This window comes from Phoenix dactylifera, chromosome 6, assembly GCF_009389715.1.
Source record: "Phoenix dactylifera cultivar Barhee BC4 chromosome 6, palm_55x_up_171113_PBpolish2nd_filt_p, whole genome shotgun sequence".
In the NCBI taxonomy this organism is placed as follows: Eukaryota; Viridiplantae; Streptophyta; class Magnoliopsida; order Arecales; family Arecaceae; genus Phoenix; species Phoenix dactylifera.
Window position 1 is genome coordinate 9,987,124 of NC_052397.1, and position 64,871 is coordinate 10,051,994.

The 64,871-nt window shown below is 39.4% G+C and overlaps 2 protein-coding genes across 4 annotated transcripts; both read right to left on the reverse strand.

Annotated features, from left to right (window-relative positions):
• Positions 1-6,817: 6,817 nt before the first annotated feature.
• Positions 6,818-15,725, reverse strand: LOC103715737 (protein OBERON 4-like). Of its 3 annotated transcripts, none has more exons than XM_026807951.2 (3): positions 14,696-15,725; positions 12,308-14,659; positions 6,818-7,695 (listed from the first exon to the last, which is right to left on the reverse strand). In XM_026807951.2, exons 1-3 carry the CDS (start codon positions 15,426-15,428, stop codon positions 7,127-7,129), a joined length of 3,654 nt encoding a protein of 1,217 aa, XP_026663752.2. In that variant the 5' UTR covers positions 15,429-15,725; the 3' UTR covers positions 6,818-7,126. The 3 variants fall into 3 exon arrangements, with proteins under 3 accessions (XP_026663752.2, XP_038983302.1, XP_008801696.2); XM_039127374.1 differs by having other exon boundaries at positions 12,308-13,436; positions 13,467-15,724; XM_008803474.4 differs by having other exon boundaries at positions 12,308-15,725.
• Positions 15,726-41,144: 25,419 nt separating this feature from the next.
• Positions 41,145-53,210, reverse strand: LOC103715736 (myosin heavy chain, embryonic smooth muscle isoform-like). Its single transcript, XM_008803473.4, has 5 exons — positions 52,672-53,210; positions 52,274-52,582; positions 51,961-52,179; positions 42,250-42,474; positions 41,145-42,048 (listed from the first exon to the last, which is right to left on the reverse strand). Exons 1-5 carry the CDS (start codon positions 53,077-53,079, stop codon positions 41,731-41,733), a joined length of 1,479 nt encoding a protein of 492 aa, XP_008801695.2. The 5' UTR covers positions 53,080-53,210; the 3' UTR covers positions 41,145-41,730.
• Positions 53,211-64,871: the final 11,661 nt, after the last annotated feature.

Here is a 64,871-nt window from a genome sequence, read left to right on the forward strand (position 1 = left end):
CCAGAGGAACGCCAACATCCAGCGCCGACCCTCAGCCCCTTTGACCTCAATCAGTTCCCCCTGGCCATTCGCTCAATGGGGAATTGATATCCTGGGACCGTTCCCCTTAGCGACTGGACAGAGGAAATGTCTGATCGTCTCCATCGATTACTTCACAAAGTGGGTCGAGGCTGAGCCAGTGGCCCGGATCACCGAGCAGAAGATGCGGGACTTCGTTTGGAAGTTCATAATCTGTAGATTCGGGCTCCCCCACATCCTTATATCAGATAACGGCTGCCAGTTCGACAATGCTCGTTTCAGAGAGTTCTGCTCGGAGCTCGGCATCGACCACCGTTTCACCTCGGTCGCACATCCTCAGGCAAACGAAAAAACCGAGGTAACAAATCGTACTATTTTGCAGGGACTCAAAACCAGGATCGACCAGTCCAGAGGGCAGTGGGTCGAAGACCTATACAACGTCCTGTGGGCCTATCGGACCACGTTCCGCGTACCCACCGGCGAGACTCCCTTCAACTTGACATACGGAACGGAGGCCGTCATCCCGTTGGAAATCGGACTCCCTTCTCCGAGAGTAGAATATCATGATGCCGACTCCAGTGCTACGCAGCTCAAGAACAACCTGGACCTCATCGAGGAGACGAAGGAAGCCGCCCGGGTCCGCATGGCGAGATACCAGCAAAAGGCGGTGCAATACAGGGTCAAACTCAAATCCTTCAAAGTGGGAGACCTCATCCTCAGAAGAGCTGAAGCCTCCCAGCCGACCGAGCAAGGAAAGTTGGCCCCGAATTGGGAAGGACCCTGTCGGGTCGCGCGCGTCCAACGACCCGAAGCGTACAAGCTGGAATCCCTCGAAGGGACCCCTATTCCACGAAGTTGGAACTCCGAAAACCTCCGGGTGTATCATCAGTAGAACCCCAAGGGGTTCCCTGTTCCGAGCATGAATTTTATCTTCTTCATAGTGATTTTTGTTGTTCTTCATCCATGATCGTGCTTCTCCTATTAAGAAGTTTCGTGATTCTTAGGCAATCCATTCGATCCTGCTAGGATGCTATAATTAACGTCGGGCAACGCCGGGCGCCTCGGCCAAAAGTCCGAGATCCAGTTATCGAGCTCGGCTCGATCTCCATCAGTTATCGAGCTCGGCTCGATCTCCCTCAGGTATCGAGCTCGGCTCGATCTCCATCAGCTATCGAGCTCGGCTCGATCTCCATTAAATACCTAGACTGAGGTCAAGATGCCCCGAGTGTCGACAGTGCGTGCCCAGACCTCTCGACACTTCGGAAAGACGGGGATAGTACCTTCACGTCCCCCTGTATGCGCCTCCTCGACCAAGGTCGGAATGCCCCGAGTGTCGACAGTGCGTACCCAGACCCTTCGACCTCGGAATGATGGGATAGTACCTTCGCGGTCCCCCTGGAAATAAATGTTCGTGATCATCCAAAAGTTCGAGATGCAGCCATCGATCTCCATCATCGATCGAGCTCGGCTCGATCTCCATCGATCGAGCTCGGCTCGATCTCCATCCATCGAGCTCGGCTCGATCTCCATCATCCATCGAGCTCGGCTCGATCTCCATCTATCGAACTCAGCTCGGTCTCCATCATCCACCGAGCTCGCCTCGATCTCCATCAACTACCGAAACTCTTCCCGATACCAGATATCTCGATCGAGATCTGGGCGCCTTGAGACCTGCGACAGCATGCATGAGCTCAAAGGGTTACGACCCCATGCTTCGGATTAAGCTTGAGGTCGTCTTCTACGACAAACTATGGTACCCCTAAGAACAATTCGCGGCGCGGGGCATACAGCCCCGAGAAGGTACATTCTGATCAGCGCCTGTCTTATTCGATACACATTCCATTCATTCTTATATCGGATATGTAAATGAGAATCCCGGCCAATATCGGGATCTTCCGCCGAGCCAATTACGAGCTAAAATCTCACTGAACCCGCCCACACGAACCCTAGTTCGGTTTTCTTGCAGCTCGGCGAAATTCAATCCCGAGCTCGGGGGGTTCAATGATTCGAACCGGAAGCTAGTTGCCTAATAAGGTGATTAGAGCACGAAGCCCCGCAACTGGGGCCCCGAGTTTCATGACCACGAATCTGCGGTTCAAGCTTAGGAGCTTGGCAAACTCGGGCATTTTCTCGATCCAAAGTGCCCTAGCAGCTCGGGAACCCGAGCAGCAAAGCCTTGGAGAAAAATGAACCATAGAACTGAAAGAACGAAGTCGAAAAAGAATACTTCCATTCAAAAGCCCGGAGGCTAACTACAAAGTCGAGGTTCGGGCGTGCAATGGACAAGAGCCGACCTCTCGTTACAAAAAAGGAAAGAGTACGAAAAGCCTTAAGAGGCGGGAGCCGTAGCATCTTCAGCAGAGATCTCTCCGGGCTCGACTTCGATGACCTCGATGGCCTCAGCCACCGGACCTCCTTCGGCAGTGGCCCCGACCTCGCCACCTTCAGTGCCCTCGGGCGCGACCTCGGGAGTGGTTCCCCGAGCAGCTTCTTCCGCGGAAGCCTCCGGAGCTGCCTCTCCGGTCGTCTCGTCCGACTTCGCCCCGAGGCCCTCGACTCCAGCTCCGGGCTGAAGTAGATTGAGATCAAAATCGGGGCAGAGCTGGCGCAGTTGGTTGCGGAAGTCGTTGAACCCTTGGATAAGGCCGTTCACGGCTTCCTCCTCGAGCAACTCTTGAAACTCTTCCGATTCTCGGAAGAGCCGAACGGCATTTTGAGCCCGTTCTTGGGCCTCTTTTTCCCGAGCTTCGAGCTGCTCGGCCTTCCTCTCCGCTTCCTTTACTCTCTGGTCGCGAATGGCGAGCAGAGATTGCGCCTCAGCCTGGCGAGCAGAGGCGGCCCGCAACTCTGACCTAGTCAGAGTATGAGCGGCCTTCTCCTCCTCGAGCACCATGGATAGGAGCTTGACCTCGTCCTCGGTGGCGCCTACTCTAAGCAAGAGCTCCTTGTGGAGCTCGAGCTCTGCCAGCTTTCTCTCGGCCTCTTCTAATGCCCGTGAACTCCGACGGGCTCGCTCCTTGTAATCCGCCCCGAGCGAGATCAGTGTCTCGATCTCGTGAAGGTGCTGCAACCAAGATAGAAATTAGGCCGAGGATAAAATTACGGTATAAAACCTAAAAGCATAAGGAGTAAATAACAGCAAATAACGAAGACCTACCCGAATAGCAAAGAGGCAGGTCGACTCTAGGTAGCTATTCAGGCTCATGGCCTGAATCTTCGCCCTGTCGGCGGGAAGAAGCGCGACGCGGAAAATCTGCCGCGCCGTCTCTACGTTTTCAAGGGCCGAGTCGCCCTGGAACACGGCCCATTCCGGAGCGTAGGGCCGCCTCTCCTGTTGGCCCTCGTTCTCTGGTGGGTCGGAGGTGCTGGGCCTTATCGCCTTCAGCGAGGGCGGCCTCACAGCCCCTCGGCTGCTGCCCGGCTCGGATGCCGGGCACTCGGGTCGGACCGGCGGCCGAGGGACCTGCGAAATTGGCGTCGGGCATGCAAGCGCCATAGTGGTTCCTGCCGAGCTCGCGGGCTCGGAGCTCGAGCCTTCCCACCGAGCAGCTCCAGAGGGCACTCTTCTCGACGGCCCCGTCAGCCGAAACCTTTGCCTTCTTAGGCTCGAGCGGTTCTCTTCCGAGCTCGGCAGCTCTCTTCCGGAACCGAGCGTACAGAGCTTCGCTCTTGGTCACCATCTTCGCAATATCTGCAAGGACGAGCAAGATGAGTTCGCAAAATATTGCGGAAAAAGAAAAAAAAGAGAAAGGAAACCTTACTATTACCGCCCTTACCCTGAGGACGCGCCGAGCCCAGACCGACATTGACTAGAGCGTCCTCACTCACATGGCCGCTCAGAAGAATGCCATCCCGGAGGACCGCGAACGGCGCCAAGGATCCTCTGCTCGCGCGAGGAAAGCCTGGGAAGCTTGTTGGCAGTTCTGAGCCGGCTCTGCCTCCACCTAGGGTCGAACCCCCACGTCCGCTTGAAACCCAAAAAGAAGAACTTTTTCTTCCAATCATGAATGGACGATGGAGCGCCCTGAAAGAGTGACCGACCCGCCCGAAGGGCGATGTAGAGCCACTCCCCGTCTCCCGGATTGGACTTCAACATGAAGAGCCGCCGGAAGACGTTCACGGAAGTCAGGATCCCGTATGCCATGCACAGGGACAAGAACCCGATAATTGTCCTCCATGCGTTCGGAGCGAGTTGCGCCGGGACGAGTTGGTACTCTCCGAGCAACTCGTTCACAAACCCATGGAGGGGAAACCGTAGGCCGGCCCAGAGTGCCTCCAAGTACACTCCGATCCGACCTACCGGGAGATTCGCTATCCGATCCCCCAACCCGGGGGGTTCCAAACGGAACCCTCGCCGAGGAAAAAACCACTCCTCGGCCATCTCAACCTCTAGCTCACTCATCGTGGACCCGACTTCATTCGGACCGAGACCCATTAGGAAAAAGGAGGAAGAAGGAAGAAAAAGAGGTTCCGAGCAAATGAAAAGGGGGACACTTGTGGGAGCTCGCTGGAGGTAATGGAAGATCGGCCGTGTCGGACTGGGAAGGAGAAGGGAAGACAATGGGAGAGAAATCCCAGACAACCGAGGGGTTTATATATAGACCCCTCCAATGACTCAGATCCGCTCGGCAGAACGCTCCTCCCTGTCCAAATCACGACACGTGTCAGCCCAATGAATTAAGGCGCTGCATTCAATTCGGACCGACGCTTCGAAAAAGAGGACGCCTCGTCGGATCGTGCAGCCCCATCATGAGCTCACGACGCAAGAACGCTTGGAAAAATGGAAGTTATTAATGATGGGACGCTTCGGAAAAGATGGGACGCCACCCACCTACTCCCATTAAAGTGTCTTGAAGCGCGCGATAATTCAAAATTCCCCCCTAATCCACTTTAACTACTTCCCGCGCTCGAGCCTGCGAGCAGCTCGAGCTCGGAAGTCGGGGGGTAGTGTTGGGGGAAAAAAATTGTGCCCGAGCAGGAGGCAACCAAGCATCCCTCCGAGCAGGAGGCGACCGAGCACCCCCTCCGAGCAGGAGGCGACCGAGCGCCCCCTCCGAGCAAGAGGCGGCCGAATGGGTCCCAATTCAAGGGTTTGAAAGTGCCCAAGCGGCTCCTCCGACTAAAAAGCATCCGAGCGGTAGACCGCCATTATCGTGTTCTCCCACGAAGCGTGCCCTGTCCTTGCCAACAATCGATACGTACGGCCTCCCCAGACATTCAGCTTACGCAACAATTAAAGCGTATAGCTTCTCCGAACGCCTAGTTCACTCAATCAATGCATGTGACCTCTGCAGGCATGTGGCTCATGTGGCTCACTCAACCATTAAGGCGCATGGCCCCAGTTGACTACAAATGTTTAGCTCCATACGGCAAACCTGTTTGGCCATAAACGATAGCATGGTTCAGCAATAATTCAAAGACTTCGGCCTGATCTCCCACGAGGACAGCGTTAATCTACACGATTGAGCATTAACTTCCACTGTACGGCAGTGTCTTCGCTCTGTCTCATCACAGGTAAACCCGTTCCTCCTATAAATAGGAAACTCCTGAGGGGGGAGCGAGAGGATTTTCTTCCAGACTCCCTGACTCGAGCTCCTCTCTTGCAAATCTTTAGCCCATCTCTCTAACTTAAGCATCGGAGGGCCGGCGCCGGAAAAACCCGGCCACCGGCTTCTTGCACGTCTCCCGGAGGACGCCGTACATCGCTGGATCGCCGCCGTTCGCCAAGCCCTCCTGGAGCTCCTCCTCCTCAGCCGACGGCCGCCCCCGGGTCCAATTTCCAGCAACACCTTACTTCCATAATTGGTTCTTAGATCAGTAAGCAGTGACAGGTCTTGGAGCTTTGCCATAGGTACAGAAAAAAGGTATCCTGAAACCCAGAAGTCAGACCAGTAACCCATTACCATGCAGGAAATTCAGCAAAGGAGCACCTACATAGTACTTAATGAATCTTGCATTGAAAGATCATCTTTTAGTAATAGCCATATTTTTATCCATGCTTGTGACGGAAATGCTGGACAATGATATCACTTAAAAGAGACATATTTCTGCTTATCTTTTATCTAATTTTTATTTTATAACAACTAAAACCACAAAGTGCAATCTGTATCACATTTTGGAGGAACATAACTGGTTCAGTATATTGCTACCTAGACAAAAGTAGAGCCTACTAAGTCTGCAATAGTCAAGACTTCAAATAACAAGAGCAAAAGTTTAATCAAAAAGAAGAGATAGAAGAGAGAGAAAGTTAAATGACGAATGCCAACTCATAAATGAATAAAACTGTCAACTACCGAATTCCTACCAACATGATGTTACAGGAGGTTATGACTTATCCTCCCATCTCACACCAACATTTTTATCAGCACTCTACAAGGAGGAGGAAATTTTCTTGACAAGGTTGGAAATAAATAATTGCCCATGAAAAACCTACCATAATCCTTGATAAAATTCAAATTTCAGGCATGAAAATATAAATACACAGTAGAAGGAAAACCAGGGACAAAGGTGTATAGCAGTCATAAAACTTCATTGAACTTGAATAAAGGATAAAGATTATAATTAAATCAAAACATGTAACAGTGGTTGCGATAGAAGTAACAAAGTAGTTTTAACATGTTGATGACGATCCGTATTAGTAAACGAAGAGCAACAGTCAGCAACACAGACAAATCAAACTTTTAAGCAAAATGGGAAACTCTTGAAAAATCAATCTGACTAAAAGAGGTGCAACCATATTTATAAGCCTGGTTGGCTGGTCATCTGGGTAAAAAAAAAAAAAAGGAAAACACATGATTGATAAATTATAAGATAAATGAGAACCTATTTCCTTTTGTCATAAAGGAAACCAATGATCACACGCAGAGGTCGAGCATGTCACTGTACAGAATCCAGTTAGCTAGACAAAAGATGAAATAGGAAAAATTGTACACTAAGAAGCTAATTTTACACCATACAAATTTAACAACATGAAGAGGGTGATACATGCAGGGCAGAAAAACCTAAAACTTACAACTTTCATATGAAATGTCTATTTATGTGGCTGTCCTACAAACGCAGGAATGTGATATGGATGCCCAGCATTGAGAACTCTTGTTTTAAGACCCCCTCATGCATTGAAGTTACGCTTTGCAGCTTCCATTTTCAACAATAGATCCTTTATATCAGCTTCCATCCTCATTTTCATATTGAAGTACTCAAGGTGTGCCCTTTCAATAACTTGTAATTCTTTAAGCTTTTGTCTACGCCTTTCCTCCGCCTCAACCAATCGCAATTTTGCAATTCGACTAGCATAATCTTCCTCAATCTTAACATTCTTCGCTATTGCTATGCGTTTTAGGTTCTCAGCTTCTCTTCTTGCATCATCAGCACGTTCTTGGTACATCTTTGCCTCTGCCTGTTTGAACTTTACAACACTCTCCAATTCATCAGTAACTGGCTTCTTCTCATGATTTTTTTGTAACTCTGCATCCCTAGTCTGCTGACCAACTCGTTCATGATCTACAACAGAAAGAAGACCTGCAGTTTCCAGATGGGGGATTTTCTCTGAGGGAACAGATGGCAACCTTGTTTTTTCTTTGCTTGAACCAGCTATTCCATTGCTTCCTTCAGCATCATTTCTAGATGACCCCTTTGGTGGAAATATGGAAGGACTACTGCTGCCGTTGGATTCACTATCTGAAATATAAAAATAACAATTCAGAATGGTTATGTTTTCTCTTCACAAAAACATTAGTTCAAAAATACACCATTATAATACAGTCATGATGGATTTGTAAACATACTATAGATTTCATAGCGGTCAATTTATGTTCACAGTAAATTCTCATGATTGGATGATGAGGTCTCCATTGTTCAATAAAAGGGTGCCACTTTAGAGCAAAGTGCAAAACTGATCAAGTATAGCTGCTGTAGAGGAACATGATCATACTTAATCGACATTGAACCAAGTAGGTGAAAATGAAACTAAAATCCAACAAGTGAAAAGAAGCAAGACCCACCATTCATATTTCTTATCAAAATTGACACTCAGACATGGCACTATTTGACATTTAAAATTATTAAACCTTGATGGCACCGCCAATTTCTACCAGTCATTTGCACTTATTACTACATAAAAAGGGTCAACTCTAAGAGTATACCAACATATCGTGGGTGATCCATCCAATCATGCGCACACAAGCATGCAATGCATGCATGCATAAATAAGCATACTTATCCATCATGCAAACACAAACACATGTCCCTACCTACTTGTTCCTGCGTTCACACCCATCTATACAGACAATGTGAAATAACAGCGCCTGTTCAAATAAATCATTTCATGTGGATCATATTCTCACATAAAGACACTGCCAAACTATCCCAACTGAGTGATTACATCCTCAAGTTTCTGCTCAATTGATCAATATTAACAACTATAAAGAATGCTCAACGAAACGTGAATATCAACAGGTAAACAACTTTCTTCAATGACAGGGTGCGGTAACTAGCTACAATTAGCAACATCAATCTTTCCAACAAAAACTTGTTTTCATGTTGGAAAGCAAAAACATGCCATGTTTGGCAATCCTATTTTTCACCTGTTGATTAAGATGTTTGGAAGGAAAAGGCTTTAGCTATTTGAGAAAGGAGAGGCTGCAGGAGCTGATTAAGATAAGGGCCTGAAAAAGTAGCTTTACAAAAAAACTTGAGGAAGAACCGAGGAAGCTCTGCAAAAGCAGTACACCAAGAAAATTTGGGTTGAGCACACTGGATAAAAGATTCTGAATACTAAGAAATAAAGAATCCTCAAAGAAAAAGAAATTGCTTGAACATGAAGTGCACTTTGTGGATGTGGCAGTCGCACAAAAGGTGGATCATTTTTTTGTGTAGCAACCAAGACTTATCCCTCGATGATTTTGAACCTAGCCAAGATCCTCATGTTGGATATTATAATACAGTACTTAATCGGAGATCAGAGATTTGCTTACACATAACTAAATCTTCCAGTGATATCTAGTCATCCTATTGTCTACAATAACCATATCGTTCAATCAAACACAAGGTACTTGCAGTCAGCACTTGATCATAAGTATGGTTTGACCAGAGTTTGAAGTTCAAATGAAACCAATCTAGTTGGACTGATAAGCAGAAGTTTCTACTGAAATTGAGACCAGAATATTGGAAATTCAGTTTCAATAGGTTTTGGAGGTTTTGGTCGGTACCAATAATTTTGGTGGTTTTGACCTATTTTGGCCAAATCTGACTTAAACTGATTACATATGCTTTGGTCATCAGTACATTTCTTTGAACATAATAGTTAGTTAAAGTGTCAAAATTTTGGATCATTTTTCGTTTATGTTTGAGTTTAAAGAGGATACACTTACTCATGGATTGTAAATATGGTCTTTGAGAAGTATAAGCCAATGATGGATGGTATTTTTACAAGATATTATTCACCGGTACATTTCTCCTTTTTCTTGTTTGGATTTTTTTTTTTTTTTTTTTTTTTTGGGGGGGGGGGAGACTAGGATATTTCTTTCACTACATTTCACTTTTTTTGGGGGGGAGGAGGATAAAGGCTAGTTCATTTCTTTAAATACACTTACTTAAATAGTTACGCTTTTGGATCATTATCCATTTATTTTTGTGTTTAAAGAGGGAATACTTGCTCATGGATGGTAAAGCAAGCCCTTGAGGAGTGTTATCCATTTATTTTTGTGTTTAAAGAGGGAATACTTGCTCATGGATGGTAAAGCAAGCCCTTGAGGAGTGTTTTCTCAAGATTAAACATGGTTCCTTATGTATCTTTTAAAGAGTTGAAAGTATTTGAGAGATTAGACGATTTTTTGAAAGAGTTAGTTTAAACAGCTCAATTGAAGGTTAGTTTTTCTTAATGGAAGAGACATTTTGGATCATTAAAAGCTTCTAGGATAAAAAGGAGAAATGAGGTGAATGTAGTACACAGATCTCCTTGAGCAGTAGACTTGTTAGATTTAAGGTTCGATTTTCATGGCATAAATATTATAACTTATAAGCTTTAGATGATATATTTGATCTCCATACTTTGCAGGTCATCAGGTATATGCTGGTATTCGGTACTTGATATGATGATAACAAATTCATACTAATTTATTGTTTTATGTTATTGTATTTAATTATATAGATACTCATATTATTAGGTGTTTGATAATTATCTTATAACCAAAGAATTGGCATGTATTATAATTCTTTAACACTTTCATCGCTTTCTAAAATATTGCAATAATTTAATAATCTTAGGATTTTAGCCTCAAAAGGTGGAGCTAGCACCAAAGATAAATTGAGAGGATGACTAAGATGGTTTGAATGTATATGTATGTATGTGTGTGTATGTGTGTGTGTGTGTGATGTATGTGTATGTGTCTGAGTGTGATGTAGGTGTATGTGTGTGTGTATATAAGGAAAAGAAGGTATAGATAAACCAAAAATCACAAAGGATAAAGTAGTAAGGATGATATCTCAATGGTTCTAAATCAAGCGGCGTGAAGGAAAAGAATTCATGTAGCCAACCCCAACTAGTTTGGGATTAAGGCTTAGTTGAGTTAAGTTGGACCTATAACACCAAAACTATAAATAACTGTACCTATGTTTTTGTACATAGCTGGCCCCATGCCCAGATAAAGGAGGAAGGTTGTGGTAGGTTGACGGTCAACATAAAATTATAGTCACATCATATAAACAGAATCATAAACAGAATCCTAAGAAATCTGTTACTGCATTCCACCTTGAATTGTAGTGAAAAATGGGCAATGGTTAACTAGGGTGTTCTGCAGCAGCGATACACCACATTGCTGCCCAGGTATATTCAGAAGTAGGCAAGAGTTCTCATACTTTTATGCAACGGTGTGGACAAAGAAGTTAGTCCAGGAAAGTCGGATACATTTAGCAACTTAGAATACAAGGTCGTTGATAGGATAGTTGATAAAGCTAGTAAATACAATGACTAGGAGGAGAGTTAACATAGCTTACTGCAAAAGACAGAAGATATAAGGAAAAACAAAAACAAGTTGGTAAGATGGGTGATAAACTTTGACATACAGAGAAAGATAGGAATAAAAATAGAAAAGAATTTATTATAGATTATAGTTAAAAGATAAGGTTATAGACATTAAGATAGTAGGAGACAAAATAGTCTTAATAAAATTAGTGTTAGAAGAGGAATCTATTAATAATTAGTGCTTACGCTCCTCAAGTAGCACTTTTGGGAGAACATGGATAACAAATTCAAATGATTTCTAGTGGAGAAAACATACTTAATGGAAGAGATTTGAATGGGCATGTAGGAAAATATGGTATAAGTTTTGAAAGGGCACATGGAGGTTACAATTTTAGAGATACAAACAATAGAGGAGATACTATTTTGGAGTTGGCCAACATGACTATTTAGACAAGAAAGGAGATTTCCATGAAACTTAAAAGGCCAATTAACAAGTATAAGACCTAACTATCTGGTTATACACCTCAATCTTTGTAACTAAGAAGAAAGCCTCCAAAATTCCTAAGATTTAGAAAGAACAAAAGATACTAACATGAATGAGTTTTGAAGCATACCACAAGTATGGCTGTCCTCAGTTACAACTCTATCGACATGAATAACTAAGGAGCTGCAATACTTCAAACATTATCTTAAAACTTGAACTTCGAGGCCTTACCCAAGACAGCTTTGATTATCAGAGTAAGATCCATAGAAGTGATACTTTGAACTTGACGAATACTACTGATTTATGACCTAGATATCTTTGGCAAGAGAGGATCTTGTCATTAAAACCTGACATTGGTGGACAAGCAATGAAAACTACCAACAAGACGAGTTTCACCAGTGCTAACAACCAGAATATTGACCTAGTGGGAACTTCCAGATTGTCATGCTGTTTAACAACTACAATACATGCAGAAGTACCGCACAAGAAGGCCAGAAACCAGACAACAGTAGAGATGAATGAACATATATAAAAGACACGAAGCACATAAAAAAAAGAAAAGAAAAGAAAAGAAAAAAGAGGGTGTTCAAAAATGCACAAGCTCCAACCACTACAAGCTCTGGAGAGAGACAAATATACGCAGCCTTACCCTCGCATATGGAGAGGTCATTTTTATGTTAGAACCCGTGAACCCATATCACAATGGAGCAACCTTACCATTGCACCAAGACCTACCCCCATACAAGATACCAAGCAAATACACATTATATATGCCTGGGCATTAGTGGAATATGGTAAATTGCAATAAGCCCAAGATTTTATGTTGCAGATAGTCAATAGCTTACCAGAAAGAAATGACATTACATAATTGATAACTTTGGAATGATTGGCTTTATCTTCTAGTCTCATCAGCATCTGCTCAGCTACATCATGCAATTTTTTACCCCTCACATCATTGCTCGTAGTAAAGATCCTCTTCACATACTGAAGTTCCTTAGCAAGAGTTTCTACTTTCCAGTCCTTGGCACAGGTTTTAAAAACTTCCTTCACAAATCCAAACATCTCAGAACGATGACCACAAGCAAGACAGTGAAACTGCATCTCAGTCATCTCTTGTGCTCCTGTAGAACTTCGCCCATTCCTAATATGAGAATCACGCAACCCACATTCTGTGTGGCACCAGTGGAGGCAGATATCACAGCCCACCCAGCTACAAGTATTAGCTGCATTGTCAAACTTGGAGCACACAAGACACATGCATGCGCTGCAGAAACCATTCTTCTGTAAACAAACTTTGCAGTCACAATCATCAACAGGCAAAATACTCTGGCAAGCAAGATTGCAGCACTTCATATTTAAAAATATCTCAACAAAATCAGATGATGAGATGTTATTTGCCCTCTGAATGAAATCTGGAAGACCTGTTTTTATAGCTACCAAGATCTCCAGAAGAACACGAGGGCATTTGGACAGTGTTTCCATAGTCATGTCAGACCTCCTCTTAAGTGCCTCCTGAAATGCATGTATTTGCCCACTTTTATCTGCACTAGCAATCATCTCACAAATGGTTTCCTTCAGGTATGCTATGGAGTGCACCGTCATTCCTTGAAGCATCCTGCCCATTAGATGTAAAGGTTCTGCCACAATTTTGGAGACAATGCTCTCAATGACACCAGAACCATTAAGGGCAAGCAGTTCACCATCCTGTTGCTCACTCTTAAAAAGGCTACTGCTGCTTCTCTCTCTTGTGAGCACCCTCTTGTCCTTACTGTGTTCTGACCTAGTATCGTGAGAGCCGTGACTCTGTGTAGGGGACAACTGTCTTGGAAGACTTGGCTGCCTTGAGAGGCCATCGGACTTCAACTGATGTTGCCTGTTCAAAGAATTAAGTGAATTCTGCGAAGCATGACCATTCAGCAGTATTCTCTGGAAGAGTGGCGCAGCTCCTCCCTTCTGTTTAGTCTCATTTGAAACCTGAGCATGCCATGTGGTACCATTAGAAACCTGAGCATGCCATGTGGTACCATTGCAAACCTGATCCACTCCTTGAAAAATAGGATGGCTACCAACCGACTGTTCATAATTATCCATTGAATTCTGCGTGAGGGAACAACTAGGATTGTGAACAAATGGCTGAGAACTTGTGACTGAAATCGAAGTTGTGAACCCATCTGAGTTTGCCCAGAAAGAGGATGGCAAAGACTGGATGCTTTTTCCGTGGCTAGGAGAATCAGGTTTTGGCTTTGGCTGTTTCATTGTATGATCTGACAAGACACCTGGCAAACTAAGAGAGAGATCAAGTGGCTCCATTTTGAGTTTCTCATCTTTATGCTTGCCAATAACAACCCCGCCACTGTGTGCTTTCTCACGTTGACTAACATCAGAGTGGAAGACAAGCTCAAAGCCTCTTCCACTGGGGCCCTCCATGGCATCATCAATGTTGATTGAATTTGCTTGGCTGGAGACAGAAATTGCTAGGCTCTTGCCCTTGTCCTTGTAATCCTCCTTCACCTTGTCTGACATCAGCTCCAGAGTCACTTCCTCCTGATTACTCTCCCCAACAAATTCCTTACTCGAATCAAACAGACCAACAGCACGTTCTGGTTCGGCCTCAAGATCGATATCTCTTCCTTCTTTCTGCACAACCTCAAGGTTTATAGTTGTCTCTTTTTTCTTTCTTCCCTCAGTTTCAGCTTCCACGGCCTGGTTTTCTCCTCTATCCTCCTCTGTTTTGTTTTCTGGATGAGGGCAAACAGAAGACACTGTTCCTTTCCCTTCCGCTTCACCTACCTGCTCTTCATCACAGCCTTTCATTTCCAGGCCTTGGGAAGGTAAAGAAATGCTCTCTTCCTGAGGGACTCCCTGTTCCTCCCCACATGATTTACCTTCTACTTTATGACCATCAACATTGTCATCTTTTCCTTCTCCTTCTCCTTCCTCTCTTTTCTTCTCTTCAAATTCCTCAACCGAGTCATGATGGTGATCTACAGCCTGCTCAGCTGCATTTACTTCATCCATTGCTTCACCTACATTTACTTCATCCATTGCCACATCTGTTGCCTTCCTTTCTTCCTTCCCACCACTATCACTCGCACCATCAGACTCTAACTTACTTTCACTAGCTATCATTTCTTTCTTCTCGGAACTTATTTCTGGTATACCAGTGCATTCAGCTTCTCTATCCTTACAATTTTCTGATTCAGTTCGCTCTGGCATCTTGGTATGATGCGAAGGTTCAGCTACAGGATCAGTTTCTGGATCTGGATCTGGTTCGAGCTCTCCTTCTTCCATCTCACTACTGCTACAGCTATCTCTGCACGGCTTCTCTGCCTTCGTTATCTCATTTTTCCTGGACTGCTCAGAACTCGAGGTTTCCCTGGACCTCGTCTTCCCTCTACGATCCTCGGAGGAAGTGGCATGGCTTCCTCCTTTCCCCACAGAATCCGAATCCATAGCTGGCGATCTCCTCTCCTCATGAGCAGCCGCCTCGTTCTCCCTCTCCTTCCCACTGATTGTTCTCCGCCACGACGAACCGCTGCTCCCCTCCCGCCTTGACCGGTCCCTCTCCGACCTGAATCCCTTGGGAAATTCCCTCCTCAGCCCTGAGAAGCTCTCCGACCGGTACAGACGGTCACTAGCCCCATACAGCCCACGCGGAGAGGACGACACCTGCATCGGCCGGTCGCAGGCATCCCGGTACCGATCAAACCCCTTCCGCCGCTCAAATCCGTCCCCTTCATGATCGAGCCTCTTCCGAAGAGATCTGGAAGACTCCCGGTCATCATCAAGAGACCGATCATACATCGATGACGACGAGCCTCTCCGCAAGCTGTCAGTCTTGTAGTAGAACCGACGATGCGAGGACAATCGCTCCGCATCTTGATCCCGTCTTGGCCAGTCCTTAAAAACCCCCTTCTCGCCCACGTCCTCGTCGGCGTCTTCTCCGTACGATCTCAGCCTCTTCATTTAGATAACAAACAGCTGATCAAAATGGACGAAGAAACACTACCTTTCAAGATCCAACCGGGGTTTGCTCGCCAGAATCCTAAGCTTCCCAAAACCCTAAATTTCCTCAGAAACAACCGAACGAGGGAGGAACTCAAGACCCTAGCAAGCGAGCCAGCCGGCGACGAGCGGATCGGGGGGTGGGGGGCGGCGGATAGGGGAGGTGGGGGGCGAAAAAGGGAGGGAATTTCTGGCGGCGGAGGCGGGGGAGGGGCCGGAAACTCCCATTGAAGGCGAGAGGCGGGTGCTTGTTGGGGGATGAATAGAAAGAGAGAGCGTATAAGAATAAAAGGCGTGTCTAAGGAGGGCTTCTTTTCTCTCTCCTCATCTCACCCTCAGTCAACGTAGTCATTAATTGTGAGAGGGTAGTTCTCGTAACTCACCGCCCAAGGAGTCCTCTATCCTAATCTCAACCGTCCGACTCTCCGGACGTGGACCTAACGATCCAGATGACCCTCGTTTCCCCTTGCACTTGGGGTTCGTACGATGGCGCCCGTGGGAGAGGCGGTGGGGGGGCGGTTTGTCGCGCCTGCAGCTTTGACGCGACGAAATGGTAATTGGCTAATTATATGGACTCCTGAACACAAAATAGCTAGGATATCAAATAGCTGCTCGCCACGTGCATGTTTGAACCCGGAATCCAGTTGGTGCACGAAATGCTCCGTGAAAGGAGGGAAGACAGCCGCTGGGTTTTCCTGCAACTTTCCCCTTTGACGGGCTGTTCTTTTTGACTAGGCTGACAGCTTTTGCTTGACGCATTGAGACTATCGAAATGACTTTTTTGACTCGCCAGCGCCTTCCATCACTGTCCTTTTTTGAAAATTTTTTCACTAACTGACTCAATTGATGATTATAAAAGAGTGACCCAATTTTTTAGCAAAAAAAGAGTGACCCAATTACTTGGTTCAGAGAGCCGACGGCGGCTTCCAGCTCCATGACCCGTGTTTCGCTCCTTTGAAATGTGGACATTAGCGGTAGGCCGGGTTGGGTGGTCCGTCAGTTGTCAAGCGATGGCATCTTGGGCTGGACCACAAGGCCGCGCCATGCTAAAATCTAGAGGCAAGTACAACTACAAGTTGAACACCTCCGCTTTCATTCGGTGAAGCGACAAACGGCCCTCCCTATCAGGCGATCACCAGGATAAATTTTTATGTATGCATGTATATCCTGTAGATATTTGAAGAATAATTTATAACTATATACACATAAATAGTAAATTTATGAAGATATATATATATATATATATATATATATACTATTTTAAATATTTATAAAGGTATACACATACCAAATTTGGGGTAGAGGTAGTTATCCTTGATAATTTGGTCAAAGCATGAAAGTATACACCAAATTAACAAATGATTGCCTAGCCATGCTTTTTATAGGCTATAAAAATAGACGATTTAAAGCAACATTAAAAAGCAACCAAGATGTAAATCATTGAGGCTAAAACTCTGAATATACATGTAGTAACTTATTCCAACAATAAGAAAATTAATTTTTTTTTCTTTGTAGCTTTAACTTTAGCTCTTAATTCCATTATATTCTACTTTCAAAGAAAGCAAAACATTTTAGCATATAGGTTGACAAAGCTCTTAACTCCAATACTAAAGCTTTAACTCAAATAATTTGTGAGCAGCTCATATTTTGTTTGAATTCGGGTTGAGTTTGGCTAGTTTGATTAATATATGACCTAAGTTGTAGAGAGAGGCTTGGCTTGCTCTACGTTAGCTCACTTAAGTTCAAAATAAGAATGAATAACTAATTGAGATATATAATAATAATATAGCTTATATGTAAAAGGATATTTTGTAATCATAATAATGATAATGTGATTATATAATGGTTAAAACTAGATTAGATTGTACATATGAAAGCCTTATGGAGTAGGGTTTCATGCTTGCATTAAATTTCTTAAAAGTAGGTGTTTATGAACAGTTGAAGTTCAACTCAAAGTTAGCTAACTTGGTTTGAGCATGGATCTATTACAAAATGAGTTGTTATTGAGCTAGGCTGTTAAACCAAAAAGTTTGATTTTGATGATACAAAATATTTGAGTAAAAAAGTTCACAAATCATATATTTGGAGTATACAAGAATGTTTATAAGAAAAACCAAGATAATATCAACCTAAAACACTAAAGTGGAAAGAACATAACTCAAATTTATGAAGCTTAACATAAAAGGAGTCGACCCTAAAAACACTATGAGGCGACCTTTGAACGTCCACAGGTTTAAATAGAAGAACTCAGTTTTAGACGGTTTCTAAAGTTGACCCTAAGAGAACGCAAGTCGACCTCGACACAACAAACAAAGAATGACACATCTTCACAAATCGACCCCTAGATAATCCAAGATGACCCAAGAACAGACTCACGTGAAAAACAGAAGGGGGCAAAAAAATGTACATTTATGAGTCGACCCTGAAGTATCACAAGTCGACTCCTGCAGAACAAGAGTCGACCCTAGCACATGTTAAGTCGACCTCAGAATAGTCATTGACAAAAGATAGAGCACAACAAAAATGAGCACTTTATCAAGTTGACTCCTAAAGAAAAAAAGTTAATCTTCGAAGATCACAAGCCGACTTCTAAAGTAATCGAGTCGACCCGTCTGCACCTGACAATAGTAATGGCTAGTTTTCTACAAAATCAAAATGCCTATTTTTACTCCCAACGGCTATTTCGGCCTCTCTAATGGCTAGAAATAGTCTTCAAACTATTTTTTAAGATATAAATGTATGGAAACACTCAAGAAAGATAATAGATAGTGAAAATAAAAAGTGAAACAAAAAGAAAAGAGAGCCTTAAATGTGAACTTTCAAAATCATATCTAAAGCATTAAGTGAGAGCTTTCAAGTCTCGTTCAAGGCTAACCACTGCTTCCATTAGAGCTCAACTAAGCCTCAATCAGCTCATTAAGGGGCTTTAGTTATTTTCATTAAAAAATCTTATTCTCTATTGTAACAAGTTTTAAGGATTAAAACATAGGAAAAGATCTATCCAAATTTTGAATTAGATTGTATGTTCTATCAAGCCTATGAAAGGCTTTAATAAGGGGTCATTTTGGTTGATTACCTGAAAAAATCAATTGGATTGCTTGTGAGCCTGTTTAAAATAATCTTGTTGTAATCTTGAAAAGATTATAGTAGAATTCTTAAGAAGGGTTTCTTAGAAAATGGACGTAGGTGCTGAGTTTGACACCGAACTATTATAAATTTGTGTGTTTGCTTGTTGTGAATGTCTTCTTTTTTTTTTTCATATCTGCATACTCACTTTGACACTCACTTCACTTTGAAAATTAATTTTTAATTGCACATACTAGTTATTTTCTTTTAAAAATCCAATTCATCCCACTCCCTCTTGGGTTGTGTATCTGGGCAACATAAGCTTGGCTTAAATATGTTCAGACCTCTAGTTGGAAGGAAACCCCTATCTCATTATATTTAGAAAAATATTGTTTCATCCTCTTATGCACAAGCTTACATAGTCCAAATTAAACTTGAGCTAATATGGGAATATCTGCATTTAGCATATAAGTTTGTTGGTTGGTTCAAGTTGTATCAACGCATGGATACGTTGCTGATCTTTGCAAGTAACAAGTAAAAACATACATCTTTATAACAAGGGTTAGGCTCTCCTCCATGACATGAAAGAGTAAAACCATAATGAGTAGTCCTTGCTTGTAAGTGTTCAGTTCTGACTTAAGGATGGAGCTAAGGAGAACTAATTGGCTTGATGTTCATATTTTTGGTCCTACTTTCTACAAGTAACTTCCTTTTTTACTTTACTGCTCTTCCATTCTAATGAGAAAGACTTTATCCTTGCATGCCTTTTTTATATGCTTGCCCACAAATCCTATTTTGATTATGTGCTTAAGTGGTTTCACTTGTTGGAAATTTTAATTTCCTTTCAAAAAAGGTTAAAATTTTAAATAGAAATTTCATTATTTCCCTTTTTGAAAAGGATCAAAGTTTTAAAATCTCATTCTTAATAGTCCCGCATTGGATACTTAAATGCAGATACTTTTGCATTATGATGTCCAGTAATTCCAAGCCTTCTTAGGCTTTAGGGATGGTGGGTTGGTGACCACATACACATGCACTTGGATGTCTTAGCTGGCTAGCCATGCACATGCATATGCATTTGCGCTTGCGCATGGCATGTGCATATATGCACGTGGTTAGCATATTTTGCCACATGCTCTGCCCAACTTAAATTTGATTTTAAAATTTAAAATTTGATTTTAATTATAACATAAGTATTATAGAGGAAGTTTAAATGTGTATTTGACTTTAAAATCGTATGTAGATTATAAAGCATATGCACTGTCAGGCCATCATGAGTTGCTAGCACTAATAGGCTATTAAGGTCTTTATTGATAGAGTCATTGAGGCCTTTATGTATCTCTTTGATGGTTATTTGGACCGAGCCATAAAAAGGCTCTAGGTTGTGAGTCTCAAGTACAACATAATAGACCTAATAGGTCTTGTCTGATAGAGGACCATCGATTAATAAAAAAATTACGTACACTTCTATTAAGCATAAATAACTAAAAAAAATTATTTTTATATGGACTCTAGTACTATGAAAATTTTGTGGACTATAGTATTAGAATTTTATGTAAATTTTAGTATTTTATTTTTATAAGGATTCTTATTAGGTTTCTGGGTTGTCTCTATAACCCATTGCTATATCAACTAAAAATATTGCTTGAATTATTGAGATTACAAAATATTGAAAATCCATCCTCTCTTTTCCTCTGCCTTCTTCTCCTTCTTCTTCTCCTCGCTCCCCTCTTCTTTTTTTTCTACCTCTATCTTGCGTCAGTTGTTATCAAAACAAATCTTGATCCACCTCCACTACCATGGCATCTCTGCACCCCTAGCAACCCAACGCCGCCACCACCCTACCGCACCAACACCAAAAATGAAGAAGAAAAAAAAGAAAACAAAATAAAACAAAATGGTCCGTCGTTTTTCCTGTCATGACCATCTCCATCCAACCCACCAGTGGCCCACTACCCCTTTGTTAGAGTCCTCTCTCTCCTAGCACCTTTTCTCCATCTTCTCATCGAACTTCACCCCTCTATTGCTTGACTGGATGCCTGAACCCACCTTCCTACCTCATTGCTGCTCGACTACTTTTGTCTCTCCCTAATTTCGTCGGCCTACTAACTACTATATCGACGCCAAGGCAGCCATTAGTCTCCTCTATTTCCACCCCATTTTTCTCTCCTAATCTCTCATCCCCGAACCCAATCCAATCCTCTCCACCAATCGGCCTCTCTTCATTGTAATCCACAACCAGAGTTTTACCCTTTTTTCATGATCCATACTCACCTACTCATCGCCTCCACAGAGACATCATTGGCCTTTGCACTGGACCCATCCTCCAGGAGCCACTAAGAGGTCTTGCCCTCTCCACATGTTGTCTTCATCGCTCACCTCCTTGTCATTATCAATGCCTTCTACATAGTCGTCGTCCTTTCCATCAACCTCGACCTCCCTCGTCAGTTGCCACCAAGAGGTCCTGCATCACCACCATCTTCTAGAGCTTTGGAACCAAAGCCTCACAATGAAGGATGGCCCCAACCGAATCCAGTTTTAATCCCAATCCAACACGGACTCAAATTCGATTAATAGATCTAGTCTAGTCAGCGCCTCACCAATAGCTGACTCATTGCCACATCATCACCACATCAATATCCAATCAATGGTGCCAGTCAGTATCTATCCAGCAACATATCATCATCACTGCCATGTCATCAACGTGTCCACGGCTAGTTAGCAGCGAAATGTTAGCATCCAATTAGCATATCTTGCCAGATCAACGGTGCCACGTCACTTGTTGACACCAACTTCCACGTCTGCATCATGTCAGTATTGTGCGCCATATCAGTGCCATGTTAGCATCAAAAATCTATCCCTAGCTAATTTCGATACACTGATTCCATTTTTTGGTATCTATTTCACCTTTATAGTGAGTTTTTCTTTGCTAGAAGGTGCAGTAATGGTTTAAAGTATTCTGTGTGAGGTAAGATTTTCTTTCTGAAAGTTTGATAAATATTTATTTGCTTAGGTGGTTAGTAAGTTGCTTTAGTTCCAAGTTTCGTCTTATTCCTCTTTTCCCACAAGAAAAAGAAAACCTATATTCTTGTTTGTTGTAGCTAACCCTTATCTAGCCTTCTTATTTATTTCATTTAGCTTGGTTTGTTGCCATAGTAGACTTTGGCATATTATCTGCCTTAAATATACTAGTCTTATGTGTGTGCATCATAGTAGTTTAGGATTCATAATTACTTATTATAATTTTAAGTCATCTCTACATACTTTCATAGTTCTATACTTGAGTGTATCACACCATGATTAAGAACAAATAGAATGACCACCCCCTCCATTATTGATCACATTACCCCATATGTTGTTCCCTCTACTTTTACACCACCATTTGATTCTAAAACCCTCATGAACTCTGTAGATCAAAAATTTTAGTAAATGAATGAGCAATTTAGATAATTGAATCAGCAGGTAGCTCAAGCCCTAAGAGTTTAGGGGTGAATAAGTCTATTACGCAACCACTTGGGTCACCTTATTTAGTTGGGTCAGCTCAATGTATCCTCTCCACTTCTTAGTCAAGAGCAACTGTTAATAAGATGAGCCATGCCCCTAGAGTTGTTGTTCGAGCCTTACCTAAATATCCTCCTTATAATATGGAGTCTATATTTGATGAGGATGTAATTGAGGAGGATGAGTTTATAAGAAATAGTAGACACCTTGGCAAGGCCCTTTGCTTGACTTAGGCTCAAAAGAGGTGGGCAGCCAGCAGCATGAATCACTCATTTTGGGTTAATCCCTTGGTCGAGGGCTTTGTTATCGAAAAGGTAGTGGTAATAGGTTCCATGCAATTTGAGGATATGACGGTATTGGCTATTTTTGACACTTCAATCGCCATTTCGACACCATTTGTGGGTATTTTTTTTATGTTGATCCCAGTTGTTCAATCATTTGATAACCACTGTCAGCCAACTCCATATATGTAATGTAATGTATTTTCTACGTACGAATGAAAGTGAGATAGAGGAATGAAGAGCATTTTCAATGCAAGTTCGAATTTGCATAGACAAGACCATAGGCAGCCAGTCTATGACTGTCTAGGATGAGTCCATCATAGACTAGTTGATGAACATGCTAGATATCCTAATAAGGTCAATAGGTATTCCCCTCCACCCTATATATATGACTAGGAGAATAGTATAAGTATTATTAGGTTGGTTAAGGTTGAAGTGTCTCTTATGATCGTAATTAAATTAGACCTTGATACCCTTCGAGATTAGTTGGAAGAGGTTGAAAATTACTTTGATTGGTATGATATGACTGATGGAGAGGGAGTTCACTTTGCTAAGATAGATTTGGTAGGATCTCCTAAGAAATATTGGCAAAGGGTCCAACAAAATCTTTAGCATTTAGATGAGCCACTTATCATCTCGTGGGTAGTTATGAAGCAGATGTTAATGGAGGAATACCTATCTTCTTACTATAGAAATCAGTTGTTCAATCAACTTCTAAACATTAGGTAAGCCTCAACTATGTCCAAGTACATGAAAAGATTGATGAGATTATGTTTAGGACTAGGATAAAGGAAGATCTATTCCACACAATTAGGAGATTTATCAATAGGTTTACGGAAGACATAAAGAGGGAGGTAGAGTTATGCTCCTAATTCTTCGGAGGAGGCCTATCCAAAAGCTATCAATATAGAGAGGTATCTTAAGACTCTTTCTTGACATAAGTCCGCTTAGGTGAGAGTATCTCGTTAGTCTAGAACCATCTTTCGGTTGACATCTGCTACCTAGTCTTAGATTATTTTCTAATCAACTTTTAGGGATATCACTGCTTGGAATAGGAAACCTTCATTTATTATCCATCCTAGTGGTTATGTAAGTGATGTTCACTCTAGTAGTTCTTTAATGCAGTGTCATCACTATCATAATAGAGGCCATATAGCTGCACGTTTTCCTCAACGAGCTTTAGTTGTTTAGAACAAGAGTCAATAATCCAAAAGAGGTTGAGGACCATGTAGTAGATCTTATATAATATGTTGGAGATGAGGAAGAGTCTGAGGATAATTTAAAGATAGATGATCATCATTATAATATAGTAAGAAGTATTTTGATCACTATTGTGGATAATAATAAGTGGAAGCGTACTAGTATTTTTCACACCTTTATTAGATACAATGAGAGAACTGCTAAGTAGGTTATAGATAGGGATAATACCAATAATGTGATCTCTAAGGTTTCTATAGCTAGATTGAACCTTAAGGTATAGCCACACTGCAAACTTTGTATGATAGCTCGAGTTATTAAGACAACTTTGCTTGTAATTGAGAGATATTTAGTGCCTATCAAAATAAGAGATTATGAGGATGAGGTGTACTATGATGTATTTTACCTATGGATGTGGCACATATTTTGTTAGAGCGTCCATGGCTTTATGACATAGATGTGACTAAATATGATAGCTAGGGAGAACACCTATGTATTTAAGTATAAGGATAAGAACATCATTATGACCTTTGTCATATCTTCACATAAGGAATCTATATCTAAGAATAAACCATCTCTCAAGTTTTTGTTAGAAAAGGTATCTATATCTTGAACCATAAATTTTGGTGTAAAATTGCAATGAGTAATGTGGATTACAAACTTGTTGCTAATGTGTATCATAAGGTTAAAGAGTTTAATGTAGGAGATAATGTCATGACTTGTATTTGTCTAGAACATTTTTTTAAAAAATTCTTCAAGGAATTGCATGCCTGAGCCATTAGACCATTCTTCATCATTAGAAAACTTTGACCTAATGCATGTTTTCTTGATTTACTTGGGAATATATATATTAGTTAGGTCTTCAATGTAGATGATGTATTACCTTACTGAGGCACCCTTAAGCCTCCTACTTTATCCTCTAATGTTTCCATAGGTAATTTAAATTCTAAATTCCATAGAGATGAGATTAAAACAATTTTAGAAGATGATGTTATTACTTCTTATCATGATAGTTTCTATAGTTATTTGGTCTAGTGGAAAGGCTATCTTTCATCTAATATTTCTTGCTACAAAGGATGAGTTTTATGCCTTGGATTCTAAGCTTCTCAAGTTGTTCTTATAGTCAAGCTCTTTAGAGTTGAGTTCTTTCCAATTGAGGGAGTATGATGGAGGACCATCCCTTGATAAGAAATTTAGTGTAATAACCCCGAAATTTTTTTTTATATAAAAAAAAAGAAGAATAGAATAATCCTTAAGTTAATAGGAGGGGTAGTATTCAAAGGAATCAAAAGTTAATGGCATAATTAAAAATGCATTGAAGTGGCAGGGGCAAAATGGAGATTTTTGTGCTTGATGTGATGGAATTAGGGGTTTTGAGGGTGTGCTGTGGCTTTTGGGATTTAAACCGGGAGAGAGTCAGTGAGAGAAGGGAAGGGAATTGGCTTTAGGCAATGAAGAAAGAAAAGAAGAAGAAGAAGAAGAAGAAGAAGAAGAAGAAGAAGAAAAGAGAGAGAGGAAAGAAATTTGAGGTAGAAGGAAGCCCCGGTTGCGTTGCCAGCTGAAGAAAAAAGCGTAGGTCTCCTTCTCCTCTATGTAAAGACCCCAGTTTTCAGAGAAAAAAAAGGTAAATACCCCATTCCTACCTAGTATTCTAGAGAATTTAGGCTATAGAAAGGGTAGATGAAAGTTTTAGAGGAGGTTAAAAGAGAAGAGTCGGATTTCGACAAGGTTTTTTCGAGACTGGAGAAAACCTGTGTCGATGTTCTGACTTCAGTGACATGTTTCGGAGGTCAATCGGCCTCCGATGGTGATGCATGTTACCTCTCTGGAAATCTCTATAAGTGTAGAATATTAAGTATAAATTTCATAGAATTTAGAGTTTGAAAAATAGATCAAACTCGAGATAAAGTAACCGGCTGTTGGTCCAGATTACTGTTCATCCGGATGAGAAAGGTAAAAGATTTAGGAAAGGGGGAGTGGAGTCAATTAAAGTTTTCTATGTTTGTGATTGATACATAGATAATGGGTCTTGATACAAGACTAAGTGTATGATTAATATATGTTTCAATTAGGCAAAAAGTTAGGGAACAAGAAAAAAAGTCCCCTACTGCCTACTGTAGAGTTTTGGAGGCGTATCGGGACCGTGCCGGATTAACAAGTGAGTGGGAGTTATGTACTTTGCATCATGAGCATTTCTTAGTTCATTTTCATGAATGGTTGCCAAGTGTGGATTGATCCCACTTGAGCACGTTGATTGATATTTGTAGTAGATTTCTCTATATTCTTGTTTCTCCATGCTTGACTATCTTGTACAGGCATTTGGAGGAGATTGAGAGAAATTACAAAGGAGAAAAGAGAGGTTAAGTTGGTTCCAAGTTGTGAAATGATTTTTTTTATTCATAGATTTCATTTCCTCTATTTTAAATACTTGTAGGGCCTTCTCATTCCAACGATTCTTGATTTTATCACTTAGTATCATGTGAGATAGAGAGAAAGGAGAGAGTGCCCTTTGTGTGGCGCCACTCAGGGAGTGTACGGTGCCACTCAGAGATGATCATAGTATATTGAGTTATATTCGCATTTCCTCGACTCCTCACTCCCAACCCTGATGTCCAGCTTATGATTGGGTTGTGGTTGAGTGAGTGGTAGTCTTGATTGATACTCTTTTATAGTAAAGTATAGGGAGTGTGCATCATGTCATTTATGCATGGCTTGGTAGTATCTATAGGACACCTATAGTCGATGGGGTTAGATATCGGCCTATGTGCACATAGTTGTCCCCTGGGTGGACGCAGCCCAATCCCTTTCTAGGAGAAAATACGTCCTAAGTGTAGGATCGACCGGTCCTATGACATGCATTTGCTTTCTGCCGGGCATACTAAGTCCCCGCAAAGTGCAATAGGCTTTTCGCGGTGGTTGTATTTCCGCGAAGTGCCATTCAGTATTTAGATGTGAGATGAGTCTCACGGTTTTCTATGGATTTCTGTTCTGGATACTGGCCAGCATTTGTATTATTACTATGATGTCATATTCTGCATATACATGTGACAGTAGGAAGTTAGTGTGGTTCGCCTGGGGTGTAAGACCCACCTTCCGATAGCTGTCTTGTTGATGATTCAGCATATTGACACCCCGATTTGTATATTTCAGCATTATGACCTGTTGAGCATATTCATGAGTATCATACATGTTTATTTGATTATTCTATATATGCTCCAGATGAGTTGACTATGATTATGGTGATATTGTGATGACTTACTCCATATTCTATATATTAAGTTCATATATATCTTGTTATTGATCACTATTCATATGCTTTTGAGATTTCACCTCGAGCTATGATTTATGTTTGCCTCATGTGCATAGTAATCTCTACTCCACTCACTGAGTATTATATACTCACTTCCCAGTTTGATGTTTTTGTTGCAGACCAGGTGATGTATAGAGAAGAACAGGATTAGAGGTTGACTGTTAGCTGTGTTGCTCCATAGCATAGTGTAGAATAGATGTTTATATTTTGGTGTATTATAAACCCTCAGTTGTATATAGTATGCAGTTATAGACAGAGATCTTATTGTGGATATGGGTTTGACTATGAATAAAATGGGAACCAGATTTTTTTATATACAGATGAGTTATATGCCTATGATGATGTATTGATATATATTGTCCAGGTTCATTATGTGATAGGTTATGATTATAGTCGATATCCTGTTAAGGTTGTTATGTGATTACTACTCTGACAAGTAGAGTTGTTGTATGTTTTGATATATCCTAACAGGTAAATATAGAAAAAAGGTGATCATTTTGTACATATATCATGCCAAAATTTTCTGGGATTTATTGATGATTATGATAAGTAGAGTTTTACGTGGTGGCTGGTGGCCTTATGCCTACCCGCACCCTAGGACTGTCGCGGTTGCCCGCGGAATGGGGGTCGTGACAAAGCTTGGTATCAGAGCAATTACAATTTAGTAAAACTTTTTATGACTCAGTGTGTAGTGACCACCCTCTCTCTTTGTTTCTTTTTAGAAATATATAAAGGATGCCTCTAAGGGAAGGACCCGCTCGTCCTGGAAAGAGGACGGAGCCAGATATAGAGTTTGATGCGGGTTCCGCACACGTTGAGCCCCAGAGAGAAAAATCTTCTCCTGCTGACAGATGGAGGGTTGATGATCAAGGAGAAGTAGAAAGTAGAGATGCACTGGTGGAACAGTTGCTGGTAGAGAATCAAGCTCTGAGGGAGCAAATTACTCGGGGGAAGCCTCCTGCCCTGTCAATAGCATCCATCCCACCTCTTGTACTTGTGCCGAGGAGTTTGACCAGCGGGCTCTGAATGATGAGGAGATCACTGTACATAATTTTCTAAGGCTCAGAACCTCAGAATTTAAGGGGGAAGAAGGTGAAGATCCTCAGAGATTCCTGTAAGAGACTGAAAAGATGATCCGGAGACTGCCCTATTCTGCTTGCCTGGGATTGGTACCAGAGATAGATGGAGGACAGATTGTACAGTAGGAATCCACCAACCTGAAAAGAGTTGAGGCAAGCAGTAATGGATGAGTTCTTATCTCCGGCAAAGAGGCAGAATCGGGCTCTTCAGTTTGAGAGGCTGAAGCAGATGCCCGGAATGAGCGTAGCTGAGTACGCTCGTGAGTTTACAAGATAAGGGAGGTATGCTTCTTACATCATCCCCACTGAAGCTGCCAGGATAGAAAGGTTCGGACGAGGTCTGATTTCCCCACTTTATAATGCAGTGTTGGCAGTGGAGGTCTCCACTTTGTCCAAGCTTATAGATAAAGTAAATTAGTGGGAGACTAGAAACAAAAAAGAAAGAGCTGAAAGAGAACAGAGGAAAATGAATGTGGGGAAAGGACAAAGCAGCAGAGGTAGATCGGAGGGAGCAGGTCTCTCAGAGGGCCCGACAGAGCAGTCTGTACGCTCTGCTCCACCAACCCCACGTAAGAGGAAGTGGAGGAGAAGAGGTCAATCACAAGATGCTTTTCTATCATCAGCACCTCGTCCTCCAGTCGCCATGGCCAAAACTGAACCAAGGTTTCAGTCATGGCCAGTGTGTGACACATGTGGAAAGAAGCACCCTGGCAGATACAGAAAGGGTCAGGGAGTGTGCTACAGGTGTGGGCAGCTGGGTCATTTTGTCAGAGAATGCCCTCAAAGTGCCACCCAGCAGTTTGTACCTTCGACATCCTACCCTTCTATGCAGATGGACAGACCCAGCAGCAGAGGGCCTGTAGGCAGAGGCAGAGGTCAGGCACAAACAACGTAGCAGAGCACTGGACCATCACAGCCGTCAGCTCCAGTAGGCAGAGGGCAAGGAAGAGTGTTCACAGTAAATCCACAGGAGGTACAGGCATCGAATACAGTTGTGACAGGTATGCTTGTCATTGATAAGATTAAAACTAGAGTACTGTTTGATTCTGGAGCTACTCATTCCTTTGTATCCCCTTATTATGTTAAGAAGTTGCCTAAAGATAAGATATTGATGCATATTCCCTTAGTTAATAGTACACCTATAGGAGACAATATAGAAGTGAAATATGTGTATCCTACCTGTGTGGTAGAGATAGAAGGTAGAACACTCCCAGTTGATTTGATTGAGTTGGCAGTATTAGACTTTGATGTCATATTGGGCATGGATTGGTTATCAGACAATTGTGCCACCATTAACTACCAAGAAAAGAATATTATCTTTAGACCTTTAGATGGAGGTGAATTTGCTTATCAAGGGGATAGGAGTGAGGTCCCTAGTGAATTTGGTGTCTGCAATGAAAGCAAAGAGACTGCTGGAAAAGGGGTGTCAAGGTTATCTAGATTATGTGATGGACACCCAAGTGGAGTCTGTTGATCTGCAACAGATTCCAGTTGCTAGGGAATATCCAGATATATTTCCAAGGAAATTATCAAGATTGCCATTCGATAGAGACATTAAGTTCAGTATTAAACTTTGTCACGCCCCCGCCTCTGCGAGGCACGTGAGGCACCTAGTGCCCACGTGGGGGCCACATGAGGGGGGAACACGGGGCTCCCCTGCCAGATATTGTCCGGTTCTGGGGCTTCACACAAGCGTCCTTCACCCCTCCCCGATTTTGTTTTCCACCCAAAACGCGTCTGCAGGATTTGGAGACACCCGCCTCATATGCCCAGGCTTTGGAACGAGTCTTTCCGATGTGGGACTATTGGGCCTCACAAACTTCTTCCTGGTACAAACCCTATTTCGATTGCTCCCTATCGTATGACACTCACAAAGCTGAGAGAGCTGAAGGTGTAGTTGCAGAATTTGCTAGACAAGGGATTTGTTAGGCCCAGTACATCACGTGGGGTGCCTCGATTTTGTTTGTGAAGAAGAAGGATGGGTCACTGAGATTGTGTATAGATTATAGACAGCTGAATAAAGTGACCATCAAAAACAGATACCCACTTCCCATGATAGATGACATGTTTGATCAATTGCAGGAGGCTGAGTATTTCTCGAAGATTGATCTACAGTCTAGGTATCATCAGATGAGGATCAGGAAGGAAGATATATTGAAGACTGCATTCAGAACGAGATATGTGCACTATGAGTTTTTAGTGCTTCCATTTGGGCTGACAAATGCCCCAGCAGCATTCATGGATTTGATGAATCGAGTTTTCAAACCCTATCTTGACAGGTTTGTGTTAGTCTTTATAGATGACATCCTCATATACTCTAAGAGTCAGGCTAATCCTGAAGAGCATTTGAGGATAATACTGCAAACCTTAAGAGAACATGAAGTGTATGCCAAACTTACCAAATGTGAGTTCTGGCAACAGAAAGTTGGATTCTTGGGACACATAATATGCAAAGAGGGTATCAGGGTGGATCTAGAGAAGATTGAGGCTGTTATGGATTGGCCGAGACCAACAAATGTAACAGAAATCAGAAGTTTTCCGGATCTGGCTGGGTACTATAGAAAATTTGTAAAGGATTTTTCAAAAATAGCTGCCCCATTAACAAAGCTAACTTGGAAGCAGATTAGGTTCACTTGGGCAGATTCTTATGAACAGAGCTTCCAGAAGCTGAAAGATTGCCTCACATCAGCTCCAGTTTTGACTCTACCCATAGATACAGGTGGGTTTGTAGTCTACTGTGATGCTTCTGGAGTAGGATTGGGATGTGTGTTAATGCAGAATGACAAGGTGATCGCATATGCATCCAGACAACTGAGCAAGTATGAAGTAAACTATCTCACTCATGACTTAGAGATGGATGCTGCCATATTTGCATTCAAGATATGGAGACATTACTTATATGGTGAGAAGTGTGAAATATATACTGATCACAAAAATCTCTAATACATTCAGCAGCAAAGAGATTTGAATCTCAGACAGAGGAGATGGATCGAGCTGTTGAAGGATTATGACTGCCAAATTCTATATCACCCAGGCAAGGCTAATGTTGTAGCAGATGCATTAAGCCAGAAGTCAATGGGTAGCTTATCTCACATGTCCGTTCAGAGGAGAGAGAGATAGTCAGAGATCTGACAGATTTACTTGGTCAGGAGTTATCTTTTGAGGTATCAGAGGTTCGTCCTTTGATTGCACAGTTTCAGGTGAAACCGAGATTAATAGATAAAATCAAGATTTCACAAGATCTAGATCCAGTCCTTATGAAACTGAAAGAAGAAGTGCAATCAGGACAGACAGAAAAGTTTCAGATTGTAGGTGGAATGTTGAGGTGTGGCAGTAGGCTATGTGTGCCGAATGTGGGAGATCTGAGGCAGAAGGTTATGCATGAAGCACACAACACTCCCTATAGTATTCATCCTGGTTCCACCAAGATGTATCATGATATCAAAAGCATATATTGGTTGAACGGATTAAAAAGGAATGTGGCCAAATATGTGGCTTCTTGTTTGACTTGTCAACAAGTGAAATTTGAACATCAGAAGCCAACAGGGCTATTGCAAGAGTTACCTTTGCCCGAGTGGAAATGGGAAAGGATAACTATGGATTTTGTGGTCGGGCTGCACAGAACACAAAAAGGATATGATTCCATCTGGGTGATTGTGGATAGATTGACAAAATCAGCCCACTTCCTACCAGTAAAAACCGCATATTCAGTAGCTCAGTATGCCGAGATGTATGTGGATAGGATAGTGTCCTTGCATGGAGTGCCAGTTTCTATTATATCAGATAGAAGTTCACAGTTCACCTCTAGATTTTGGCAGAAACTCCAAGAGGCATTAGGAACTCAGCTTGATTTTAATACAGCATTTCACCCTCAAACAGATGGGCAATCAGAAAGGACCCTTCAGACCCTTGAGGACATGCTCAGAATGTGTGTAATGGATTTCAGAGGTAGCTGGGATAGGTACTTACCTTTAGTTGAGTTTGCATATATTAATAGGTATCACTCAACTATTGGTATAGCACCTTATGAGGCACTTTATGGGAGGAAATGTAGATCTCCCTTATGCTGGTCTGAGGCTGGAGAGAAGCACCTAGAAGGACCAGATTTGATCAGAGAGACATCAGAAAAAGTACCAGTGATACAAGATAGGTTGAGAACAGTATTCAGTAGGCAAAAGAGCTACTCAAATCTCAGGAGAGATGTGCAGTTTGGCACAGGGGATCATATTTCCCTAAAGATCTCTCCTATAAAAGGAGTAATGAGGTTTGGAAAGAGAGGCAAGCTTAGTCCCTGATACATTGGCCCCTTTCAGATATTAGACAAGATTGGTATTGTACCTTACAGTTTAGCACTACCTCCAAACCTCAGCCATGTGCATCTAATTTTCCACATATCTATGCTCCGGAAGTATGTGTCGGATCCATCCCATGTGCTGCCAGTGCAGGAAGTCACAGTAGAGGGAGACCTTTCTTATGAAGAACTTCCTGTAGCTATCCTTGATATACTCAGATTAGAAAGCTGAGAAATAAAGAAAAATGTATGATGAAGGTATAATGGCATCGACACAATATTGATGAGTGCACTTGGAAGTCGGAGCAGAGCATGAAGAGCAGATATCTCACCTTTTTGAATAATCTAGTAATTTACTTTCCGAAATTCGAGGACGAATTTTATATAAGGGGGGAGGATGTAATAACCCCGAAATTTTTTTTATAAAGAAAAAGAAGAATAGAATAATTCTTAAATTAATAGGAGGGGTAGTATTGGAAGGAATCAAAAGTTAATGGCATAATTGAAGATGCATTGAAGTGGTAGGGGCAACATAGGGATTTTTGTGCTTGATGTGATGGAATTTGAGGTTTTGAGGGTGTGCTATGGCTTTTGAAATTTAAACCGAGAGAGAGTCACAGAGAGAAGGGAAGGAAATTGGCTTTAGGTGGTGAATAAAGAAAAGAAGAAAAAGAAGAAAAAGGAAAGAGAGATAGGAAAGGAATTTGAGATGGAAGGGAGCTCCGGTTGCGTTGCCAGCTGAAGGAAAAAACGTAAGTCTCCTTTTTCTCTATGTAAAGATCCCAGTTTTCAGAGAAAAAAAGGTAAATACCCCATCCCTACCTAGTATTCTAGAGAATTTAGGCTATAGAAAGGGTAGATGAGAGTTTTAGAGGAGGTTAAAAGAAAAGAGTCGGATTTCGACAAGGTTTTTTCATGACCGCGGAAAACCTGTGTCGATGTCCTGACTTCAATGACATATTTCAGGGGTCAATCGGCCTCCGATGGTGATGCATGTTACCTCTCTGGATATCCCTATAAGTTTAGAATATTAGGTATAAATTTTCATAGAATTTGGAGTTTGGAAAATAGATCAAACCCTGGATGAAGTAACCGGCTGTTGGTCCAGGTTACTATTCATCCGGGTGAGAAAGGTAAAAAATTTAGGAAAGGAGGAGTGGAGTCAAATAAAGTTTTCTATGTTTGTGATTGATACATAGATAATGGGTCTTGATATAAGACTAAATGTATGATTAATATATGTTACAGTTAGGCAAGAAGTTAGGAAACAAGAAGAAAAAGTCTCCTACTACCTACTGTAGAGTTTTGGAGGTGTATCGGGACCGCGTCAGATTAACAAGTGAATGGGAGTTATGTACTTTGCATCATGAGCATTTCTTAGTTCATTTTTATGAATGGTTACCAAGTGTGGATTGATCCCACTTGAGCATGTTGATTGATATTTGTAGTAGATTTCTCTATATTCTTGTTTCTCCATGCTTGATTAGCTTGTACAGACATTTGGGAAAGATTGAGAGAAATTACAAGGGAGAAAAGAGAGGTTAAGTTGGTTCCAAATTGTGAAATGACTTCTTTTGTTCATAGATTTCATTTTCTCTATTTCAAATACTTGTAGGGCCGTCTCATTCCAACGATTCTTAATTTTATCACTTAGTATCATGTGAGATAGAGAGAAAGGGGAGAGTGCCCTTTGTGTGGCGCCACTCAGGGAGTGTACGGTGCCACTCAGAGATGATCATAGTATATTGAGTTATATTCGCATTTCCTCGACTCCTCACTTCCAACCCTGATGTCCGGCTTATGATTGGGTCGTGGTTGAATGAGTGGTAGTCTTGATTGATACTCTTTTATAGTAGAGTATAGGAAGTGTGCATCATATCATTTATACATGGCTTGGCAGTATCTATAGGATACCTATAGTGGATGGGGTTAGACATTGGTCTATGTGCACATAGTTGTCCCCTGGGTGGATGCAGCCCAGTCCCTTTCTAAGGGGGAATACACCCTAAGCGTAGGATCGGCCGGTCCTACGTCATACATATGCTTTCCGTCGGGCATACTAAGTCCCCACGAAGTGCAGTAGGCTTTCCGCGGTGGTTATATTTTTGTGAGGTGCCATTCAGTATTTAGATGTAAGATGAGTTTCACAGTTTTTTTCTATAGATTTCTGTTTTGGATACTGGCCAGCATTTGTATTATTAGTGTGGTGTCAAATTCTGCATATGCATGTGACAGTAGGAAGTTAGTGTGGTTCGTCTGGGGCGTAAGACCCACCTTTCGATAGCTGTCTTGTTGATGATTTAGCATATTGACACCCCGATTTGTTTATTTCAGCATTATGACTTGTTGAGCATATTCATATATATCATACATGTTTATTTGATTATTCTATATATGCTCCAGATGAGTTGACTATGATTATGGTGATATTGTGATGACTTACTCCATATTCTATATATTGAGTTCATGTATATCTTGTTATTGATCACTATTCATATGCTCTTGAGATTTCACCTCGAGCCATGACTTATGTTTGCCTCATGTGCATAGTGCTCTCTACTCCACTCACTGAGTATTATATACTCACTCCCCAATTTGATGTTTTTGTTGCAGGCCAGGTGATGTATAGAGAAGAACAGGATTAGAGGTTGACTGTTAGCTGTGTTGCTCCATAGCATAGTGTAGAATAGATGTTTATATTTTGGTTTATTATAAACCCTCAGTTGTATATAGTGTGCAGTTATAGATAGAGATCCTATTGTGGATATGGGTTTGACCATAAATGAAATGAAAACCAGATTTTTTTTATATACAGATAAGTTATATGCCTGTAATGATATATTGATATATATTGTCTAGGTTCATTATGTGACAGGTGATGATTATAGTCGATATCCTGTTAAGGTTGTTATGTGATTACTGCTCTGATAGGTAGAGTTGTTGTATGTATTGATATATCCTGACAGGTAAATATAGAAAAAAGGTGATCATTTTGTGCATATATCATGCCAAAATTTTCAGAAATTTATTGATGATTATGATAAGTAAGTAGGGTTCTACATAGTGGCTGGTGGCCTTATGCCTACCCGCATGCTAGGACCGTCGCGGCTGCCCTAACATTTAGGCGCACTTCTGTTAGGCATGAATATAGAAATTAGGAAATTTTATTTTTCAGTGGACTCTAGAACTAGAATTTTGTGGACTCTAACATTAGAATTTTAAGTAGATTGTAGTATTTTATTTTTATGTAGACTCATATTAGAATTTTGGGTTGTCTATATAAACCAATTGCCTTCTCTTATTCTCCTCCTTCGCTCTCCCCTCTTTTTCTTCTTCTCCCCCTAAAAGATAGCTCCCTATTCTTCCCCTACTTTTCTTCCAATTTTTCTAAGCCTTCTTGTTCTTCTTCTTAGGTAACTGAAGGAGTCGAATGGGTCAAATATTCACGTGATCGTGCTTATTGTAGGAGGTTTTGGGTTGAACTAGGTTTATTCTACCTTGGGGATGATTTCATCATAAACCTGCATGAGGGGGCAAAATTTGATCTCGGGACAGTGTATTTATATGCCTAATTCCCTATTTTTCTTCCAATTTTTCTAAGCCTTCTTGTTCTTCTTCTTAGGTAACTGAAGCAGTCGAATGGGTCAAATCTTCACGTGATCGTGCTTATTGTAGGAGGTTTTGGGTTGAACCAGGTTTATTCTACCTTGGGGATGATTTCATCATAAACTTGCATGAGGGGGCAAAATTTGATCTCAGGACTGTGTATTTATATGCCTAATTCGAGCACACTGCACACCTTTCTTTTTTGTTTATTCTCTTTGATTCATCTTCTTACTAATTATTTGTAATTAATATTTTATGAAATTATTGGCAATTACTAGGAACCTACCATCAACAATTCAATAACAAATTCCAATTTATTCAGTACCACTGGTATTTGCATAGTTAAACAATATAGTAATTATTTTTATAAATGTATAGCTTTAGCAAATATTACTTTCTTTTATAACAAGTTTATATCTTTTACAAAATCAGTTTAATTTCAAAGAAAATTATATCGCTCTGAAATTTATGCAAAAGACTAGTTCAAATTCTCATAATAAAATTATCTTACCTGGTGCTTTAAATTTTGTGCAAAAAAAGTTTAACTACTCAAAATAAAATCTTACTAGATGCTGCTCTAAAATCTATGTAAAAATTTGTTCATATTTTCAAAATAACTTCTAAATAATTGCTGCTCTGAAATTCATGCAGAAATTATTCCATCAATTTAAGACAAAAAAATCATTTTCTGATATTTTGAAAATAGTGTAAAATTTCTAAACATCTATTTAAATTTAAAATAAAATTTTTTACTGCTCTAATTATAGTGCACAAGTTTAAAAAATAATTTCTTGAATATTCCAAAAAAATTAGAACTCTCCTTAATTTTCAAATTTAAATTCAAAATTTGAAAACAATTTTCAAATTTGAATTCAAAATTTGAAAAAACCATAAAACCAATTTATTGTGTTTTAATTACAAAATTCAGGTTTTTGAAATATAGAACTTAATTGCCAGAATAATTTCTCACATTCTTAGTGCAGATTTATTTTATATTATTGCTATTATTTGCCCTTTAATCTATGCATTTATTGGATTTAAATTTTGAATTTCAAAACTTAGTGCAATATTGTTGGAAGCTATTAATTAAATATAAGCATATAGGACTAAACCATAAAAATTGTGTACATAATCATTAATTAATCAAAACTCTGTAAGTCGTTTCTTTTGATGATAATAGTGCCATCAAATCTAAAAAGCTTTACGACTCTTTCTTTAGAACATGACAGAGTCAAGTAAAATTAGGTTGGATTTTTTAGTCCTTAATTCGAAACTCCTCAAGAAATAGACTTTCATTGTTACCGTAGGATCCTTAGTGCCATGTTAGATTCTCTCTACATTGTGTACCTTCCTAAGAGATAGCTAAGAAACTATGAGATGACTTAGAGGCCGAGCATGGAATAGATGATGCGAGTCTTGACTGGTTCACCATATCCAAGTTCTGCAAGAATGTTATAGTGGAATCCAAACCTATTAGTGTTTAGAACCATGAATTCCAAGATCTTCTTAGAAATGATGAACTGACTAGAGACAATTTTTTTGAGAGGTATAAGGTTGAAGCCTCGATTGACTCCCTCCCTCCATCCTAGTTAAAATTCTTATAAGAGCTAAGTCATAAGCAAGGAGATGTAACTTTAATGGAGTTTATTAATTCTACTAGAATTGAACAAAAGCACTGACTTAAGCTCAAGCACAAACTAGACTCTGGAGCTAAGATGAACTTAACTAAATCCAATCAAAACTAATTCAAACCTCGGAGTAGAACTTCAAAAGAAGAATCCTCAAAATTGGTCAAACCAAAACTTTTCCTCTAAATCTCTTAAAAATTAAAACTAACTTAATCGAACTCAAGAGCTTGTGTGGGGAAGCTCTATTTGCAGCCTGTTATATCCTAAATAGGTTACTTTTTAAGAATAGCAGTAAAACCCCTTTTAAACTTTGGAAAGGTAGAATACTAAGAAGATGGTTCCTATGTGACTAGTTAGAAGATAAAGATGAGCTACGGTGAGGATGGAAAGTGGAAGATCGCCTAGACCTATGGCTAATGGTCTAGAGGGACTAGGTTGAAAGGGTTGGCTGGCTCTCAACTCTTGTGTGAAGTGACCAATCGTCTCAATGAGAGCAGATATAGTAAAAGAATCGGTCAGTCGACTTGACTCGTTCTGAATTTCTTTGAGCATCCTTTGTATCTATTCTCCTATCTTCTAAGCATCTGAAGTAAATTGTTTGATCTCTTTCTTCATAGAAGTTTGCAAGTTTCTTGTTTTCCTTAATGTCGGCTATCCTCCTGAGCTGACTAGTCACCAAGAAGTGCATGTCCGAGGTATCATGCCTCAACTCAGCTACCATTTGGGTTAGTGAAAATACATGAGGCTCCAACCTCTGATCCATAGACAATGAACCATGTGGTGACTTAAAGCTCTCGGTTCCCCATGACTAATAGCTCCGAATGCGATCAACCTGGCAATCACCTGCTCAAATATGGATCTCATCTATTCATCATCCAATCTGATAGTGCGACTTGTGTTGCTCTTTGGATATGGAGGTTGAAAGTCAAATGATGTTGTAAAACTCTGGCTCTACTAAAAGCATCTCTATGAGGGAAGATGGCTCAGTACCCTCATTTGTAGGAATAGTAGGCTCACTGGGTTCGACCTCTAGCTGATAGTGCTAATCTCCTCTAGGCTCTTCATGCCTATCACCTCCACCACATCGCACCAAATGACCGTCAATCTTAGAGTATCCCATTTGATGTAGTGAGCGGTCATTATTGGTATCGGTGTACAACAGTGCTCTCGAGGTTTTTTCTTCAAGCTCAACACCATATTTCCTAAACAATAAGATTAGAATCGTACCATAAGATAGAGATACCTTTGACTTGCTTGTTGCATCATGCATTTGGCAGAACATAAGTGCAGAAAAATTTTGGGGATACTCCCTGATCATGTAAAACATCACCACTATATCTCTCTTATATATGAAATCAAATATTTCTATTTTATAGAAGAATATCCTACTTATCATATGGTAGAGAAGCCTCATCTCCACAAACAGCTAACTAGCACTGACTTCCACCAGTTCACTAATGACTTTATGACCCAAAATGTGCTGGAGTCCAATTCAATGCTCATCCAGACAGTCAGTAGAAATCCAACAATCGGCATAAGAAAAAGCCTTCCCAAGCTCGGCACATCAATAAGAATTTGAGGCCCTTTGACCATGGACTCCAAGTTTCCTATCCCAAAGTTCGAGTTTCTATAGAATTCTCTAACTAAGTTGGGGTAAGTGGGCACATCCAAGGAGCAAACAAATTTCCATCCCATCTGCTTCAACCTCCCCCCGATAAAGAAACCCTCTCAATCCAAGAAAACAAAATCTACTTTTCGCCCGGTGGTAACTATTCTAGTAGACAGGGGTATCTAACTAGGAGTTGTTTAAGGAGGAGAGGGAACTGGTTCTTCAATAGGTGGAGGAATATGGTCCAATCTTGCTTTCGTTGATCATTCCAATGAAACTAAGGTTTCCATCTGCTTCATCCATCAAGTAAGTTGCTTTCGTGGAGCCATGAGACAAAATCAACCCAAATGAGAGAAAATCAAGGGCTTGGAATGGGTGATTTTGAAAGAGAGAAGTATAGGAAAATTTTTTGAATGAGAGGGAAGAGGAGCTGAAATGAAAAAGAGTAGAAACAACTCGAGTATAAAATCCGTCGCTCGACACAAGGGTTGACTCAAGATAATCCTAGAGTTGACTCCTAAGTGGGGGTAGACTTGTCAATTTTTATGAGTCGACTCCTCCATAGCCTGCAGAACTTTGAGTTGACTCTTATTTATTTCCAAGTGGACTCAAAGCTCTTCCTCAGTCCAAGGGAGTGGCTCCCCAAAATCAGAAGTCAACTCCTCATATTAAGAGTCAGCTCTTTAGAAAGGAGATAATACAAGAGTGTTTTTCTTTTTGAGACAAAAAATAGGAATGAAATCAGATTGATCAACAAGAAAATTAATCAACAATCAAGGGATCAGATGAGTGTTTTTTTTTTAACTGAAAGGATTACACACTCGTAGCCCCGACATTGAAGCAATTGATGTACTGCTTGAGTGACTCATCCTTCTACTACTTCATTATCATCAAGTTCGCTAAGGTCATTCTACCTTCTTACTACTGATAAAGTTGCTAGCGAACTATCGGCTGAGCTGATCAAACAAGCTGATCGAGCTACCTTTTTAAGAGTGGCAGTAAAAACTCGGTATATGATCGCATCCAATGCACCATGTAGCAGCATAAGAGATTTGAAGCTCTAAAAATTTTATATGGGATCCCAGGAGCCATCTTAATGCTCGAACTATGGTGTCGTGTACCTCGGAGCTAGGGGGCTCCATCATGATCTCCCTAGTAAAGGATGGTTCAATGGTGAGCTCTAGGTCATCCAATGCTTCTATCCCCTTCTTTTTCAGATCTTTCATCATGGCTTCGATCTTTTTGTTCATCTTCTCGATATTCTGATCAGGGTCAATCTCGCTCATCGAGGTCTTTTCAGGTCAACTTAATGAAGACTATCCAAAACTTGAGCCTGCTTCTAAATATGTCAAAGCTTGGCTGTCTTGACGAGTTCAAAGTTTCTTGGGCAAGGTCGGTTGTTGTTCTGTGCTAGTTGGTCTGGCTATTTCCGCATGTTGGGTTAGGAATTGGCTCCCTACAGGAGCAAGTTCTACACCATCGTTGATAAGGCTTGCACCTATAGCATGAGCCGATTGAATTCAACAGACACAACTACAGGTATATACTGAGAAGGATAAGAATTTGGACCATGTAGAAAGCCATGTGATGGGTTGAGCGTCTTATTGAGCTTGTACGTTACTATCTACGTTGTTTTCTCCTTTTGATTTCATGTTTTCCATATCTCTTCTTGCTTCCCACAAACAATGCCAATCTATTGCTGCCAAAACTCGATATGTAGGTTTGAGGAATACCGATCGATTGGCGTGGAAGGAAGAAGTGGTAATCTACACATGTAAGGAAGATAGAAGGTCGCCAGAGCTAATCCAGCTGGAGACTCTTCGGTAAACCTCTAAATCTAATCAAAAATTGTAGCCCTACCTTATTGGTATTCCTGAAAAGTTTATCCTAATGACATTGACCAAATTTAGTTCTCAAATTTTCATCCCTTTCAAAAAGGCATACAACAAACTAATTTTAAACATAATGGCAAAACGGGCCAACATGAGTGATGATAAAAAAAGCCCATAGCATCAAACTGAATTACGATTGTTTCATTTTCAAATATCAGTTAGACTGAAAGAAGGAAATGCAAGCATTGAATGAGAAACAGAGCTACTACCATGCATCTTTTAAGGTAATCTTTTAAACTCAAGCCTTGAAAATTTCTCATCTAGCCTACATGAAGAGCTCATCAATGAACAATTCCAAATGTCCCAGTTATGCTGTTACAACAACTCCATTAAGCATCAACCACCTCCCACCAGTTAGCAAAACATACCATGTTTATTTTTACATTTCACAGACACACATCATTGACTTGAGCTCTATTTTCGCAGTGAATTATGTTCCAGTAATCCATAGAGATCCAAATTCCCAAGAGAATTTAGTGAATAAGCCACTATCTCTATCCTTGTTGTTCCCTCCTTGCTTTAGAGACTAAAACGCCATACTCCTTGAAGCAAATGCTTTCATTCGTTGAGCAGAAGGCTACATGCTCTCTAGAAAAATCTGCTCTCATACATACTAATCTTTTCAATCCTCTGCTACAGCATGTTCCTTCCTGTAGTCACTTATCTGATATTATGGTGGTAACTGCCACCTCCTTTGACAAGCAAAATTGAGCCATTGAGGAATTCCAAGACCATATGTTGATGTGGACCAATGTTTCTTTTGCTTTTCTTTGAAGTTGTTTTATAACACTGTAGGCTCGATATCACGGGCGGAACATAGATGTATTTCCTATGTCCTGCAAAGGCGAGCGTCTGGGAAAATTTTTCTGTGAATTCTTAAAGCGGCGGACTAGGGCATGTTTCTCTTTCTCCCTATGCGAATCCAGCAATCTGTGTTGGTGGTGTTTGATCCTCTGGAAATCTTGATTCAATGTCTTTGAACGGGTTCCAGTGGATGAAGTCGAAGGATGAAAAAGCTCAACCGTTGTTGATTGGAGCTTGATTTGTAGCTCCGACATCTGTTTCTGTAGCTCAGTCACCTTGTGCTCAGAGGCATATGCTCTTTGTTTCCACTCTAGCATCTGCAAAACCACACCATCCTCATAAATTGTTTAGAGGCATAGAAATGAAATTTGAGCAAATCAAGCCAAAAATCCAGTGACGACTAATCAGGCTGTGCACAATTTAATAAAGCATGATTGAGACTGATTTCTATTTTAGTTCATTTCGTACTTTAAAAAAATGGCAGAAACAAATATTCATGAGATGAAGGAAAACCTTACTTGGCTTTGAATGGAGCGCATATCAATGTCCGAGGTAATGGCACGGTGTTGCCAGAGTTCTCTGGATGACTGGAGCTCCTCCATTTCCACCCTAACTTGATCCAACATGCCTTGCATCTCGCTCCACTGCTCAGTCTCTACCCTCACCTGCTCCATTATCCTGCCCACCACCTTGCAGTTGCAACAGTTCCCCGACCCTATCACAGCCCATCTCTTCTCCTCCACCTGCAGTAATAAATACAACAGTCACGTTCTAAAGAGTACAGCTCATAACGAAGAAAAGATGCAATGTTTGAACTATAATGTTGTCATTATCTAGAGCAAGTTTGTTCATCATGTATTATATAGATCAACTAAATCAATGATCGCCACATTGACCATTCAAGTTTCCACAACCCTGTTGAGGTTTAATTTATTGCTTTCCATCTAAAGAGAAAAGGTGTTCACATAGAATATTAATGCATCTTGATTGCAAGTAAGGTACAAGTTATAGATCCTCGTCCTTGGGCGTGCTATTCCTAATAACCAAAGACGTGCAACTAGGATTAAATAGTTAGCTCATGTTTGCAGTTCATATAGTGACCTCACTACATGATATGCTGCAAGTTATTTTGGTGCAGGGAGAAGTATCTTCTCGAGAGACCCATTAAGCAATTATCACATATGAACAAATGACATGCAGATAAAGAAACAGACCTACGATCCTATATGAAGAAATTTTTATGAACACCATGCAGAAGATTAGAATACAAAATTTATATTAAAATAATCTACAAAAAATTGAGGTTTACCTTGAGATATATGAGAAGTCACTCATAATTGTTGTAGGAATATACTGTAGAAGAAAAAAAACACAAGAGTAGCATAGATCTTCGTCTCCTCCTCCTTGATGCCCATCTCCTCAATAGAATGGGTGCCTTTTAGGAATAAAGGAACCTTGATGCCTTATGGTTTCATTATAAATAGATATATAGAAATGGAGTAAGGACCTATACCAATTACCATAATGCTAATGGGTAATTACAGAGTCCATTAACCAATCCAGACCTATACAAATACTCACTACACCACACGACTAAGACAATAGGGCTTAAAATAACCATATGAACACAAAACTAATCCATAATCAACGGGAGCCTACTTTATGAAAAATTCTAATATTCTTCTACTTGAGCGGCATTGATTAAAACTTTAACTTTCAAAAAGAATATATTTATTACATATATATATATAGTTCAAAAATGACTCTCGGGCTAATTTCATCTCATGTGGTCACATATGCAAATATCTTGCATGAACATCATCTTAAGTCAAAATCCGGGCCAACAGAACCACTAACATCGAATCATAGCAGTCTTTATATTATCTATTGACATAAGACCTTTCTATGGTTACAAATGTTAGTAATTTCATCGACATGTCTCTCAATGATGTAGTGCATATAGTATGAACTTTGTAACTTTATATGATCAAAACAAAACATACAAGGTTCATCATCAGTCCACTTTATGGTTTCCAATGAAACCCTTTTATGCATTCAAATGAAACCTGCTACACTTACAATAGTTTTAAGATTATGTCATAATTTCACATTGATGTCTCAAAATGAATCATGTTATCAATTATAACATAAGCAAAACCTTTATGCTTAATACTTTCATCTAAATAATATTTACAAACAACCATATGCATACAAATATATGATATTCTAATATGAAAATAATGAAAAAATACTCTATTGCATCCAAAAAATATTTTACCAAGCAATGCTCTCACTAACCAAACACATCAAAAGACTCCAATAGGCCCATGTTTTCAATATGCTTAACAAACACATCAGATCTAAATGTTTTGGTCAAAGGTCTGCCAACATTGCATCAGTCTCTATGTGTTAAATTATAATATCTTCCTTTCAACCAAATCTCTGACTATCAGATATTTTATCTCTATACATTTAGAGTTGCTGGAACTCTTTGTTCTTTGAAAAGACACAGCTACACTATTATCACAATAAATCTTAAGTGGTTTCAAGATGAAATCAATAATTATAAGTACTTAATAAAGTTTCTCAACTAGATAGCATGGGTTGCAGCACTGTAACATGCCACAAACTCTACCTAAATGGTGGAAGATGCCACAAGAGTCTGTTTTATACTTTTCCAAAAAATTGTAACTCGAGTCATTATAAAAATATAAGAAAAATAGATTTCATATCATCCATGCAACCAGCAAAATTAGAATCATAATATCCAGTTACCTCAAAATGATCAAACCTTCTATAAGCCAATATAAACTTTTTGAATTTCTATGAATACCTCATAACCTTTTTAGTTGCCTTCCAATGCTCTATACCCAGATTTGCCATATAACTATAAGTACACTAACAACATATGCTATATTCGATCTGGTATAGACTTGTACATATATTAAACTATCCACAACACTAAAAAAGACACAATCTTCATGGATTCTCTTTTTACATCATTTTTAGGATACTTGCTTATGCTAAATTTATCTCCTTTGACCATAAGTACATCTCAAGGTTTGCAATTATGCATATCAAATCTACTTAGTACACGATTAAGGTAAGCTCTCTAAGACAACCCCAATACAACACAGGCTCTATTTATGTAAATCTCAATACCAAGTACAAATGAAGCTTCTCCAACATCCTGCATACCAAAAACCTTAGATAACATATGTTTAGTCTCGTGCAATTACCCAGAGTCATTATTGGCAAGCAAAACATCATCCATATATAAGACAAAAAAGATAAATTTACTCCTACTGATCATAAGAAATATATATTGATTCACTTTATTTTCCACGATTCCAAGAGAACTCACAATCTTATTAAACTTAAGATGTCATTACCCCGGTACCTGCTTAAGATCATAGATTGATTTCTTAAGCCTGCACACCATATATTCTTTTCCACTCTCAATAAAATCTTCATGTAGAGTTCTTTATCAAGATCACCATTGAGAAAAGCTGTCTTAACATCCATCTAATTAAGCTCTAGGTCAAAATAGGCTACTAGGCCGTGATTACCGGAAAGAATCCCTTCCTCTTTTATGTGAAACCTTTTGCAACAAGTCTGGCCTTGTAGCATTCAATATTACCATTAGAGTCTTTCTTGATTTTAAATACCCATTCACATCTTATAGACTTAAACCCTTTAGGTAATTCCACCAAATTCCATACTCCATTTTTAACCATGGAATGCATCTCATCACGTATAACTTCAAGCCACTTATCTGACTAGGGACATCAATAGCCTGATCATATGAGACTGGATCAACCACGTGACTAATGTCATAGTCATTCTCACCTAAATCGAACACATGGACATTAGGAATGGCAGATCTCTTCTCTATGTGATCTCCTTACTAGTATTTAATTAACTAGGTGTAGATATGCTATAATTGGTTCACCTGTCTGCTGTTGCTCTCCTATTGTCCTTCCAACAAGATGAAATATGATCTTTGCTTGGACAATAGAAATAGAAATAATAACCTATCTTTCCTCTAATGTCACCTCTCTAATATAGGAGCATCTACAATCATCCATATCAGGCTCTACACCTAGCATGGATAGACTCAATAATCTTTGTACCTCTATTATGACAATAGAATTTGTATTCTTTAAAATTATCTAGATAGTCAATGAAATGATGACGAGTGGCTCTAGATCCAAATTTATTCTCTGATAGATTATAACCCTTGATTTCTGCAGGGCAACCCCAAATATAAAAGTGATTAATATTACATTTCTTGCCAACCCACAACTCAAAATGTGTCTTGGAAACTACCTTACTAGAAACCCTATTCAAGATGTAGATTGTGGTCATTAGGGCCTCACCCTAGAGATATCCTAGTAAATTGTACCCACTCATTATGCTTCCAATCATTTTCTTGAAAGTATGATTATGCTTCTCAACCATACTATTTTACTCAAGAGTTTTAAGCATAGTGTATTGAGCAACTATCCCACCTGCAATTATTTGGCAAATGGTCCTATTTGTTGGCCAAATTTTTACCATATTGATCATAATATTCACCACCACAATTAGATCTCACCACCTTAATTATCTTTACTATACTGCTTTCAACCACAGTTTTAAAGATCTTAAATTTATTAAGTGTTTTGAATTTTTTTTTAAGAAGATAGACATATCCATAGTGACAAAAGTCATCAATGAAGGTGATAAAATAGCTATTACCACAAATAGAAAGATCTAGGGTCCACTAATACCAATATGAATGAGTTTTAAAAGTTCTTTACTTCATTTGAACTCCTTTCTTTTAGTTTTAACAAATTTGCCCCCAAGATAATCAACACAATTGTAAAAGTCACAAAAGTTGAGTGAAGGCAGAATTCCATCATCAATTAAACCTTTAGATCATCTCTTTAGAAATGGGACACAATCGATTATGCCACAACATAGAGAGGATTTATTCTTAGCCAATCATCTTTTAGGAATAATACCATCTACACGCATAGTTTTCTCTTCTCTAGCTAACTCTTATGCTTAAAACATTCAGATTTCTTATGACCCTTCTTTTTATAGAAGAAGCACTTGAGAAATTTCTTAATAGCAGCTTGTGGACCTTCAAGATTCAAATTTCTATGAATAGAAATTGTGAATTTAACAATCTCATTTGGAACCATTATCCCTTTTCTTATTATGTGGGACCCTTAGGGTGTCACTAATACACCACTTCAGCACTCTCACCTTTTCTCTAAGATTTTTTTCTTCCTCTTGAACACAAACATAAATAAGTTCAGTCACATTCCATTTATCCCGCTATGCGTTAAATGTAGTTTTAAGTTGACTAAATTATGCAAAAAGAGAATTAAGAGCTTGATGGACAAGAAAATATTAGAGATGAGGATCTCAAGACTACTAAGCTTGGATGTGCTACACTCTAATTTCATGATGTAAGCCCTAACACCACCAATACCTTCATACCTCATATTGATTAATCTATCTATTAGCTCTCTAGCCTCAGTCTTATTAGATTCTATATGCCTCTTACTTATGGCATCAAAGAATTGCTTAGCATTATCATTGTCAAGTATAGCATTTAGAATAAAATCAGATATAGACCTTTTTATGATCATTAGGCTAAGACAATCAACTCTCTCCCACTTTTTATTAGCAGCTTTTTATTTTGGAGTACTCTCACTAATAAGCTGAGATAGAGAATCATCACGTAGTGCAATATCCAAATCCATCAAATCCAACACTAGCTCAATATCATGTTTCCATCCTTTGTAGTTTGTTCCAGTCAGAGTTTTAATAGTAGTAGTAGTGTTATTCACAACAAAGGTGCTAACTGCAAAATAACCTTTGTGTAATTAATGGACAAATATAGGCAGCCAATATGCTTGAAAATACTTATAAGTATTATTGCAAAAAAGAAAAATATTTATGCACTTAAAGTGCTCTCTCTAATATATAGTGGAATCAACTAGTAATGTATCATCAATTTTTGGAGGTCCATCTATTTTGGCAGAATGGATCTCTAGACTACGCACACTCACTGGTCAAAAATATTCCACTTCAGAATTATAACACATAATAAACCTCCTCTGGGTGGATAATTATTGCAATAATTTAACAACACGTCTCAATCCTTTGAAATACTAAAATAGAGAGATCCTGAAAATCTCAGTGAATAGGTCACTTTGGTTCATTCATTGAAATCCACAACTCTCCAAATCAAGAATCAACCAACCATGCCCATAAATCCATTCATGAACCTTGATGCACCAATAACATGCAAGCTATCAAGAATTAACATGACTCTCAATTCCTTAAAACACCAAACAGAGGCATGCTACAAATCTCAATAAATAGGCCACTTTGGTGGTCACCATCTATTGAAACTGCCAACCCTCCAAATTAGGGATCAACCATCCATGACCATAAATCCATTTATTAATCTTGATGCACCAATAACATGCATTCTATCAAAAATTAACATGTCTCTCAATCTTTTGAAACACCAAACATAGGGATCCTACAAATCTCAGTGAATAAGCCACTTTGTTTGTCACCGCCTATTGAAACCAACCACCCTCCAAATTAAGGATTAACTAGTCATGTCCATAAATCCATTCATTAACCTTAATGCACTAAAAGCATTAAAATTATCAAATATGCCGTTACTCAAAATATATCATTATTAAAACCAAATGTGAGAGTGCACAAAATTTACAATAGCATATTTAAGAACTTTTATCTATTGAAATTATATTATAGGGACCATAATGCAATTATCAAAGGATCTTTATAGATTTATTATGGGGACAAAATAATGATCAAGGGAACTTTATGTAATAAAGTTCTATTATAGGGATCAAAATGCAATTATCCAGGGACCTTTATAGTATAAAACACTTATTCAAGGACTAAATCTTGAATTTTTTATTTATTATTATTTATTTATCTTTGGGCTAATTGGGTTTGGATTTTGGGTCAAAACTTAATAACCCTTTCTTATTCCTCTCAATCGAGCAGAGCAAAAGTGGGCCAAAATCGAGAGCCTCTTATGCCTAATCTTAGCCTGATGGCCGCCAAAGATCCCTCTTTGATGAACCGCTAGCCTCTATCCATTCATCAATAGCCAGCATCCCGTCATTGAGGGGTAAAACTGCTGGTAAAATCAGAATCTGATGATTTCCCTCTTTCAGAAAAATTGGGTTCCTACGGCCCCAATCGGCAGGAAACCAACTGCTACCGGCCCTTAAAGCCCGATGTCGACGTTGTTGGTTATCGGCATCAAGTCCACCTTTATTGGATTTTTTTTTTCTTCTCCTTGAGTCCAGATGGAAAAAAGGGGCCATGACGTTCAACATGACGACTCGCCGGAAATTGCTGTCCGCCCACCCAGGTAGCAACTAGAGAGTCATCCTATCACCACAATGGGATGAGGAGAAGGGCACGACAACAAGAAAACCATAAGCATCATTGTTTCTCTTCTTCTTGATGTTTCTTTTTTTCTCAATTCGGATAGAGAAAAAAGGCATCCCTTGGACGTCCGATGTGGTGGCTTGACAAGGCTCACCGTCGGCCTATCCCAAACAGCTAGAGATCCATCGTGCTACCATGATAGAAGAAGGAGGGCATGAAGGTGGAAGAACTATAGCTATACCATCATGCTCCTTCGTTTCTTTCTTACGCCCCTTTATCTCTTTTTTTTAATTATTATTTCGATTGTAATCTTCTACAAAATTCAATTCTCACACCAAATATAAGATTTATTTATGGACACCACATAGGAGATTAGAATACAAAAAATCGAGGTATATCTTGAGATCCTTGAGAAGCCATTGATAATCATTGTAGTAGTATCTTGGAAAAATTAAATATAAGAATAGGGCGGATTTTCCTCTCCTCCTCCTCCTTAATGCCAGCCTCTTCAATCGAATAAGTATCACCTTAGAATATAGAAATTTTGATGCTCTAAGGTTTCACCGCAAATAGATATATATAAAAATAAAATAGGGACCTAGCCCAATTAGTATAATGTTAATGGGTCCATCCATTAAAGAGCTCATTAATCAATCCAGAACTATACTAATACTCGCTACACCACATAACTAAGACAGTAGGACCCAAAATAATCATATGACCACAAAATTAATTCTAGGCTCCTTAAATGTTCATTTGAATGACAAGTTAGCCCCGTATAACACGTACTACAATAATAAAAGTAGTCCATAATCAACGAAACCATCTTATGAGAAATTCCAATACTATATCCTAATAATCTGTTCAAGTATGACAGGAAGCGATTTAGATTGCTATATATAGAGATTGCAATAGAAGATTGGATAGAGAGTGGACAGGGCATGGGCATAGGATCTCATCCACAGGCCCCATTATCCATGCGTGCTACATATGGCGATCTAAAGCGCTTCAAAAAAGATGATTTGCTATTGCAAATTAAATTATGAGAAGAAAAGCAAGTTACACTGGCACCATGTTTTTTGTTTTAAAAATATGATTTCGACATTGATAGTCAGAGGATAAAAAAGGGTGGTGAAACTATGAATGCCAGCGCAGGGACCATACCAACTACGAGTCGATCAGAGGCAACCCATGCCAAAATTTAAACGTAAAGAGAGCACTAAATGACCACATGTAATGCATCCAAGGCTTTCCACACGAGAGGCAACATTTACTCTCCTGGAGAGTGCATCGTTTGGGGAATTATGAGCCTGAGCAATGGTAGGTCACACAGAGGCGTCGGGCAGTACTGGTATAGTTGCTGACAGCTGACAGAGAATGCCACATCTGTCTCAGCCAATCAAAGGAATCACTTTCATCTCATACAAACCTTAGCACGAAGCGTAACGCTTGGCTCAATTCTTTTTGTTTTCTTGATGGAAGTCTTGAATATCAATTCAAGCAAGTGCAAACTCCACCAACCTCAGGGGACAAAATCTGAGCCAAGTTCCAAGCTGCCGATGAAATAAGTAAACCCAGACATTGCTCAAGAATTACATGCCCATGCATGCGCGTGCCATCGGCAAGCCAGCCTGGCACGTATAACTAAGATGTATATAAATGCATTACGTAAAATATCACAAATATAGTGTATTGGTAAACTAAATCCAGTTTTTAACAGAAGTAAGAATTAGTGACATTTTGGGAAATTATCCCTTCAACCACCTGCTACTTGCATATCGTTGAAGCTTTTTTTTTTTTTTTCTTCTACTGCACAATCATGACTAACGTGAGGGACGATTTGTTACCAAAAGAGGGAAAAAGTCCCAAAGCTAGTATGATCAGCCTGATTTCAACCCAAGGTCAGTTGGGGCCCATCAGTAATGTTCAGTAATGCGCACTTATTGTGAACCAACTTCAGGCCGGCAACCTGCCCAATGTGCATTCATAACTGGCACAGATAAATAATTTTAGACCATGGTCCACACAAAATACCTGTCACACCATTATGAACTTTTCTGGAAAGATCGCAAGCCAACAAATATTTAGAAGCCCAACTGCTGTTACTAATCATCTGAATCCCAAAAAACAAATCCAAATCCAAAATCTTTTATTTTAGTTATAGATTCCCCAAGATAATCTGCGTATTTATTGGACTCAAGGACTGGAGTGACAATAACGACTAATTAAGTCCAGGAACTCTTTGATGATTTCGTAGAATCTCAAAGCTTCAATATGTTTTTTTTTTTTTCCCTTCCAAACGGTGGAGACGGCTGCCATGTCTGAGTAATGCAGGGTCATCTCTACATGTCATACCTTTTAAGGGCTCGTGTAACAGATTTTCACTTGCACAAGTTTCAGTGCTCACTTGATTACTAAACCAGAAAACTTTTTCATTTTTTTTTATTTTTCAGTCCACTTGATCATATACTCTTCCACTTGAGACACTTGCCCAAAAAGAACAAGGGCCTGAGCTCAGGTTGCCAAACTTTTTAGGCCTAGGACAGGCCAAGGGCCCAAACCAACTTGTCACCCAAAGTATTATTTTTGTGGCAATGAGGGCTGAGCCATGGCCATTAGCACCTAGATGGAAAAGCTTCGGAGCCACTTCAGACTTATTTTATGCCGTGGAATAGTTGACCAGGGTAACTAAGTCAACGACATCCACATGCCAAAGCCTTCCAAATTTAAAACATTCGCGGTATATTATTTGATAAAGAAATTTAAATTAAGCAGTTTTGAATTGTTTGTACCTGCTGCTGCTGCGGCTGTTGCTGGTAGTGGGTGTGTGCCTTTTCTGCCATTTCCGTATAATCGATCACTCTTTGGCCACTGGTCTTCACGCTGTCGCTGCTGCCGGCGGTGGAGTGAGAGTAGTAGAAGTTAGTAGAAAGCAAGCACCCGTACTCCTCTATCCTCTCCCACATCCCTTTGGACAACCCCTCCATTCTTGTCTTCAGCATCTCCATCTTCTGTTTCCCAATCCAAAAGAAAGGCAAGAAAAACAAAATTATAGTAAGAATTATTACCAAAAAAATAATCAAAAACTGCAGAGAGCAGCATTACATCGAGAAACCGGCAACGACGATCGGATTGGAGAGGAGAGTTTTTGTTATCGTATTTCTCTTCGGCAGCGATCTCTCGGATTTCCCTAACGCTGGTCTCATCCGGCATCTTCTCCAGCCGCCGCCGGAGGACTGATGCTTGCCGGTCGAAGTTACGCCGGCAGCTCCTCGGCAGCTCCCTGAAGCTCTCAATGCCTCTCCTCCTACCACTCCTTTCCAGCTGCAACTCCTCCAGCTTCTCCTCCAGCTCCTCGATCTCCTCCTCCAACGCTGCCTCCACGCTCTCACTCCCATTAATCTTGTTCCTCCCCTGATCAAAACGACAGGAAGTTTTCAAATAATAAAGAACGGAAGAGATCTCAGAACCCGGCCAGGTTATATATAGATTGAAATGAGTACCGAAATGAGGGTCTCCATGGCGGATCTCAAGGCGGCCTCCATCTGAGATCGATTCCTCTCCAGCTTCCGCAGCGCCATAGCCCTCTCCATCCGAAGAAAGTTGCACTCCGCCCGGAGGATCTCCGCCTGGAATCTCCACCTCTCCTCCCCGGAGTCCCCGCCGCTCTCGCCCGACAAGGCCGCCACCTCCACCTTCGCCCTCCGCTCGGAATGACCACCAGAGAGCGACCTCTCCTCGTCTAGAAGAGCTCCCAAGTTCCTGCCGGACCCCGGCGGTAACCTCGTCGTCGGCCGCACCTTAGACGCCGGCGCCTTTGGGGGCCCGGACAGCCTGGACCGCCGTGGCAGATGGATGATCCTCGGCGTCGGCACCGGCGGCGGATGCCACTTGCCTCGCCTCGTCGCCATCGCTTTCCGCAAGTGGAAAGAAAAGAAGCGATCTTCCGGGAAGTGGGTTTCGAAATGAAAAGGACGGGGAAAGCGAGAGTTGGAGGAGAAAATGGCCGGAGAAAAGATCACAGAGAGGGAGGGCCAAGGCGCGTGTCTCCTTTTCTGGGAAAAGAAGACGATTTTAAAAGGATCTCAACCGCACTTCCCATGATGGCCGCATCACCCCCATTTTCAATCATGTCCATCCATCGACGATCCAATGATTGACACGTCCAATCGTTGGGCCCATCAAATCAACGTCCGGTGATCGACAAAATGCCGATCATGGGAAGCGCGGTGTCATCGTGATTAAAGAAATGGTGTAGGGGCAAATTCGGAAGCATCGAAGGTTCATGATCGTGTCTCGGTACTTCATGCAGGGTCCAGTGGACGTGCGCACTGCATCGGCTAATGAGGTATTGACACGTGGCAAGAAGGCAACGACCCGGAACCTTAAGATTCGCGCTCCCTCTCCCGCTTGTTGTTTTGCCGCAGGGGGAGGGGGCAGCAATTAATGGTATGGTATCCGTGCCGTGGAAGGCTGTTCGTTAATTAACCATTCATTTCAAACTGGAAGGAAAGTAAGAAGTAAAGAGTATGTGATATATTTACCAAAAATGGGTATAAGATGTTATTTGGGTTTTAAGATAAATATGGCCATTTGGTTCAACATCTGTCCGCGGCGTTCTCTCGATCGGCACGAGATGCTTGTGCTGGTCACGGTGAAGCCGAGGCAGCTTTAATTACTTAATAAATGGGAGAGCCATTCAAATCGGAGGAGGAGAGATGATGACTAGTAAAATTGTACGCAGTTATTGCATTTAAAAACTAGGCTATCCGAGTTCCAAAGAGGAGTGTACTGTACCTGACGATAGAACACTTTACCCGAGTGCCACATGTCGAGTGGCCAATGTCCCCTTATGGAATAAAAATTCTCTGAAGCGCGAATCTGGGAAGATAATATGAAACGGGCTTTTTTTTTTTTTTTAGCATCCACCTTAAAATGAAAATTCAAGAGCCTAAAAGATTGTACTTTTCATACCAATAATATCCATCCATTTTATTATTGAAAAATAGAATCGTTCCAATAAAATCCAAGCATGTGCAGAGAGAGACCGTGAGACTGATTGTCTGCTCGGATCGTTCTTCCTTATCAAACTATTTCTCTTTTATCAATAAGAATTTTTTTCTCTAAATCTTTTTTCCCTCTTTTCAGCCCCTCTCTTTCTTAGTATCTTTGCACCTAAGAGTTGATGAAATTCAAGAAATCGCATGTAAATAACTTCATATATTAGGTGAAGCTAGAAAGTTCTCATCATAATTTTCTATTGTTAATTTTTTTTCTCTCCTTTTCTCATTATTTATACTAGGAAAAAGTTGGTAGACTTGAGAGATAAGATTTCAAATCCTAGTACAACCAATCCTATTCAAGATGCGGAATTCCCTGCACCAAAGACTATGGTATTAGTTGAATTAGTTTCTATGTTTCATCTCTTACTTGTTATGCTCAATTATATTGCACTACATATGCAGATATTCACATATTATCTAATGCATAGTACATATTCAGATATTTCACATATATACCAAGCTAAAATAATAATAATGAGAAGGATTGCATGCACAATTTTTTTTTGATAAAGATCTTATTATTTATTGACACATGTTCAAAAATTCATTGATATACACGCTTAGGCCCTATTTAGTGGAGCTTTTGGTGGGTCAGAAAGTAATTTCTGACCCTCCAAAAGTACTTTTGGATGGAATAGGGGGTGTTTGATAAAAAAATTGGAAAGCTATTTTAGCTCTGCTAGAAAGCTAAAGCCCTGTTTGAGAGAGCTGTTAGCAGTAGAACTTTTGAATGTAAAGCTGTTGGAAGTAAAACTTTCTGAAGTAGAGCTTTTATAAAAAGTTGTTTGCTGTTTCGTAACTACATTTCTAAAGTCATGTGGCACTTTAACATGTGTTTGGTAAATAAATTGAAAAAGTACTTTTGTATGACAAAATTACTATAAAGGACATTGCATAGTATATACAACAGAGCATAATAAAATATAACATATATTAATACATACATATATGATATATTGTAATATTACTGCAATTAATATAATATTATTATAATATAGTAATATAACATTGTATACTATAGCATAATAATTTAATATAAGATTAAATTATTTAACATAACATATCAATGTATTATGATATAATGTAATATAATATTATATTTATAGTATAATACAATAATAATGGTACAAAATATTATAATTATTAGCATACATTAATTTTTATAATATAACATAATATTAAATTATTTAACATAACATATTAATGTATTATGATATAATGTAATGTAATATTATATTTATAGTATAATACAATAATAGGAAATAAGAATATCTTTTCTTACACAGAAGGAAGTTTGATTCATAGCTAGAATTTTTTGTTAGGGCTCCGACAGATTTTTAGGTTTATAAAGAGACAAAGTATGTAATTGTTATATTTTATTATGGGTATTTAGATAAAAAAAATAGCTTTCCGACAATGCCCAAAATAGCTTTTTCGGAAAGCTCCAAAATAGAGCTTCTCCCAAAAAGCTAATTTTAGCTTTGTGAAAAAGCTAAAACAGCTTTTCAAAATTTTTATTAAATATTTTTTTCATCCAAAAGTGCTTTGGAGGGTCAGAAAGTGCTTTTTAGCCCTCCAAAGCTTCCCCAAATAGGGCCTAAAACAGGTTCTTAGGAGAAAATCCAAAATGGAGCTTTTTTAAAAAAACACTGTTAGTACATGTTGGAAAGCTATTTTGATTTATAATTTTTTTTGATCAAAATACCCATGATAAAATATTATAATTATAAAAAAATATCTCTTTATATTTATTAATATATAATGATAATAATTATAATATTTTATACCTATATTATTGCATTATACTATAAATATAATATTATATCATATTATATCATAATAAATTGATATGTTATATTATATAATATCAAATTATGTTACATTATTATGTTATAGTATACCATATTATATTACTATATTATAATAATATTATATTACACTACAGTAATATTATACTATATAATATATTTATGTATTTTATATTTTATTATGCTCTGTTGTATAATACTATGCAATATTCTTTATGATCATTTTGTTATACCAAAAGTACTTTCGTAATTTATTTACCAAACACATATTAAAGTTTCATAGCACTTTAAAAATATAGTTACCAAACAGCAAATAACTTTTTATGAAAGCTCTACTTCTGAAAGCTTTACTACCAACAGCTCTGTCAAATGGGACCTTAGTATCGTGAATATAGACAAATTATTGGTTAAGTTCATTGTAATCCGTTAAGCACTACTTTTGCATGTGTTAGTATAATTTTTTTTAATTTGGAGGACTTGACATGTTTTTTTTTTTTTGAATTATTTGATGTTCGTAGATATCTATTCAAGATGAAAGTTCATTGCAAAAGATGAAGCCAAAAGTTGGTATGGTGTTTACTTCAAACAAGAAACATATAAATTTTATAACTTATATGTGAGGAGAGTTGGTTTTAGTGTTCACAAGGGTCACCATAGGAGCAAAAAAGATGGAAGCAGAAGTTTTTTGTGTAATAAAGAAGGTACTCATGGTGAATTCAAAATTGACCATAAGAATTTTTGGATTGCGAGTAACATTATTGTTGATCGTAATCATACTCTTACAAGTCCTAACAAGCCATATATGTGAAGGTCGCATCACAAACTACTACCAGTTCTTATGATGGTCATAGATCAGATGGAAAAAATTATAGAGTAAATCCTCCATAAACTTACAATTTTTTTGTTGAAGGATCCCAAGGTGCTGAACATGTCGAGTTTGCAAGAGTTGAGTACTCTAATTATTTGCGTACAAAGAGAATGAGACAATTTAAGGTTGGAGATGCACAAATTCTCTTTTGGTAGTTAGAAGATCCCTCATTTTATTATGCTATACAAGTCAATGAAATGGGGAGAGTACTAATTTCTTTCGAGCAAATGGGAGATCAATTATGGACTTTGCATATTTGGGGATGTGGTTTCATTTGACACTACTTTTAATGATGAACAAATATGAAATGTCTTTTGCTGCACTTCTTAGTATTAATCATCACAAGCAAATGGTCGTGTTTGGGGCAACTTTATTATTTGATGAAACAGTTGACTCATTTGTTTAGTTATTTTGAACTTTTTTGGTTGCAATGTCCAGAAAACAACCCAAAACATTCTCCATAGATTAGTGTGCTACCATATTTAAGTCTATCTAAATAGTCCTACCCAATACATGCCACCATCTATGTTTATGGCATATATTTTGAAATACAGTAAAAAAATCTTTCACATATATTCTAGTCATCCTTGATTCCAAATGAAGTTCAAAACTTGCATATATGAATGCCATTCTATGGAGTATTTTTAATCACAATGGAAATCTTAGTTAAAAAATATAAACTCGAGAAAAATGGATGGATAAATGAAATATATGAATTAAGTGAGAAATGGGCTTTAGTATATCGTCGACGGACCTTTTGTGCTGATATGAAAATACAATGAAGCAAAAGTATGAACGGTCACTTCAAAAGCTTTTTTTCAATATCTCTTTCAGTATCTATATAAAAGTACAAAGAAAGCAGTAAGTCTATTTTGAGAGAAGAAATTATATGAAGATTGTAAGCCAAGACAAACAAAATTAGTTGTCTATGTCTGTGGACTGCCTATGTTAATTGAAGCCACTGAAAATATACAAGGCATGTTTATATTGAATTCGAAGAGGAGTTCAAGAGCAAACTTGCATGCCTTTGTGAACGTATAGGATGCGAGGCTAGCAAGTACACTTGTAAGATTACTCTACTAGATGGTTGTTATCCTAGTTTTTTAGAATTTATATTAATTCACTTGTTATCTTACTTAAATATAATTATTTAAAATTTGAGCATATAGGCACTTTATGTTTGCATGCACCGAATGTTCTTCATTATAACAATTTTTTCATTTTCCTTCTTGAGATATAGTAAAATGATAGGCTAATTATGCAAAGGATGGAGCAATCATATCATAATCAAGCCTCCACTTGTTACGAAAGGTCCAACCACTAAAAGGATGAATAGTGAACTTGAGAAATGGAGGAAAAAGAACAAACAAGCTATACCAAAAGGAGATACAAGTAAGTGAGGTTGATTGATAATCAATGAACTATAATACTTATACTTAATATGTCAAAGGGAATATTATAACTTGTTAAGTGTGCTAATAACTTATTAACATCTATATGGTACGAGAAGCTAATGATGTTTTGAATTCAACGACTATTAATGAGTCATTAATTGTTCCTTCATATAGCTACGAGAGTATGATATTGAACCATTCAATATCTATGCTACTCGAGAATATTGTTCCTTCTCAAGAATTATCTATTCTTTCACAAGAGCATATAACACCTTATAGTGAGTGTTCTATCAATATCCATGCTCCAAGTGTGCAAGAAAATAGGAACGATTTGGTCAATTAGACTCCTCAAACATATCCATATCCATATCTAGATGCTTCAGTGCCTTGTCATCTTGACTAGCATATGGTACAAGAATCGTAGAACTTTGGTGTTAGTTGATATCCCTTATTAATGTATATCATGGTAATAGATGTATTTTGCAGCATTTTGTAGTTCACAGTCCACAGTAATTGGTGCCTAGCATGCTAAACTTTGATGTTAATACAAGTATTTAGCTAGAAGTCTTTACTTAAATCAATATTCATATTTTTTAAAAGTTTTAAATGATCTAGTGAAACTATCTACTAGAGCTCACTAAGTTTTTTTTGCTTTGCAGGTAATTGATTGAAAAGAGATCATAGCTTGGATTGTGTATACCATTTTTTGTTCATTAGAAACTTTTTATTATAAACATCTCTCCATTTTTGGCACTTTTACATTTATTACTGTGAGATGAATTTATCTTTGAATCATTGAGAATCTATCTACCAAACTTAGGCTGTATCATGCTAATAAAAAATTTACTCAGGATGGGCAACAACCCCTCTTTCATAGATCATATATTTGCCTTAAAGGCATGCATAAGAAGATTGTTAAATGGTTGTAGACTTATAATTAGCTTAAATGGGTGCCATCTGAAGAGAACTAGAGGAATAACTATTGGCAGCTGCTTGAGGAGCAAGAAATAATGATACCTTTTCCATAGTATGGACAATGGTTAAGGCTGAAAACAAGAAACTTGGATTTGTTTTATTACTAACCTCTTGGGAGATATAGAAACATTGGAAGAAAAGGAGTGGACCTTTATGCCAGATACCAGAAGGTGGGGTTTAAAATCTTAGTTTCTTATCTAACTTTATTATATTAGCCTCTCTAATCATAATGTCTCGTACAAATCACACCATTCTTTATTGGTTTAATGTGTAATCTTTTTCCAGATATTACTTTAAACTTTTAACTCCATCATGCCAAATACTGGCATAGATTTTATGTGAGACATTTACATGCTAATTTTAAAAAGTTGTATAGGGGAAGAACTTTAAAGATATACTATATGCAACTGCAAGGGTTTGTATTGCACATGAATTTTGTATGAAGATGAAAGCAGTGGTAGATTAGATCCAAATGCAGTAAAGTGGCTTCTTAGATAAGAATTATCTTTATGGTGCGAACATGCATTTAGTATTAGACCAAACTATGGCATGATTTTGAATGACATCTATAAATCATCAATAGCTACATCATGAATGCTAGAGTAAAACCAATTATTACAATGCTAGAGACCATAAGAATATTACTCATGAAAAGATTCTAGGTGAAAAAATAAGGTATGATGAAGTATGGAGAACATATATATCCTAAAATTTAGAAGAAACTAGAGCTACAAAGTTGAATGACATGGAATTCCATATAACATGGGCGGTGGTAGTAGTTTTGAGGTAGACTACCAAGATGGTACCTTTGTGGTTGACTTAGAGAGAAGAATATGTAGGTATAGAAAGTTTGACCTGACTGGAATATTTTGCTGTCATGCAATTATATCAATTATGTTCTCAAGAAAAGAGGTGAAAAATTTTGTGGATGGCTAGTATTCCAAGAAGATGTTCTTGAAAGCCTATGAACCAATTACTAAACTAGAGCCTAGAATGAAAAAGCAAGCTATGTGGTGGGATTGGTGCTAAATGGGGGAGATCTAGGAAGGAAACATCTTCAACATGCAAAGAAAAGGGGATAGTTCTAAGAAATGGAATAATTTGTAGGGCGAAAAACATAAATGTAAAACCATTATCTTATATTTTAAGTGTTGATTAAATCATCCAATCTAATTATGCTTTGTATCCAATTTCAAGGTGGAGTAGCAAACAAGAACATGCTACCATCAATATCAATGAACCTAAGGTACATTGAGTCATCTTGTATTTTGCCATATTTTCTTCTTGCTTGGATATGCATTGCTTAATATTTTGCTACACTAACTTGGGCTTTGAGCTCTTAATGTACCTCCACCTAGTATCATGGACCTGAAAATAATCCAAAAGTGCATCCCTAGTAGCATACTACTACAAGCACCCTAAGAAAATCACCTACATAACAAAACTATTTTGGTCTTGTTAGTATACTAGTAGTGCCAACCCTCTTTTCCCAAATTGATGATGCACATCGAGCAAATTATACATGAATGGGGCAACATGTCATGACAAGTACCGAGTTACAGAAAGTAGCTTTAACTACAAACTTTAGGAGTTAGACTCAAGTAAATCTAGCCTCAAACTCTAGCTCTAACCAACAATCTTATAAACCATCTTGGAGAATTTGATACATCAAACACTATGTTGTAGACAATTTTGGTAGAATCTTATTCTGTCGTCTCTTTATTGATATGGTATATATAGTGTTTCTTTTTGTGATATTTTTTGATTTGTGGTGGCTACAATGTCTTATGCGATGTAGTTTTTTATGATTTTTTGGTTTGTACATGACTATATGGTCCCCAATATTATATTAAACATAAAAATACTAGTGGAAGTATTTTGAATGGCTTCTAGTTGCTACATATGAACTTTATGGATGAGTTTATCGTTGCAACAGCTTTCTAATTGGTGTATGTGAATGGTTGTTGCTGTAATAGGATTGTTTTATGGTGCCCAATACTAAATTGTTGAATGATTATGCTCAATTTAGTGTTGTGTCTAAAGCACACTTAGTGTTGAGTTTTTGTAATAGAGTGGTATGTGTTGAATACTTTTGTGTTACGTTTAAAGCACAACTGATACATAAAATTATAGTGGCCTATCAGTCTTTATAGTAGTTTTAAGTATCAATTGTAGCATCCAATTTGGAATATATTGATTGAATTATGGATTAATAAATTGTAGAGTGCTATGTGATGAGTTTAAAGCTCAGTTTTGTGCCAGTCTTGTGCCACTCTATCTGGTTCAAATTTAGTGCCAATTTCTACCGACAATCATTCTAATATTCTTTACTGCTCCCTAGTGTTTAATGCTACAAAGTGATAAGTAACTAAAAAATAATGGTTAAACAATTTTTATAGTGGTTTTAAGGATCAACTACAGTATCCAAGTTGGAATATCTTGAGTAAATCTCGGATTAACAAAATTGGATTCATTAATGACTGAAATGTGATTTTATGATATTAAAAATTGTTGCCCAGATAGACAACCCAAGAGGGGGGGTGAATTGGGTTTTAAAATAATTTAGATATTTAAAACGTTGTGGATGACTAATTAAAACTATTGCAAGTTGTTTAATTAAATGCTATGTGCTGTGAGTGATGAGAGAGGAAGAAGAAGAGAGACAATCAAACACAAACACCAAGTTTTATAGTGGTTCGGAGCTAACCCTTGCTCCTACGTCCACTCCCCAAGTCTCACTTGGGAATTCACTATAACCCCCTTGGATTACAGCCGGTTGTTTTCCAAGCTCACAACCAAACTTGTTGTTTTACGAGCTCACAACGAACTCGGTCGGTTTTTCCAGGCTCACCGACTAGAACCACTCCGATTGTTTTCCCGGGATCACAATCAAACCCTTACACACGTTGGTTTTAATAACTAGGCTCACCAACTAACCTCTATACCCTTGATTCAATCCTCCGATTGAATCAAGCAAATACAAGTTGTAAATAAAATAGACAAACAGAAAAACAAGCTTCTCAAAAGCAGATGAAAGACAATATAATCTAAAAGGAGTTTAGAAGCCCTCAAACGCTTTTAAGTTGGAGAAGAGGAATGGCTTCTTAAACTTCGGTCTCCTCTTGAATGTGTAGTCGACTTGAATGCAGGAGGAGCTTCTTTAATTGCTGGGAAGATGTAGGTGGATGCAGTAAATGCAGATCTTCCCTTTTTCTCGTTGAAGAACAAGTTGCAGAGTTGAATGCTTGAATACTTGGAGTGGAATGGTTGTTGTCTACCTTGCTACAGTCCTCTGTGGCTATTTAGAGAGCTTTTTCTGCCCGTTCTGCACACTCTATACAGTCTGACAATGTGTCCGTTGGTGGGTTGGAGTCGACTCGCGCGATCAGGAGTCGACTCGTCTGTAGCGGGAGTCGACTCATACTTTTCCGGAGTCGACTCTGCAACTGTTCCAGATTTGAATTAAAGTTGCCTTCGCGACTGGGAGTCGACTCGTCTTGATCCAGAGTCGACTCGCCAACTTCTGGAGCTGACTTGGCTTTCTCGGAGTCGGCTCATCCCATGGAGTCCGTGGATCTATTTTTGAATTTGGTCCACTCGAGTCGACTCGTCAATCCGGGGAGTCGACTCGGCGCTCAGAGCCCGAACTCCCTATCTTCTGTCTTTTTGGCTCGTCCAGTCTTGGGGTCGACTCGAGCTTCCTCGGAGTCGACTCGGCTCTCAGTTTCCGAAACTTGGTCTTCTGCCCATTTGATGTGAAGCTGCCTTGGAGTCGACTCTAGCTGTCTGGGAGTCGACTCGAATCTTAGAGGCAGTAACTTGGTCTTCTGTCTTCTTTGTGGTCGCGGAGTCTCGAAATCGACTCGCGTAATGCGGGAGTCGACTCGAATCTCAGAGTCCAGAATCTGCCCTCTGACTTTTTCTTTGTGTACTGCTGAGAGTCGACTCTTGCTGTCTTTGGAGTCGACCTGCCAACCATCGGAGTCGACTCGCGTTCCACTGGAGTCGACTCGAATCTCAGACCCGAAAACTGCTCTCTGACTTTTTCTTTGTATTCCTCTTGGAGTCGACTCTTACTACCCTGGAGTCGACTCGGTGAACATCGGAGTCGACTCGCACACTTCGGGAGTCGACTCGTTGACAGGTTCTGAATTGAAGCTTTCTGTTCGTCTGTCTGTTTCCAGTCGGAGTCGACTCGTACTGATCCGGAGTCGACTCGAGCTCGTGCCAGTGAACTTGATACGCTTGGCGTCGACTCGTGATACTCTGGAGTCGACTCGAGTCTCAGACTTTGGTTCAAGCTGACTTCTTAACTTATCCAAAAATTATGAACCAAGTCTTGAGACACTTAGACAAAATTTTCACTGAAACACTTAATTGAATTCATTAGTAAACAAGAAATATACTCAAATGCTTTGAGCTCATCAAAATCAAATAGGGTTTTAATCAATCACTCCACAATCTCCCCCTTTTTGATGATGACAAAACATTGAGTATATGTAAAGTGAATTGCACAATAAACAATCAAATAAAATCCATAAATGAATTCAAATGTCTGGTAATTCAATTTATCCAAGCTTGAAAGGAGTGAAACAATAAATTTCGGAGTTAAAGCTCCCCCTTTCATTTGGAATTATATAAGCCTTCATATCATGCATTCAATTGTTTGGCTTATATATAATTAATGATTTAGCTTTCTTAAAATTTCAGATTCTCCCCCTCAACATATGCATTCTACTTTGTTTTGATTCTTTGAATTTTCTTTTAATGCTTTGAAGTTTTTGAACTGAAATTTTGGTTTTTAGAGGAAAAATCTGTCAATTTGTTCTTGAGTAGGATTCAGCTAATCTCCGAATATCCCTTGAATAGATTCTGGAGATTACTCTATTAGGAGCCCCAAAAGAGAGATAATGAGCCTCGAGGTACCGAATCCACTTAGAACAAATTTGTGTGTTTTAAGAGTTTATCTTTTTATTGATTTCCATTGATTCCTTTTACATATGTTATACATATTTTTCCTTTTACATATTTTATACATATTTCTCTCCCTTTTACATATTTTATACATATTTCTCCCCCTTTTTGTCATCATATCAAAAATGAGGTAAACAGAACACACAATCAAACATAGATCAAAAGGCACATTATTGAAGAAAAATGCGGCTACTCATTGTATTAATTTGTATGTAAGTACATTTCAGAATACAATAAGTAACGTAAAGCAATACATGTCAAAGCAAAATACAAAAAGTAGCTACGGTCTCCTCGAGGATGTAGGTCCTCCTCTCGAGGATGTGACTCCTCCTCTCGAGGATGTGGCTCCTCCTCTCGAGGATGTATCTCCTCGAGGCATGCGCTCCACGAGTGATTGGACCGCATTGGTCACGTTCTCTAGCTGGCGAATGATGGCCTGGATGGCCCTGCTCTGTGTCGTATCCAGCTCGAGTACTGACTTCTGCAGTCCGTCCAGCTTGTCGATGAGCACATTCGACAAGCGCTCGGCCCCTGCGGTGGTGGTGGACATGTCACGGCCGATGTCATCCCGCATCCGTCGAGTGGTGCTCGTGACCTCACTCATGCTGTGGAACTGGGCCT

Excerpts from the sequence above, each read along its gene's own strand:
- LOC103715737 (XM_008803474.4), bottom strand. The coding sequence starts at position 15,428 with ATGAAGAGGCTGAGATCGTACGGAGAAGACGCCGACGAGGACGTGGGC. Across the intron at positions 7,696-12,307 it reads TGTAATGTCATTTCTTTCTG|ATAGTGAATCCAACGGCAGC; the intron begins GTAAGCTATTGA and ends TTTATATTTCAG.
- LOC103715736 (XM_008803473.4), bottom strand. The coding sequence starts at position 53,079 with ATGGCGACGAGGCGAGGCAAGTGGCATCCGCCGCCGGTGCCGACGCCG. Across the intron at positions 52,583-52,671 it reads CCATGGAGACCCTCATTTCG|GGGAGGAACAAGATTAATGG; the intron begins GTACTCATTTCA and ends CGTTTTGATCAG. Across the intron at positions 52,180-52,273 it reads GTCGTTGCCGGTTTCTCGAT|AAGATGGAGATGCTGAAGAC; the intron begins GTAATGCTGCTC and ends ATTGGGAAACAG.